General features: G+C 46.2%; 4 protein-coding genes and 1 long non-coding RNA gene across 8 annotated transcripts; 1 reads left to right on the top strand and 4 right to left on the bottom strand.

Annotated features, from left to right (window-relative positions):
• Window positions 1-36,009: 36,009 nt before the first annotated feature.
• On the bottom strand, window positions 36,010-44,826 carry LOC117851866 (uncharacterized). The gene is made up of 8 exons (XM_034733779.2): window positions 38,300-44,826; window positions 38,057-38,230; window positions 37,705-37,981; window positions 37,536-37,638; window positions 37,187-37,455; window positions 36,993-37,102; window positions 36,708-36,927; window positions 36,010-36,638 (listed from the first exon to the last, which is right to left on the bottom strand). Exons 1-6 carry the CDS (start codon window positions 38,426-38,428, stop codon window positions 37,071-37,073), a joined length of 984 nt encoding a protein of 327 aa, XP_034589670.1. The 5' UTR covers window positions 38,429-44,826; the 3' UTR covers window positions 36,010-36,638; window positions 36,708-36,927; window positions 36,993-37,070.
• Window positions 44,827-47,590: 2,764 nt separating this feature from the next.
• Window positions 47,591-49,721, top strand: LOC117852924 (uncharacterized). 3 transcript variants are annotated; one of them, XM_034735230.2, is made up of 5 exons: window positions 47,591-47,758; window positions 47,858-48,062; window positions 48,225-48,332; window positions 49,073-49,147; window positions 49,268-49,721. In XM_034735230.2, the coding sequence occupies exons 2-5, from the start codon at window positions 47,929-47,931 to the stop codon at window positions 49,497-49,499; spliced, it is 549 nt and encodes a 182-aa protein (XP_034591121.1). In that variant the 5' UTR covers window positions 47,591-47,758; window positions 47,858-47,928; the 3' UTR covers window positions 49,500-49,721. The 3 variants fall into 3 exon arrangements, with proteins under 3 accessions (XP_034591121.1, XP_034591119.1, XP_034591120.1); XM_034735229.2 differs by having other exon boundaries at window positions 47,592-47,758; window positions 47,878-48,062; XM_034735228.2 differs by having other exon boundaries at window positions 47,591-48,062.
• Window positions 49,722-50,508: 787 nt separating this feature from the next.
• LOC117852923 (uncharacterized) lies at window positions 50,509-53,745 on the bottom strand. Its single transcript, XM_034735227.2, has 5 exons — window positions 53,296-53,745; window positions 52,341-52,465; window positions 52,176-52,267; window positions 51,022-51,108; window positions 50,509-50,854 (listed from the first exon to the last, which is right to left on the bottom strand). Exons 1-5 carry the CDS (start codon window positions 53,631-53,633, stop codon window positions 50,741-50,743), a joined length of 756 nt encoding a protein of 251 aa, XP_034591118.1. The 5' UTR covers window positions 53,634-53,745; the 3' UTR covers window positions 50,509-50,740.
• A 1,231-nt stretch (window positions 53,746-54,976) lies between these two features.
• LOC117853068 (O-fucosyltransferase 15) lies at window positions 54,977-61,021 on the bottom strand. 2 transcript variants are annotated; one of them, XM_034735433.2, is made up of 10 exons: window positions 60,505-61,021; window positions 59,226-59,315; window positions 59,025-59,121; window positions 58,827-58,888; window positions 58,146-58,234; window positions 57,911-58,031; window positions 57,673-57,816; window positions 56,796-57,124; window positions 56,395-56,635; window positions 54,977-56,002 (listed from the first exon to the last, which is right to left on the bottom strand). In XM_034735433.2, the coding sequence occupies exons 1-10, from the start codon at window positions 60,787-60,789 to the stop codon at window positions 55,691-55,693; spliced, it is 1,770 nt and encodes a 589-aa protein (XP_034591324.1). In that variant the 5' UTR covers window positions 60,790-61,021; the 3' UTR covers window positions 54,977-55,690. The 2 variants fall into 2 exon arrangements, with proteins under 2 accessions (XP_034591324.1, XP_072149213.1); XM_072293112.1 differs by having other exon boundaries at window positions 59,025-59,117; window positions 60,505-60,544.
• A 5,881-nt stretch (window positions 61,022-66,902) lies between these two features.
• LOC117854161 (uncharacterized) lies at window positions 66,903-67,354 on the bottom strand. The gene is made up of 2 exons (XR_004640187.2): window positions 67,208-67,354; window positions 66,903-67,136 (listed from the first exon to the last, which is right to left on the bottom strand). It is a non-coding gene; the product is annotated as an uncharacterized lncRNA (long non-coding RNA).
• Window positions 67,355-70,113: the final 2,759 nt, after the last annotated feature.

Here is a 70,113-nt window from a genome sequence, read left to right as displayed (position 1 = left end):
CCGTTCTTCATCCACTGTTGGGAAAGCAACCTCAGGCTACCTTCGGCCGATAATTGCCCAGAATGCAACGGCCCGTATCGTGGCAATCGGCCGTTCAACAGGTCTCGCTCCAGAGACGGAAGACCAGAACCGATCAGCAGGAACTGGCGCGACCAAGACGACCAGCGCCCTCCCGTGCGTGATCGGCTGGGGGGCAGAAGTGACCGATATGACCGGTCGGAAGATAGACGCCATGACAGGCTAGGGGGCAGGACTGATCGACATGACTGGTCAGAAAACAGGGCCAACGTTCACAGTCGGCTTGAAGAGATGGCCGACGCTCGGGTGACAGACGAGAACCCTTTAGGACGCGAACCGGAATGGGAGCGCGCCAGGCCAAGGTCCAAACCAGTAAACCCCAGGTGGTGTCCCGATGGATTGACCAAATCTCAAAAAAGAAGGATCCAACGTCTCCGCCAGTGGGAACAGCAGGAGGAGGAACAACAGAGCACGACGGATAAGAAGGAAGGTAGGCCTCGGGTATGGCGCCCCAAAAGAAACGACAGAGGGGGCGACGAGTCGGCGGGTGATGAATCGGCGGCCGATATCGGCATGGTTTTCATACTGCCGATGGAGTTTATGACTCCTACCGACCGACAGGATGTGTCGGCAATAGAAGAACAGATGGCACAGTTGGCTTTGGAGCCAATGATAGCCACGTTCGAGAAGCCCGAGGACGACAAACGGAAACACCTGAAAGCATTGTTCCTGAAAGGGCATGTCAACGGCCGCCCCCTCACTAGATTAATGGTAGACGGAGGAGTTGCAGTCAACATCATGCCATACGCCGTGCTCCGAACGCTTGGAAAAAGCGATGACAACCTGACCAAGACAGATATGATGCTCAAGGACTTCGAAGGCAACGTGTCTCCCGCTCGCGGCGCCCTCTGCGTCGACCTCACCATCGGCAGTAAGACCCTTCCCACCACCTTCTTTATTATTAACGGCAAGGGGTCCTACAACATGCTACTCGGCCGGGACTGGATACACGCAAAATATTGTATCCCATCAACAATGCATCAATGTCTTGTACAATGGGTCGGCGACAACATCGAGGTGGTCAACGCCGATTCCGCATACAGCATTGCGGCAGCCGACACGCAGCAGTGGAGCTGCGAAACCGTCAAGTGCATATCCGGCAGAGTATGGGATACCGATTTTCTGAAGGTGTCCGATTTTGGTCTACAGCCAATCCGAGCAGTCGGCTCCGAAGACTCAGAATAAATGGATCAGTTCGCCCGAGAAGATGGGAAGCTAGGGCACGGGTTCACGTATGCCGATTCATTAGAGATGATAGACTTAGGCAATGGTACCAAACCAAGGCCGACTTATATTAGTGCAAATTTAGACCCAGAATACAAATGTAAATTGACAAATTTGTTAAGAGAATTTAAGGATTGTTTTGCTTGGGAGTATCATGAGATGCCCGGTTTAGATCGATCTATTGTTGAACATCGGCTACCCATAAAACCAGGGTATCGGCCGTACCAACAGCCTGCACGACGCTGCAATCCTAAGATTCTACCAGACATAAAAGCCGAAATAACTCGGCTAATCGAAGCAAAATTTATTCGGCAATGCCGTTATGCCGAGTGGATCTCCAACATTGTACCAGTGTACAAGAAGAACGGAAAGCTACGCATTTGCGTTGATTTCAGGAATCTTAATCAGGCCACACCAATGGATGGGTACCCCATGCCAACAGCCGATGTGCTGATCGACGCTGCCGCGGGACACAAGATTATTAGCTTTATGGACGGAAACGCTGGATACAATCAAATACTAATGGCCGAAGAGGACATACCCAAAACGGCCTTCAGATGCCCAGGCCACCTTGGTTTATTCGAGTGGGTGGTGATGACTTTTGGCTTGAAGAACGCTGGCGCTACATATCAGAGAGCCATGAACTACATATTTCACAAACTCATCGGCATTCTGGTAGAAATCTACATAGATGACGTCGTAGTCAAGTCCAAAGGACACGAAGAGCATCTGGCCGATTTACGAAGAGTGCTAGAGTGTACCAAGAAACACGGGCTGAAGATGAACCCCAATAAATGTGCCTTCGGCGTATCCGCCGGACAGTTCTTAGGATTCATGGTGCAAGAGCGGGGAATAGAAATCAATCGGAAGACCATAGCGGCTATCAACAAAGTCGTGGCCCCGCAGAATAAAACTGAATTGCAGTCTTTAATCGGCAAGGTGAATTTCATCAGAAGATTCATATCTAATCTGTCGGGGCGGATTCAGGCGTTCACACCACTGTTGAAGTTGAAGCCTGACCAGGAGTTCATATGGGGGGAGGAGCAACGCAAAGCTTTGGAAGATATCAAGCAGTACTTGGTTTCACTACTGGTATTGGTTCCTCCTCAGACTGGTAAGCCATTTAAATTGTACTTATCAGCCGATGAAAAGGCTATTGGGTCGGCTCTAGTCCAGGAATTCGAAGGCAAGGAACGAGTGATTTATTATGTCAGTAGAAGACTTCTGGACACTGAAACAAGATATCCTCTGGTGGAGCGGTTGTGCCTATGTCTTTACTTCTCATGCACCAAACTCAGGCACTATTTACTGTTGGCAGAATGCGTGGTCGTATGCAAAGACGACGTAGTAAAATACATGCTATCATTGCCGATCTTGAAAGGTCGAATCGGCAAATGGATCTTAGCTTTGTCAGAGTTTGACCTGCGCTATGAATCGGCAAAAGCCGTCAAGGGTCAGGTCATGGCCGATTTCGTCGCCCAACACTGCGGACCAGAGATTACCCTCATAGAGCCGGCGCCTTGGACTTTATACTTTGATGGGTCGTCATGTGGGGTCGGATCAGGAATCGGCATCGTTCTCATATCGCCTCGGGGGGCAAGCTATGATTTTTCTCTGCCGATAGAAGCTACCGCCACTAACAATCAAGCGGAATACCGAGCTGTATTGAAGGGCTTACAACTACTAAGAGAAGTCAAGGCCGATTCTGTCGAAGTCTTCGGGGATTCCATGCTTATTGTGGACCAATTAACCGGAAGGTCCGAATGCAAGGACGATGTATTAAGAATTTATTATGAAGATTGCCTACAGCTCTTAAAAGAATTTAAATCGGCAGTAATCGAGCACATCCCAAGGGACCACAACGAGGATGCCAACAAGCTCGCCCAGCACGCATCTGGATATTGGCCAATTCTAGGCGCTATGGCTCTGGAACTCGCGGCCGATGACTGGCGGAAAGAAATTGCCGACTACTTGAAAGATCCGTCTAAGAAGGTGGAACGACGAGTGCGTTTTCATGCTACTAAGTACGTACTGCTCGAAGACGACCTGTTCTACTGAACGATTGACGGTGTCCTACTCAAATGCCTGGGAACAGAAGAGGCCAAGACTCTAATGGGAGAAATCCATGAAGGGGTATGTGGAGCACACCAATCGGCCCATAAGATGAAATGGATGATCAGGAATAATGGGTATTACTGGCCAACGATCCTTGAAGATTGTTTCAAATATTATAAGGGATGCCAGGATTGTCAGAAGTTTGGGAATGTCCAACGTGCACCCGCATCGGCCATGAATCCCATTATCAAACCATGGCCGTTCAGAGGATGGGGAATAGACCTTATCGGCCAAATTTACCCACCATCAAGCAAGGGGCACAAATTTATCCTGGTGGCTACCGATTACTTTACCAAATGGGTGGAAGCAATTCCATTAAGAGCCGTAACATCGGCTATCACGGCCGACTTCGTAAGGGATCATATCGTCTACCGATTCGGCATTCCCCAGACTATTACAACCGATCAAGGAACAATGTTCACATTGGGGGAATTCGAGGAATTTACAGCCGATATGGGAATCAAATTGTTAAACTCCTCTCCGTACTACGCCCAGGCCAACGGCCAGGCCGAATCTTCCAACAAAGGGATAATCAAGTTAATCAAAAGAAAGATATAGGAGCAGCCGAAGAAATGGCACCTATGTTTAACCGAAGCCCTATGGGCGTACAGGATGGCTTGTCATGGGGCCACCAAGTTATCCCCTTATCAGTTGGTGTACGGTCACGATGCGGTAACTACCGTGGGAGTCAAGGGCGGGATCGAGACGCATTTCGCTCCAGGACCAGTTAACGGCCGATGATTACTCGTCGCTCATGAAGAGGGAGCTCGATGACTTGGCTGACCAGCGGTTGAGAGCTTTGATAAGCATTGAGGAAAACAAAAAGAAAGTAGCCAGGTGGTACGATAAGAAGGTCAAAGTTAAACAATTCTCCCCTGGGGACTTGGTTTGGAAGTTAGTATTGCCGATTGGGTCGAAAGATCCTAAATTCGGAAAGTGGTCCCCTACATGGGAAGGGCCGTATAAAATCGGCAGATGTGCTCCGGGAAACGCTTATATTTTGGAAACAATCGAGGGAGAAGAGTTTACTAGGGATTTGAATGGAAGGTACTTAAAAAGATACTACCCTAGTATATGGGTCGGAGCATAAAGGATTAACCGTAATACAATCGCACACAACCGATACAAAACGGTTCAAACATGTAATCGTCAAAATTGGCCGATGTATTCATTCGGTACGGACGGTGTATTACACGGCCGACAAGATACAAGTCGCCCTTAGAACAAAAAATATATAACAACTAATTATTCTTTTTCTTGCGCTCTCTCTCAGTCCGACCTAACTCTATCATGAGACGAATATACTCTTCTTCTATTTCCTTCATTGAAGCCTCCGCTTCGACTTGACGGGGGAGAGGGTGGCTCCGGTCCATCGCCGGGCGTGACGTTCCTGCCGCCGCGTCTTCAAGGGTGACTCGCGGAGGAAGCGGATGACTTCTATCGGCTTGAGGTCGCCGACGGCCGTTGCTCTCCAGAAAGTCCAAGACCCGACGGGCGTCGGCAGAGACATGGTCTCGAAGTTCATCACGATGAACCTCGATTAAATCTTTATCTTCCGACGACAAAGGTTCATCAGAGTGTATAACCTCAATGGCGCGCTCAAGTCCGGGGCTAAGATGCCGAGGCTGAGAAAAGGAAGAATTAAAAAGTGATCTCCTTTAGAAAAGTTGAACGGAGAAGAAGGATGAGGTTTTCACCTGGTTAACAGAGGAAGAAGACGACGACGAAGACATGACAGAAGGTCGCGCCGATAAGGAAAAGTTGGGAAAATAAGACCGAAGCCAAACTGGTGTTTTCGGAAGGGGGAGTCTAGGCCGATATTTATAAAGGAGAGAGGCGTGGAAATTTGGTAAGGGTGCGTCCCATCGGAAGTCAGAAGGGCAATAAATAAAAGAGGCGTCGCGAAGGACGGTCAAAGCAGTTATTAAAGGTTCGTACAAAATAGTCAGTGCCTTTTACAGATTACCCAGAAGGGTATCGATAGCAGCAATTGCCCGACGCCGGATCTGATCGGCAGAGTCCAAGACCCGTTGGTCTTCATCCGCCGATCCGGGGACTTCTGACGCACTACGGTGAAGCTTCAGGGCTTCGTGGGCCAAGTGCTGCCTCTCCTGTTTTAAATCGGCAATGACAGAAGGGAGTTCTTGGAGCCTTTTCTCTTCGGCACAGATTGCCTTGGTCACCTGCTCCATTTCCTTGGCAAGCTCTGCCCTTCGGCGTTTGAGACGGTCTATCTCACCGACAATCCCCGGGCGAGAGTCCTCCAGAAAATGAATACGTTGGTGCACTTCTTGAGCCTGATGTTTGTACGCGTCCTCTTCTTCACGAGTCTTGGCCAGCTTGGCGCGATCGGCCATGTGACGAAGGGCCCTGAAGACCAGAATCCTCATGGACTCAATAAATGCGGCCGGCGCCAAGGCTTCCTCCGCTTCTTCTGGCACTCGTCAGCTGACGTCACCGAAAAGCTGCCGAATCGGCGAAGCATCTTCTACTAATCGGCCGATGTCCCCTTGAAGAAGGGATCGGATGCTGGTAAGCTTGGCTCGGACGTCATCAGGGATGGAGCTCAGAGCAACCTGGCGAGAAGCGACTTCTTCATCGTCAGAGAGAGCGACCGCAAAGGAGAAGAGGCTGTTGTTAGGGGTGTCCTGTTCCTGGAAATGATAAAGGAGAAAAAATAAATCGGCTGACGATGATAGCGAATCGGCTAAATAAAGCTGAAAGATGTCTTACCACTTTGAAGCGAATCTCTTCAAGTTGCATTCGGGAAGTCGTCGCTCCCTGCTCAGAGGCCTGTACCATAGGTTCATCAGAAGAGGAAGACTCCACGATGATCGGCGCGGTGCTTGGACCAGCTTCCTAAGAGGGGACCAGTGGTTGAGGAGCGCTTGGCGTACCGATGACATGTGTCAGAAGGTTAAGTAAGCATATTATTCGAATACTAGGGGAATCGGTGAAATAGTGTTGTACCTCAACGGATGGAAGCGGGGGCGCGTCGATGGCCGATTGGGTTGCTGCCGATTGTTGTGTGTCCATGGGAGTACTCTGTGCAGTCTAAGATAAGAAGGATTAATATCGAAACAACAATCGGGAGGATTAAAACATAAGTTTACCTGAACGGCCTCTAACAACAATGACGCGGCGACTGCCCCAGCTTGTGCGACGACTTGAGTGTCGATATCTCTAGTAGCCTGAGGGGGTGGCGCGGCCGAAGTCTCTGCCGATACGAGCATGGGAGGATCCGCCGATTCTATACGAGCTCGGACTCGGCGGCTGGTCTTCTTAGTAACTCTCTTCTGTGCTTGTTTCGATCGGCCAGCAATCATGTCCACGGATGGAGCGTCATAGCCGATGAGAGGGTAGGAGGTGTATGGATGATGACCCTCTATTAGCCGACCACTCCGGCTGTGTGTTGGAGGAGTACGATTCTCAGACTGAAGAAATGAAGCAAAGCATTAGTATTCAATTACGTTAAAAAAAGAGTGAAAATCGGCTAAGGAAAATACCTCGGCGTTCGAGTCGATGTTGGCTGGATCTAGGAGATTGCAGTATGCCGATGCCGAGTTGCAGAAGAGGAATTGTTTCCATTCGGCCCACCAAAGTTTGAATGGCTGGACAGCGAAGGGGGCTACTATCCAGTTGTTCAGGTCAATAGTGGTGGAGTCCGGGATCCGGTCTCGTACCCGACTGTAGTCCAGACCTGTTGTGAGCCCATCTCTGAATTTGACTCGGCCAGCAAAATATACCTGAATCGGCAGCTGACCCATGCCGAATTGGCGTGCTGCAGCAGAGGGATTGTAGAACTCGTACGTGGGGGCATCTTTCCCGGAAAAGAAGTTGGCTGGCAGGATTCCTGGCTTGATTAATTCATCGTTGAGCTCTTCGTCGAATCGGCCAGTGGTCGAGTCGAAGCAAGTCGGGAGTTCGAAGATTGGGTCGTCCCGCTGATAAGGGAACCAGACGGTTGCATCTTCGTTAAAGCCGTTGTAAAAGCATCGAAAGTACTCGGCCACTTTTGTAGCAGAGTACAGGCAACCCGGGAAGGCCGACGCCGCTTCACCAAAAGATGTGCATCGGCAACGAGCAGTAGGATCTTCTGCCGATTCTATGTTTGGGAACATCATGTGTTCCACCCTCTAATGAGTGATCTTGCTCATATAAAGGTTCAACCACAAATTGACGAACCACCAGGGTCCGCCTGGGTTTCCAATCAGCTCCCCCTTGGAGAGTTTGATGCCAATTTGGTGGAGCATGTGGTAGACCGCTCCTAGCAAGTGTTTTCCAAGGGGAACAGGAGTTCCTGCCGATAGCGCTTCGGCTAAAGCCTGGGTGTTGGTTGATGGGCCGGCGGCTCTTCCGCAAAAGAGATGTTTTTCTAACCACATCATTAAAAAGGCCGTGTGCTCCCTATTCTCGAAAGACCCGGCTCTTTTGTTGCATCTGATGAACCCTTTCCACCCGCCGATTCCTCTTGTGTCCAGCCGATGTGATGTTGCGGCTAAGAGGCGGAAAGGTGTGTCCGGGGAGGAAATATCAAGGCCGGTCAACAGAACCACATCGGCCAGTGTGGGAGTCATAGGTCCATGCCCAAACAAGAAAGCATTGAGAGCATCAGACCAAAAGTAAGAGGCCGCTATCACCAACGGTTCATTTCGCTCCATCTGGGACAAAGACAAGTTGATGCACTGGCCAATTTTAAGTTCATCCCATTGGACCCTTTTCGGTTCGGCTATCCGTTGGTACCACTCCCTCCAACCTGGGGTTTCATTCGGCCAGGACCTAAAAGTGCCCAACCAGTGATCCAGGTCCATGCTGGATTGTTTGAAGGGTATTCTGTGGGTTTCTAAATTGATAAGCTCTATTGGATCTGGGTTCCCCATGGGTCCGAGACAGACAAGACCCGTATTTCCCGTAAGATGGATACTAATGCGATGTCTAACCACCTAAAAAAGGAAAGGGGGGTGCAAAAAGTAAGAAATAGATCTAAAGTAAATGCATTGCCGATAGAAGAAGGATTCGGTAATAACCTCTGGGATGAAGTTCCTTGTAATCGGCGTGACCGCCGGTGCAGCTGCGGAGGATGAGGCCGCCATGGGGATCGCCAATGGGATCTCCGATGAAGCTCCTTCTTCTGACGACGGAGCAACTGCTGTCGCCACTACCGCCGGAGGCGTCATTTCCGGAGCATCGCGCGCTGGAGAGCTGCCTGAAGGGGCCGCCATTGGAGGGGAAAAGAAGAAGCAACAGGAAGATGGAGCTAGGAAGCTTCGGAGCTAAGGGAAAGAGCTGAAGGAAGAAGAAGGCGCACGCGCTGAGGAAGAAGGACGTGAGCTCGAAAAGGAGATGCGGGGTGAACTGCTATTTAAAGAGTGCCTGATGAGGGGTAAAAATGGAATTTTTACCGCGCCGGCGTTTCGAGTTTTTTGGGAGTAGTGGTTGTCGTGGGCGCCCGTTTCGAAAAGGTTGCAATCATCAGCTGGAAGACCGTGAAAAGGAAGGATATTTTCATTGCGGCTGTTTCGAAAGGGAGGTTGAAAAGAATTTCGAAGTAAAAGACTATGTTTTACTCTGAAACTGGGGGGCATGTGTTGACGCCAGATTTCGTCACGATTGAAATCGGCGCCAGGAAAAGAGGAAATGGGAAAATACAGTTGGAAATCGGCTGAATGGCGCTACAGTTCGAGATCGGTTCGTTGGCGCTACAGTCCAAGATCGGCCAGATGCTACAGTGCGGGATCGGTCGATGACTTCTGCTTCGCTTAACCCTTGGGGTTCGGATCGGACACGCCAGGTTCCCGATCGGTTACCTTTTGCCGATGAGGAATCGTCCGATTAGGAGGTTGGAGTAATTGGGTCGGTATGGGCCTGAAGAGGAATAGAAGGATGAAGGGGCGGCCCATGAAGCGTATAATAACCAACCTAGTACGAATCGTGATTGTAAATATTCGTTTTCTATTTGAATTAGAGATAGAGTTCTAGTCGGTTAAGAAGTCATCTGTACAGGGCTATAAATAGCTACCTTTGTAGATCTGTAATCATCAACTACTCAATACAACAAGTTACTATTTCCTCGTACTTACTTTCAAGCAGGCGACTTCGCCAAATACTTTCTCCTTTTCACGAGTTCGTACAGGTCGGCAGGGCTGGATCGACTTGATCTCCAGCCGATCTTGTAAGTTCCGTTTACCGAGTAAATTCTAAGCCTTAACTTCAGGCGCATCGTTGTTGTTTCGTTTAGATTTATTCACCAGTTATCGATATTTACTAGAATCATAGGTTTTACCTGTCTTTCTAGTTTTATCACCAGTTATCCAGCTAGGAATCGGCAGTTTCGGCTTTCCTTATATTTTGCTATTTAATTTACTTATTTTATACATAGCTGATTAGATCTATTCCTGGTGTTGTTACTATAGCATTGTGTTGATTACTTCAATAGTTTTTTGTCCACATTGCTACAGTGATCGGTTGCTTTATAGCTGATTTCTTTATTACGGCAAATCGGCCGATTCGCTGATAAGCTCTTTCGAGATCGAAAATCTAGCCGATTGCGACTTCCGGATCTGACACGTATTCTACCTTGCCAATCAACAGGTCAGATTGGCTGGCACGCCGCGCGAACCGCACCAGGGCAATCACCCGAACAGGAGCTAAGCAGATTCTCCCGGGTCGTGTGTCAGACGCTGGGAATTCGGTTGACCGATTTCTAGCGCCAACAGATCGTTGATGAGCGTAAATGGTTCATTGGCTATTCAGCCAATTCAACAAAATTTAGCAATAGCCATCGGCTAGAAAGCCGATAGGAAACCGACTGTTGTTGAGCTATTGCTCCACCATAACTAGAGCCACAAACTGATGAGATCTAAACTAACGTCACCACCAATATTTCTAGATGAAACCACAGCGATGCGCCCGGTAGTTGTAGATCTAAAGCTAATTAAATCAAACTGAACGTCAAGACGATAAATATCAGTCGATGCAAACTTAATCAAGGCAGGATAATTGGTGAATACCGTAGATCGAGACAGAAGCGATGCGCCGTAAGTTAAAGATCCAAGGTACTCGATAACTGGTAGATGCAACTAGACGAAACTATAGCGATGCGCCCGGTGGTTGAAGTCTAGAACACCTAGTGACGGAACTTGCAACTTGCCGGAGGTCGAGATCAATGCAGCCCAGCTTGCTAGAAGGAACTCGTCGAGAAGCTACATTACTCCTACTCCTAATGCAATGGCGTGAAGCTGAAAAGGTAAATAAAAGATAAATTTGTTGTATATTGATTGTGTGATGATTTTACAATGACCGGAGGTACATATTTATACTCTGAACTAATAACTCCTAGAAGGAACCTTATCAAAACTACCAGATACGAAATATCTAATAAAAAGAAATATTAAGATACACGGACTCTAACTTTCCTTACGTAAAGTCCTAATTAATTAAAGTCCTAATTAATTAAGCTTCTTTTTTCGTATTGCCCTCAGGTTCTTGCTCCTTCTTTCTTCCACACGTGAGCCTCTAATATGCCTTGCTTGGTTCAGCCAACTTGCATGTACGTCCAGATCTTTTCTTGATCACCTCACATATATTGATTAGTACCTTCCAATATATATATGCATGCGGAGAATAGTCGCATATGACACTAATGGTCTCATATTCCGTATTAAAGGATTCGATTAAAATCTGATATCAACACAGGCCCCCAATTTCGGAGTACGAAGGTTTCATGTTCCGAAACTAATCATAGAAGTCCGATGATTCGGTGTCAACATAGGCTCCCCAGTTTCGGAGTATGAATGCTTCAAATTCCGAAACTAATCAAAGAAGTCCGATGCTTGTCTTCAGAGCTAATGATGTCTGATTGCAATATCCAAAGCCACGTCAACTCCTCTTGAAATATAAAGAACACCATCGGCTTTGCCGGCACTAGAAACAATAGATCAGTCTGTTGACACCAAAACTTGGTGCAGTAACCAGCAAGCTTTTATTGTCAACACAGGCCTCCTAGTTTCGGAGTATGAATATTTCATGCTTCGAAATTAAAAACCGATATATTTTATGAGCAGCCGATACTATTTTGCTTGAACCAGCCCATGCAATTTTGCTTGAATCAATCGACCGGAGGAGCTTTCTATCATATCAGCAGCTGGAATCGGGGCTGGAATCGGGGCAAATAGTACTGTCGGCCGAAATATGGCAAGTAGCACCATTGGCTGAAAAAAAAAATCCATCCGCTGACTGCTCTTCTTATCTTTTTTTTTATTTGCTTGCCCATCGGTTGGAACTTCCATCGGCTGGCTGCTCTTTTTTTTTTTTTATTTGTTTGTTGCCCATCGGCTGAGACCATCGGCTGAGCCCTTTTATTATCTATCGGCAGATGCACTATGTGGCCTTTTATTATCTATTGACTGAAAAGAAATTCTCCATCGGCTACTATGTGGCCAGCCAATGCTTGCTCTTTTGAACTTGTCCGATAATAAACGAAAACCCCATCGGCTGAAAACAAATCCATCGGCTGAAAAAAAATTCATCGGCCGCTATGCTCGTCGATGCTTGCTTTCTTTAAAAATATATTCCATCGGCTCTCATGTGACCAGCCGATGCTTGTTTTCCTTTGGCCGATGATAAAAAATTCCATCAGCTACTATATGCCCAGCCGATGCTTGTTTCCTTTGAACTGGCCGATATATAACATCGGCAGTAAGAAATGATGATGTTGATGTTGTATCGATCTCCTCCATAATTAATCTGACATCAAATTCATTTGTACAACGTGCAGCCGATTGAAATTAACATCAGCTCTATGTACCATCGGCTCTTCTCGTTGGAATATTATATTGACTTGAATTAACTCCAACAAGCGAATACTCGCTTAGCTAATTAACTTGAGATAGCTGTCGTAGATGCAACAGTTCCTTGATTTCACCCTTACTAGACCACATGCTGTTGTCATTTTCTCCATGGGACAAGAGGGCTTTCTATATATTTGTTTCATTTTTATAACCTCCAAAAAAGGTTTAATCAGGTTTGCTCTGGTCCGCATATGGGCATATCTGTAGTGAGTGGTAGCAAATAGATGCATGTTTTTCGTGTGCGATTTCTTTGCAGTCCAACAGATAAGAATGCCCAAAAATTGACCTCTTCGCTTCAGCTTATAAATCAGCTGAAAAGCTGAAACGGCTGATTTGTTGTGAGAGGAAAACACTGTTTGGTGGCTAATAAGCCAGCAAAATAAGCTGAAGCGAACAGGCCCGATGTAAATTCATTAATCACAGGTCATCCCGCATAGGGAACCAAAAAGGAGGAATTTTGTGGGGTTCTTATTTCCAAGAAATAGGAGGTGCGAGAACCCCTACTAGTAAGTGTAATTTCGAAGGGATCCATGCTAGTGTTGTCTCAAATGTCTCAAATATATTCCCTCCGTTCCAAATTACTATTTATTTTGACTTTTCTAGATACATAACTTTTACTATGTATCTAGACATAATATATATCTAGGTGCATATCATAAATTATATATCTACAAAAGGCAAAACGAATAGTAATTTGGGATGAAGGGAGTAGCATGCACAGTCACATCAGAAAAATGGAAAGGGAATAGAGGTCGCTTCTTAATTACTTGGAGTGCTGTGGACACGTTTTAGAGATTTATTGGATCAAATAGAGAAGGTATGTGAAATATTGACTAACAAATCTAATAAATAGGGCCTCATGGACAAAACTAATAGACAATATTTGTATGGATAATCACTGCTGTACATATCCTTACTCTTGCATGCACACATGTATCCTATATAGGAAAAGGCAATACTCAAGGTTAAGCGACTGCTTTGGAAGTCTGTTACAGAAGTTTACATGACTCTTAGATCGAATATGGTGGTCATCGCCGATCTAGGCTGCTCTTCAGGACCAAATGCTCTCCTCTTCGTGTCTGGTGTGATCTGTGTGATTGAAGACCACTGCAAGAGGTTAGGCTGTCATCCGCCACTGGAGCTCCAATTTTTCCTCAATGACCTGCCAAAAAAATGATTTTTCGAAAATCTCTTCCGGTCTCTCCAACAAATCAAGAAGGTGGCTGTCCACCCATGCAACCATGTGTTGGGTTGCTAGCTAGGTTCCTTCTACACTTGACTTTTTCCTTGTCGCAGTGTCCACTTCTTCCATTCCTCCTACTGCCTCATGTGGCGTTCACAGGTACCAACAACTTAGTATGTTTGTGCTTCTTCTTTTAAATATCTATTGTAATTACATTTATAGCATAAATAAATTACTTATTTTTGTAAATGACCATTAATATAGCATTTGTAGCACAAGATTACTTTAATCCTTGGTTGTATATGATCTGAGATCGAGCTGCCTGCGAGGGTAGGATCAAGCTCAGTAGTCTTGCTTGAGTCAAGCACCCAATCATGAGTTGAACTATCTGAGAGAGGATCAAGCTTGACTCGGTCAAAGAAAAATCCAAACCAAGCTGAGATCTATGACGCTCTTTATGATCTATACTCAAAATGTTAGAATGTTATTTGTATGATTCATGGGAAGGTAACCTTCAACCACACTAAGTGAGCTTGTTGGGCTTGTATCCTAAGCTCAAACTCAAGCTCGGCTCATTAGAGCTTTTACCATTGATCGTGTCATGACCAAGGTCAAGTAATACATGTTTGATCTACATGTTTTGTAGCAATACCTATTCAATGCTTGAAACCATCTTCAACTCAGAAAAAAAAAACAGGCGGTGCTTAGATCAAAGCCTGCAGGGCAAGGACACACATGAATAGGCTAGTGCAGTTCAGTGCACAGTCTACATACCTTTTCCTGCCACTATACTCGCAACAACCAAAAATCCCTAATGTAATGAAATGCAAAGGAAAAAAAAGTTCACAACATGATCCAAATCCATGCAACAAATAACGATGGGACAAAAAGTTCACATAGAAAATCCACACCATTACGTACCAAAATGTTGGCCGCAACGCGCCTGCGTGATACGCACTTTCGGACCTCTATTCCTAAGCATCCGGTTTCCCCATCATTGGCCGCATCACATTGCTGGCCTAGCATGAACAGCAACAAACAAAAACTTGGGGCACATCTCTCCCCAGAAGACTAGTCTAATGGGTAAGCACTCCCTCACACTTATAAGTTGCGCTACTCCATCTTCCACAACTAAGGTGGGACTATTCCCAACACAAATAGAGAATGTAGTATCATATATTTGATGTTACATTTAGTGACCGGCAGTCCACCAGGTTACCCAGATGGTAGATTTGTAGGCGGGGGAGGTCGCAAGACCAAGAACTCGAATGGTAACACAGACATGTAAGGTTTTGATAGGTTCGGGCCTCCTGAGAGTAATACCCTACATCCTGTGTTACGATGGATTGTATTGTTGATCGCAGGTGCGAAGAGTTAATGTGAGGTGGGATGAGTTAACCCTCGGGGGGCGCCCTTGGCCACCTTATATAGGCTGACAACCTAGGGCTACAATTGTATAGGATCTAATCCTAGTCGGTTGTTACATGGAAAGCAATCTGAGTTGGTTTACAATAAGTATCCCGTGATATCCGGGCTGAATTGATTCGCTCGGCCTCTTGGCTTGTGCTCCACATGTCTTCATACCTTGGCCCGCATGGCATGGTCAGGCGGGCCCACTTGTCAGGGCCGACCAGTATCGTGGTTGGTGGGGATCCATGGGTACTCTTATCCCTCAAGCTCCCGAGCGATATGGAGTCGAACAGGAAGCTGACGGATGCACAATGAAGCTTGTAATGTACCTGGCTGAAGGTATGGTGTCGTCATAGTTATGAAGAGGCTGCACAGTGCTCAAAAAAAAGAAGAAAAATTGAACCTTTCATAGGCGCATGACCAAATGCGCATGGTTATGTGATTGCCGAGCTCCGGGATGTTTGTAGATCGAAGGGAAGCACATAGAGGGCGTCGCAAGACGCACTCCACACGAAGTAGCCCCCGAGCATTGAATCGATTAAAGTAATTGGTCCAATGGTCAAGAAAATGATATATTATTTCTGTAGCAAAAAGAATCTAAATATAGCACCCAGCCTCCGAGCGCGAGGACTAGTGGAGCACGAAGGCACGCCTACTTGAGATAGGCGCCCAGCCCCCGAGCGCGAGGACTAGCAGAGCCAAGGAGGCACGCCAACCAAAGTTAGGCACCCAGCCCCGAGCCTAGGAGTCAGTTGAGTCATGGAAGCATGACGAGTTATCTCCTGCCCCGAGCCAGAGAGGTTAGCCGGGTAACGGGAGGCACGCTGAGTTGTCTGTGGTGCCCAGGCCCCGAGCCTGGGAGCCGGTCGAGCCATGGAAGCACGCCGAGTCACCTCCCGAACCGAGCTAGAGAGGTCAGCCAGACAACGGGAGGAGCACCAAGTCGCCTCCCGCCCTGAGCTAGAGAGGTCGGCCAGGGTAACGGGAGGCATGCCAAGCCGTCTGTAGCACCCAGCCTCTGAGCCTGAGAGCCGGTCGAGCCATGGGAGGACGCCGAGTCGCCTCCCAGCCCGAGCTAGAGAAGTCAGCCGAACAACGGGAGGCACGCCGAGTAGTTTCTGAGCTGTAAAAGGAATATACAAAGATTATGTAGCATAATGTAGAAAAAATAATAATTGAACAACTCGGAGTTTTATTCAGTGTAGAAGTAAATTCTTGCGCTGCTCTTGTCATGTAATTTCCCTAGGTAGTTAGCTTGTTACGTTTAAGCACCTGATCCTGCCAGGGTGTTGCTAAGAGTGGGCTCGAGCAGTTAGTAGGAAGCGACACATGAGGGTCAGGCTTCACGGGTTAAGGCATGTGCTACCCGAGTACTTTAGCAACCATTAAGAGAGACAGACAAGCCGCAAAGCAGTTAGAACTTTGCAGAAAAGCGAGAGCATGAGCTGGGCACTAATAGGGCGCAGCCCCAACAGCCCGTGTAATGGACAGACCAAACTGTATAAGCAATCAGGGTGTGACCAGGGTGGTCGGCGAAAGTCACGGAGACATGGAGAAAAGTCGAGACCGTACGGAGATATACGAAAACCGTAAAATATTTAATTAAATATATGCACTAGTAGAGAATTGGCCTTTAGTCCCAGTTGGTAGGGTACAAATCTCCCGAAAATCCATCCGGGATAAACCAATCGGGACAAAAGGAGGGGTCCTTTTGTCCCGGGTCACTCAACCGGGACAAAAGACCCCCTTTTATCCCGGTTGGTAATACCAACCAGGATAAAACGGGTCACCACGGCAGGCGCTGCAAAAAAAAGAAATCCCAGGCTCCCAGGATGCCCCCACACGCGCACATTGCAGCAAGTCACAAGTCACAAGTCACGCGATTTTTCACGCGAAATATGCGCGTGCGCGCTGCATGGGTTTCGAACCCACAACCTCCAGCCTCGCGCATAGCTTCCTTGCCATCCCACCTACACACCACATCTGACTAGTAGATAGGGGATGCTATCCTTTTGTATTAACTCGTGGGAACCCTTTTATCCCCGTTGGTGTTTCCAACCGAGGTAAAAGACCCCCTTTTATCCCGGTTGGTATTACAAACCGGGATAAAAGGGTTCGAGGGATTTAGTCCTCTTTCAGTCACCTCGTTGGGGACCCTTTTATCCCGGTTTGAAACACCAACCGGGATAAAAGGGGGTCTTTTATCCCGGTTGGTGTTTCCAACCGGGATAAAAGGCCTCTCAGGATCTTTTCTTCCCACTAGCCTTTGCAACCGGGATAAAAGGTCCCGGTTGGTGAGCTCCCCACCAGTGACCGAGCTTTAGTCCCGGTTGGTGAACCTTTTGTCCCGGGCCAACTTTAAACCGGAATAAAAGGGGGCGCATCGAAAGCCAATTCTCTACTAGTGATGACTTAACTTGATTCGTGGCCGGATCGAAGAATCGACGCCTCGCTTATGGGGCTTGGGCTTAGAAGCCCCCGGGCGCCATCTCGCTCGTCGTGGTCGGTTCGCTGATGTTAATTGTAGGTAGTACGTGACGCTGTTGGTCGTCTCGTCGATGATGCCTTGAGTGCACCAAGCATGCACGAACTCCGACCAAGAACGGCACGTTGTTGGCATGGCTTCATGATCCGTCGAACGACCGTCGATGATGCCCTTGAGTGCACCAAGCATGCACGAACTCCGACCAAGAACGTGCCGTTGTTGGCGTGGCTTCATGATCCGTCGAAAGACCATGCATGCATCACGTTGCAGAAAAAAGAGACAGATTAGAATAGATCTTGCCGACCAAACAAACGCAACAACACTTGAGCGAAGGAAAAAAAAATGACAGAAAAGGGATATGTTTCCCTGTTCACGTATCCTTCTTATGGATGATTTTCACTTGGCCTCATGCAGATGGACGCAGAATCAATATCGATTGAATAGGGCAGATGAGACTGGCTGGGCCCTTCGTGCTCCCATCGATCCGGTGTAGACGCGGTGCTCCGCGCATGTGCAGACGAGTACAGCTTGTGTGGCAACAACATCGATGGCCGCGATTGAACGCGGCAAGAGCCTGTGTGCGGCCGCAGCAGCAGTTGCCTCGTCTCCCGCACGCAGTGTCCATCATTGCCGATGCGTGACGTCAGGCGACACTTGATCGGAGGGAGAGAGCCGGCCGGCGGTTTAGATCGGAAACAATCAATACCGGATTAGCTGCTGCAGACAAGATCAATCTTATTCCAACGTTGAAAACGACTCACCCGGATTGCAAGATGTGGTTGAAGACTACCATCAAGCTCGTTAAGAAGATATCATGATCACCCCTACCTAGAGTGCTAACTGTCGCATTTAGTGACCGACAGTCCACCAGGAGGGTTACCCAGGTGGTAGATTTGTAGGCGGGGGAGATCGCAAGATCAAGAACTCGAATGGTAACATAGAAACGCAAGGTTTAGACAGGTTCGGATCTCCGGAGAGTAATACCCTATGTCCTGTGTTCGGTGGATTGTATTGCTGATCGTATATGCGAAGAGTTAATGTTAGGTGGGATGAGTTACCCTCGGGGGGCGCCCCTGGCCGCCTTATATAGGCTGATGACCTAGGGTTACAATCATAGTCGGTTGTTACATGAAAAAGCAATCTAAGTCGGTTTACAACAAGTATCCTATGATATACGGGATGAATTGATTCGTCCAGCCTTCTGGCTTGTGGTCCACGTGTCTTCATGTCTTGATCCGCACAGCATGGTCGGGCAGGCTAGCCGACCAGTATCCTAGTTGGTAGGGACCCGTGGGTACGTCTAATTGATATATACATCAGAACTGGACCTAACGTTCCGAACTTATTCTTCCCATGTACTTGGTTGATCTATATTCTCATGTGTTGAATTTCCTTTGGCTGTTTTACAACCCAATTCTTACATTATTATTTTTTTTTGTAATTATTGCTACCAGACTTGGAAATAATCAATAGCAAAATCCACTTGAACAAAGGAAACATTTACATCACAAACACTACACCACCTTCAGGGCTTGTTCGGTTAGCCCAGTCCCAGCCGGAACGCGGCCCGATCCACGGGGTCACCCCGGCCTGGTTCCGATCCCAGCCCACCAAAAATTCAGAATTCGTTTTGTTGTAAATGTTGTGAAGAGAGAAAGACTCGAGAGAGATAAAAGATGAACAGTGAAAATGGATGTCTTTATTAATGAATAATGAGTACATATTTATAGAGGTTAGGAGATAAACTCTAGGGAAAAAGCAATCGTGGGCAGCTCCACCTCCTTCACGTCCGTGATGTGCGCACGTCGCCTGGGCCTGCACGACCCACTAGCGCATGAGCACGGGAGTTTTCCTGCCCACTGGCTTGGACGAGGTCAAACCGAAATCCTATTTGCAACACTCCCCCTTGATCGAGTTCAAGCTTGATTAAGTTGTAATTTTACTCCTCTGAAAATCCTGTGGGAAAAAATAGCAATAGATTATCTTATGATTATTCTATCATAAACCTGCAACGTTTAAGGAGTAACTTATGCCCTGTATATCCCTAGAAAAACCCGGTGGGAAAAAATATGGGATATGGCATTTCTTGTGCTACCCATTGCCTCATTAAAACTTAATATGAGAAAATCTGATGGCAAAACTTATAAAAGAAAAGGAGTACAAGGTGATACTGTTAACTAGGCACATCATTCAAGGAGACTCCCCCTGAAGCTTGTAAATCTCGAAGCCATCTCATACCAATGCCCTTAATGCATTTCTCAAATGAGGAAGCTGGTAGGGATTTGGTGAAGAGGTCGGTGAGATTATCACAAGACTTTGTCTGCAAGATATTTATATCCCCAATTTCCTGAAGCTCATGTGGATAAAATAGCTTGGGAGCAATGTGCTTAGTAATGTTGCTCTTGATGTAGCTAGTTTTCATTTGTGTAACACAAGCAGCATTATCTTTATAGATAATGGTGGGTGATTCAATGGGGCCAATACCACAAGATTGCTCTATGTGGTTTATCATTCTGCGAAGCCACACGCATTCACGTGATGCCTCATATAGTGTAATGATCTTAGAATGATTTGTGGAGGTAGCCACCATTGTCTGTTTTGATGATTTCCATGATATGGTTGTTCCACCATGTAGGAATACAAATCCTATCTGTGATCTGGCATTATCATCAGTGTATCCAACTAAATTGGAGTCCTTGGTTTTCTGAAAGAATAATCCAAGATCTTTAGTGCCATTCAAGTACCCAAGGATTTGCTTTCCTCTGGTCCAATGGCGCTTTGTTGGAGCGGCACTATGTCTTGACAACAGATTCACTACGAAAGCAATGTCAGGCCTGGTACTGTTTGCAAGATACATGAGTGCTCCAAGGAGACTGAGAAAAGGGTATTTTGGACCCAGTACCTCTTCTCCTTCCTCCCGTGGTTGGAAAATGTCTTTTTCTAGATCAAGAGATCAAACAACCATGTGTCGGTATTTTATACCCGGCAACCTACCAAGAGAGTACCCAAGGTAGAGTTTTTGGTTGGTGGGTGTCGCCAAAATGAATGGCTGCAAAAAGAGCTAGACCTCTCCTTCCCAGGAGCGGCCAAATCGAGCTCGATTTGGTCGGAGTGGAGGTCGATTTGACTGAAGAAGAAGAGGTCAACTTGGGTGCTGACCATTTAGCATAAGCCAACCAAAAAAATAGCATTTTCCAGGCGCCTGAACCTTCCATAAGTGATCAACGCCAAATAGTTTAGATCGACCAAGAAAGAAGGCGCGGTATTCTGACGCAAAGGAGAATTCACCAGAAGCTGACCATTTCCAGATGAACCTATCTCGATCAGAACGCAAATGCTGAGCACGCATCAAGTCCAAGACCCGGAGGTACTGAACCATGACCTATACCATCCATGCACGAGAAATGTCACAAACCCAGCGCCGGCCTAGAAAGCCCTCCCGCATGGTGCGTGAGTTCTTGATACAGGCTGGAACAACATGCCAAAGATTAGGAGCCAGAGTTCTGATGGAGCATCCATCGATCCATCTATCCATCCAAAAGAGAGCGCTTCTACCATCGCCGACCTATACAATTACCAAGGCATTGAAGAATGCCTTGGCCGACCCCTCGTCTCTGAAATTGTATCCCGACCAAGTTTTGTCCCAATTTGTCCTTGCTAGCCAAAGCCAACGTATCCGAAGAGCTAAACCCATAAGCTGGAGGTTTGGGATTCCTAGTCCTCCCAGCTCTTTAGGGCAGCATATGTTTACCCAAGCAACGGCACACTTGCCCCCCATGTCTACCTCCGTGTTGCACCAAAGAAAGCCTCTGACGAGCTTTTCAATAGCTTGGACAGCCCATGGTGCAATCTTCGTCGCCATGGAGATGTGGACTGGAATTGCGTAGAGAGTCAACTTAGCTAGGATTAGTCAACCATATTTACTAAGCATCCTTCCCTTCCAAGCAAGGAGGCGCTTAGCGACCATGTCAACCAGTAGCTGCATAGCTGCTTTTGGTAACCTATGGGTGGAGAGAGGCAACCCTAATTAAATAAGTACAAGGGAATTCCGAGACATGGCAGTTCAACGTGTCAATTATTAGTCGGGTGTGTTCCTCCGAGCAGTGTATAGGAAAGACCTTGCTTTTAGTATAGTTAGATGCCAGGCTAGAAGCTCCCTGAAACAAGGACAGGATCTCACGTATGAGAATGAGATCCTGCGCAACCGGTGAGAGAAAAACGACCACATCATCGGCGTAAAGTGATGCTCGCTCTTTAATTGTTGCCGGCCTAAGGGGCTGAAGCAGGCCCCTATTCTCTGCCATCTTGATCATGGCACTGAAGCATTCCATGACAAGAACAAAAAGCATAGGGGATAGAGGGTCCCCTTGCCTATGTCCACGACCATGGCAAATACGCCTACCCAGAACCCCATTAAGGAGCACTTTGGTGCTAGCTGTCGAAAGAAGAGTCGAAATCCAGTTGGTCCAGGTTCTTGGACAGCCGACTACTGAAAGGAGCTCAAGGAAAGTTCACGAAGTTGAAAGCCTAGGTGAGATCAATCTTGAACATGATCCTCGGTACCCTCTTTGAAGCTAGCGCTTTAGCAGTGCCCAGGACATAATCAAAGTTATCTTGAATCTGGTGACCTTTGATGAAAGCACTCTGGTTAGGTGAGATGAGGTTGTGCAGATGAGGGGCAAAATGGTTAGCTAGTGCCTTAGAAAAGATCTTCCTGAAGCTGTGGCTGAGACTAATCGACGGTAATCCCCTAATCCAATAGGTTCCTCAACTTTAGGAAGGAGAGTAAGCAACGCCTCATTAAGGTGATGGAAGCTTCTACAATCCATCAAAGATAGGGTGTCAAATGCCCTAACCATGTTGCCCTTAATGATCGATCATGCCGACCTATAGAAGCGACCAGTGAATCCATTCGGGCCTGGAGCCTTGTCCATAGGAAGCACCTTAATCACCTCTCAAACTTCATCCTCAGTGAAAGGACAACCCCGAAAGGTCAAGGAGCGGGAGGCCTAGAGCTGTGAAGTCATGCACCGAGGTTTGGTCATGGCTGGTACCCACAATACCCTCATAGTAATTAAATGCTGATGTTGCTTTGTCCTCCATGCTCAGCAGCGTGACTCCATCAACCTGTAGCGACGCGATGTGATTTTTTCTCCTTTGTTGGTTTGCGTGTAGGTGGAAAACCCTAGTGTTTGCATCCCCCTCGTGAAGCCACCACATACTCGATCACTGTCTCGCGATAGTACGCTCTAAGGATGTGAGGCCAAGGAACCGGATCTTGAGGAAGCGCCGTAGCGCCTGCTCATGAGCAGAAAGTGACCGGTGGTCTTGAGCGGCTTCTGATGTGGACATGACTCCTATGGATACACAAAGGATAAGAAAATATTTGGGGAGAGACATGGATGATGAGGACATAACATGATTAGGTACGACCATTCGTGCTAGAGATAAGGTGAGCTCGTTCCTATGTCTTATTTTTAGTTATTTTGAGAATAGATTGCTACCTAAAGATATTATTGTAATTATGAACCATGGAGAGGACCATAAAGTATTTGAAGAGAGGCATGGAGGCGGAGAGGACCAGCAACGGACATCCAAGTCAAGTAGGAGGCCCAAACTATATCAAGTTCGAGTCCACCTCAGAGTCTAGGAGCAGTCCGTCTTAGAATTGACGTGTAGATCACATACGGAGTCCGTTTTGGATGTTCTACATATGTATGGAAAGCTGAGAACATAAATTTTCCAATGGCATGTCAAAATTCCATCAAAGCCAATGAGAATCATCGAAACAAGTGGACGTACAGAAACTATCAGGGTGTTGCATCACGTTTTGTCAGGCCTTAGGCCTTGTAAGTTTGCTTGGGACTTAGGCCCAAGTTGTGGTGCGCCCCAAATAGGAGGAGAACGCCCCAAGGGTGCCCTAGGTCATCCTCCCCCTTGGCCTGCACCTCTTGGATGTATAAAACTCAGTAGCCGCCGCCTTAGACACTCAAGTTTTGTTTAGATTAATCTGTCTTTGAACAGTTTCGCTGTTTATCAGTTTGTGAGATCCCAACACGTGTGCTTCATATTATTAGCAATATTCAGATTGCATCTACCTTGTTCTTGCTTGTGTTCTTCGATTCACAAGCAGGGATTAACCTTCGTGGCGAGGTCAATCGGGTTATGCACGGTTGATAACCATAGGAGAAGTGGTGCTTCGATTATGGGGTTTGGATCTTGCTGATCAGAAGCCGGATCGAGTGTGTTGCTACTCCACCAAATCGAAAGTTACCCTTACCTGATGAAAGATTGGGCACTCTAGTTCCCATCAAGTGGAAATCAGAGACTCAGGTATTACCGTCAGGCTTACCCTAGTTTAGTGTTCATCATATTCACCATGGTCCTAAGACTCCAGAAAAGTGCCCCACAAAAATATTTGTTCATGTGTTTCCGCTGTCCTATAACTCCTTTTGTGCCTTGCAATTTTTCTTTTCAGTTTGCTTTTCCAAATTTTAGTCCCTTGCCGAGTCGTGTGTTCGTCGTGTCCAGATCTTATTCATGGTCTTTGGTCGCTGTTGAGAACATATTTTTTTCCATAACCAGATTAGGTTGCTGCGCAAGTTGATGGGGGGAAGGAAAGTTTGAGTACCTGGCCGTAGTTTGCTGCATGTGTTTGGAGTACGCTGATAATATAAAAGTACATCTGTTTTGTGCGCAAGTACAAAAAGGAAGGAGACAAGCGATTAGTCCGTCAGATTGGAATTTTCTTTGTGGGTATTATATATTTTTCAAGGTTTTATTTTCAACTTGGTAATTGGCTTGGTGTCACGAGCCAACAAAGAAATACATAAGAATTGACCTTGGTTTGTGAAAATTTTTATCGCATAGTTGCAATACCCTGCATTGTTTTCATTCTTTTGTGCGGCACTTTCTGATATAAAAATAAAAAGCAAAAGTAAAAGGCAAAGGTGCAAAAAAAAGAGAAGAAAAGCCGCACCAAGTAAAAAAAATAGAAAGAAAGCAAAAGAAAAGAAAAAAATTCAGAAGTTCTTGCATCCTTTTGAGTTCTTGTACCGAGTTGTATTGTTGCTTGCTTGAACTAGGTCCGAGACGAGTTTAGGCCAGTGACATAGACCAGCTTGGGACTACTTTTCAGTTTTGTAATTTCTGAATTGAATTATTGCTAATTATATTGCCTCCCAAGCTCCACATATTTTCTTCTGATCAATTCTGATTCTACCTTGCAATCGCGGTAACACTCCCTCAAGGTAAGAACCAGCCACCAATTGTACCATCCACTGCTAGCTTTGGTAAGAACACTTGCAAGAGGGTGGTAAGACGCTTCAGATATTGTGTAGCTTCACCTTTCCACCACTTGTTAGTTGATAGGGATAATACTTTTGCATTGTCTTTTGCTATCTTATAACAATGACAGGTTGTTCATATCCACCAACTTATGATGGTATAGGTGCTCATGAGTACATTGAGGGGGAAATAGCAATAGATAAAATATTTGCTAATCATGTTATGTGTGCAAGGAGGAAGGTTAACAATGCAACTAGTGTCTTGCAACATTCTGCTTTAACTTGGCAGGAGACCTTAAGTCCATCAGATAAACCTCAAACCTAGGACGATATGAAATTTCTTATGATAGAAACTTTTGCTAATCATCTCATATAATTAATCCATATGATGAGGTGCATCAATTAGAAGATCAATCTTTTGTTGTATCTCTTGCTATGCCTAACCTTTTGCAGGACAATAAACAAAAGCAAGAGGGCATGGAGGACGCGACAAAAAATGAGCAGCTCAGAACCTCGTGTGCAAATTCAGAACCATCATTTCACAATGCACCTATTACTCCCGCTGAAAATGAGACCACAGGTAATGCACATGGTGCTACACTCACGGAACGTGAGAATTCTTTTGATGTGTTAAATTTGTCCACAAAGCATGCTATCATTGAGCAACATTTAGTGGAACCTTTTCATGATTTACCTTTATCACACGATGAATCGCTTGCTATTTCTTGTGATAAATAAGAGTTGTGTGACAATGATATATTTATTCCTATGTCACAACTAGTCCCTCCACATGATACCATTGCTTTGGATCCATACACTTGTGCTGAAAATAAAATTTTTGTCCCCATAACTAGTGCACTTGATGAGCTAAAATTGTTGTCTTTAAATACTTTGGGTTATATTGAATTTGATATTTTGTGTAATATAAACTGTTTGGAGGAGAGCCTTTTTGCATCTTCTGAATTGACATGCTTGGCTAATCATACATATCACTTTATTGACAAGTATAATTGTCAAGGAGAATATATGGTACATCGAGTTTATATTTGTTCAAATCTGAAATCATCTTTGGTTGGGCAATAATGCGATCATCTAGAAGGCTGCAATAACACTAATCATGTCACGTCAAGTTCCTCTAGTTTTCTTTTGAAGAAACCGGTCCAATTGCAAGAAGGGAAAAATTGTTGGTTGTTACATACGACATATTCTACAACTATGGTTAAACTGAGGACGGATTGCTTTCAAGAAGGGGAGAATGATATGGGCATAACTCCTATGGATACACACATGACAAGAAAACATTTGGGGAGAGACATGGATGATGAGGAGATGACATGCCTGGATACGACCATTCGTGCTAAAGATAAGGTGAGCTCGTTCCTATGCCTTATTTTTAGTTATTTAGAATAGATTGCCACCTAAAGATATTATTATAATTAAGAACTATGGAGAGGATCATAAAGTATTTGAAGAAAGGCATGGAGACGGAGAGGACCAGCAAGGGATGTCCAAGTCAAGTTGGAGGCCCAAACTATATCAAGTTCGAGTCCACCTCGGAGTCCAGGAGCTGTCCATCTTAGAATTGACGCCTAGAACACATACAGAGTCCGTTTTGGACGTTCTATATACATATGAAAAGATGAGAAGGCTTTCCAATGGCACCGGTCGCATATCAAAATTCTATCGGAGACAACAGGAATCGTCGAAACAAGTGGACATACAAAATCTGCCAGGGTGTTGCGTCACCTTTTGTCAGGCCTTAGGCCTTGTAAGTTTGCTTAGGACTTAGGCCCAAGTTGTTATGCGCCCCAACCAGGAGGAGAACGCTCCAAGGGTGCCTTAGGTCGTCCTCCCCCTTGGCTTTCACCCCTTGGATATATAAAACTTAGTAGCCGCCGCCTTAGACACTCAGGTTTTGCTTAGATTAATCTGTCTTTGAACAGTTTCGCCATTTATCGGTTTGTGAGACCCCAACACGTGTGCTTCATATTATTAGCAATATTTAGATTGCATCTACCTTGTCCTTGTTTGTGTTCTTCGATTCGCAAGCAGAGATTAACCTTCGTTGCGAGGTCAATCGAGCTGTGCACGGTTGATAACCATAGGAGAAGTAGTGCTTCGATTGCGGGGTTTGGATCTTGCTGATCAGAAGCCGGATCGAGTGTGTTGCTACTCCACCAAATCGAGAGTTACCCTTACCTGACGGAAGATCGGGCATCCTAGTTCCCATCAGCTTCCAAGCAAAAAATAACCTCCTTAGCGATGTGGATCTGTGTGCGTATGCTGCCAACTGCCTTGGCACTCCGTCATTTCAATTCTTTTGCTGTTTCATGGAGTAGGTGGTTGATTGTGCACAACGGGTCTGCCACCAGATGTGACCTTGTCCACACCGCTTGTACCGCTTCTAGGTAACCCTCGAACTGTGGCCAAAAGGAAAGGAAACGGAACCGACGCTTAGGGTGGAAACCGTCATCAAACTGAAGTAGTTGCGGTGCGTGATCTGAGCATCGGGAAGCAAGCGCCTGTAGGTAGGACCAGGGAAAGAGGCCCTCCCATTCGTTTGAGACAAACATCCTGTTGATGCATTCAAGGGTTGGGTGTGTGTCGAGCATGCATCCCAAGCCCACGAGTAGGCCCTGTGCGGCCCACTAAGGGGCGTACTCGGACGTAATCAAGACTCGGGGGCTACGCAGCAAAGAAGCGTATCCCACTCAGACTCCCGAAGACTAGTTAGGTATACATATAGAAACTACTCTGTCTAAACCGAGTAGAACTCTATAACCATACCCGACTAGGATTCTAGCTTGTAACCCTGCTCCCCCGATTATATAAGGGCGGGCAGGGACCCCCTCAAGGACAACCCTCTCAACTCACCCGAGTTCAATACAATCAACACACAGGATGTAGGGTATTACGTGATCTAGCGGTCTAAACCTGTCTAAATCGTGTTCCTTGCGTCACCATTGACTCCTTGATTCTCGATGGCACCTACCGCACAAAAGAGCACCTAGGGTACCCCCTAGGCGGGTTGCCGGTCTAAAACACTGACAGCTGGCGCGCCAGGTAGGGGAAGTTGCCGAGTTTCTCCACACGAGCTCAATGGCACCTGTCATTATCAAGCTTGTTTTCACCTTCGAGGCAGGAACAACCTTTGTTTTTTCATCTTGGCTCTACATCACTGACGGCGCTGGATCATTTCAGCGTCAGATCATCAGCATACGAGAGAAGAAACCTCTCGACGAAAGCTTTCCTTAGCCAAAAATGGGAGATTTCGTCAAGAAAGGCCAAATTTTCAAAGTCAGCGACACCGAGTTCGACTACGCTTCGGACTCGACTTCAGTTCGGATTAGTCGACACAAGCCGGAGCCCCAGTCACTTCACAAGTTGACTTCAACTCAAAAACGATTCCCATACGGAGTCCGCAATACAGCCGAAGTCTACCAAAGTCTCCTCACTTGAACTCAACTCGAACACGGGGAAGACAAGGACTACGACTCCGACTCAGACTACGTCCAAGAAATTCCTTTATCAGGGCCAGCCCAAGGTTTGGTAGTCACTTCAACACCGTAGGGCAGGTTCGTTCACTGGCCAGGGATGAGGCCATCTCTCCTTACCCGCGACTACGAGTCACGTCTTATAGCTCACTTAGACAACCTCCCATACCAAGAAGGCGTTCCGCTCACTTCAGGCCATGAGGAGAGCACAAAAATCGCAACATCAAGCTCTGGAAGCTACTACCCAGACAGAGAAATTTTTGTCATGACTCAAAATAATAATGTGGGCACTAGCCAACAGAGAACCCCTCGACGGATAGCACAGCCCGACAACGTTTCAAAGGATGAGTCATCGGCTAACGCTCCGGAAGACAAAACTTCCGATCAAAGAAACCAAAGAAGGATACGAAATATTACTCGAGCTGAACGTCGACAATTGCTAGCTACAAATATTTCCATCACAAACCTTGAAAGAGCATTTGATGCAGTACAAACTCAAGAGCACAACACTCCACTTGCAGCAATTGCCTCAATCAACCTCATATCAACTCTCATACCTCAGAGCAGAGACAACGCAATAACAGCTCAACTTGTGCAGTGAGGCAATGGACTAAGGCCCTGTTTGGCATGGATCCAACTCCGAGTAGAGCTACTCCACTCTAGAACTCCAGGTGGAGCCAGCTCCACTCCAGAACTCCAGAACAAAAATGGGGTGTTTGGCTAGATGGGTGCTCTCAGCTCCAAAAAAGATCGATTTCAGTGTGGATTGACATTGTTGCCCCCAATTCAGGCCCCACTTGTCATTCTCTCTATCCCATCTTCTTCTCCTGCCACGCTCTGCTCGGTGTTGTCCACTTCAAACTCCGCGGCAGGGCCTGGGCGGCGACGGGGGCGGCCGGCGGGGCTCGGTGACGGGCGATTGGGCTGGGCGGCGACGGGGGCGGCCGGCGGTGGGGCTGGGCGGCAACGGGGACAGGTCGGCGACGGGAGCGGGCGGCGGTGGGGCTTGGCGGCGACAGGGGCGAGCGGCGGTGGGGCTGGGCGGTGACGGGGGCGGCCGGCGGTGGGGCTGGGCGGCAACGGGCCGGGGCAGCGTTGTGCGGCGGAGCTGGGCGGCGATGGGGGCGGGGCGGCAACGGACGGCGGGGCTAGACGGTAGGCGGGGCTCGGCGATGGGGGCGGGACGGCGGCGGGTGGCGAGGCTAGGCGACGATGGGGGTGGGACGGCGACACGCGGCGGGGCTGGGCGAGCAGTCGAACGCACGGGTGGGGAAATAAGGCGCGGGTGAGAGCTCGGGAGGAACAGAATGAAATGTTTTTTGTGTAACCAGTGGCATTGGTGGGTAGTTACCCACCAACTCCATGAAGAGGTTCAAAAGAGGTTGTTTTGGAGCAGCAAAAGAGGTGCTCCAAAACTCCAGTTCCATTTGCACTACAGCTCCATGGAGTTGGCTGCTCCATGGAGTTTTGGAGTTGAGGTGTTTGGCTGGATTTTTTGGTGGAGTTGCTGGAGTTCTGGAGTGGAGCCATGCCAAACAGGCCCTAATTGCACAACTCGCAGAACAAGCATACAAACTACTCGATAGAGAATTACCAATCCTATCTGTTCCCCGCAACTCCGCTCATTTAGAGGGCAGTAGGGGTGCTGCAGTCGACAATGGTCTTCACAAAAACCGAAGAAATAATGAGGTAATCAACCAACCAAGGCAACTTAGCCAAGGACAGAGCAAACACGAAGCTCTAGTACGACATAAGGACATTGGAGAAGCCAGCTGCACCAATTCTACAAAAATTCCTCGCCATGTCAAGAAAAATCACGAAGTATCAAATTTCAGCGATCTACGGGAAATAATCAATAGTCGCCATGAACGAGAAGTCGACAACTACAACCACTTTCCCGCCTTCACAACATGGGTAATGAGGACAGGACTACCCGAAAAATTCAAGCCAACAGGAATCACCGAGTATCATGGCAAGCAAGACCCAATTCAATGGCTTCGGTGCTACTCACTGGCAGTCCAAGCAGCCGGAGGCAATAATGACACCAAAGTCATCCATTTTCCCATATGCATGGAACCCGTACCCTTAACATGGCTTGAATCACTTAAGCCGAGAACAATTGACTCATGGGAAGATTTGACAAAGGTTTTCACCAACAACTACGCAAGCTCCATGACCAGACCAGGCAACAAAATCGACCTAGGTCAAGTAAAACAAAAGGAAGGCGAAACACTGCGCGACTACCTACGGTGATTCTTCGAGAAGAAGGCCACTATAGTCGACATTTCAGAAATAGACGTCATCGAGTGCTTCCAAAATGGCCTCTATGATCGTAGAACATACCAGGACTTTGGCAGACGATGACCAGTCACCGTCAAAGACCTTAAAATCATGGTGCAACAATGGGCAGATGAAGAAGATAAAGAGCGTGAACGATTCGGCTCTCATCGCAACCGTGGACGTGACAATAACAGCCACGAGCAGGACAGGAACCGAAACACCGATACTCAAAACAACTACTTGAGCAACCAAAATCGCAAACGCAAACCTGACAACACTGTTGCTTCCATGACCAACTCAGGAAAGAAGGGATCCCGCAAACACGACGACGAACCAAGCTTCACTAAACTACTCAAAAAACAATGTCCATGGCACGCAAATAGCAAACATTCAGCAATAGACTGCTACAGCATGCGCTAAGTAATGCAAGATTTACCCGCACCACCACCTCCCGAGGAATACAACCAGAAAAAGGATAAGGGCAAAAACAAAGTCCATAAAAATGAAGGAGAAGGAGACTTCCAGACAGCCTCCAAAATAGTCAATGTCATTTTTGGCGGAATCCCAGGTACCGCATCCAAGCAATCCAGTAAATTGGTACTCAGGGAAATCATGGCCATCGAACCAACTGACCCAACACCGCTAAAATGGTCTGAGGTACCCATAACCTTCAGCAGAAGGGACCAATGGACAAACTTCTCAGAACCAGGCCGATTTCCCCTAGTACTCAACCTTGTTGTTGCAGGATCAAGACTAACAAAAGTACTCATCGATGGCGGAAGCGGACTCAACGTCATTTTTGCTAAAACTCTAAGAAAGATGTGTCTTGACATCATGGACATGCTCACTCCAACAGATTCCCCCTTTTACGGGATTGTACCAGGAAACGCAGCCATACCGCTAGGACAAGTCGTCCTACCAGTAACTTTCGGCACTAAGGAACATTACCGAACCGAGTACATCAGATTTGAAGTCGCCGACTTCGAGACCTCTTACCATGCCATACTCGGCAGACCAACTCTGGCTAAATTCATGGCCATACCACACTACGTCTACTTGGTACTCAAGATGTCAGGACCCAAGGGAGAATTAACATTACGAGGAGACCTAAGGCGATCTTATGAATGCGACACCGAAGCAATGGAGATTGCAGCAACTTCGCAAGGATCCAGCCCCACGCAACAAGTTTTTTCAGCTTCAAAGAAACTTCATCCAACAGAACTTGAAATCCCAGAAAACAAGTCGGGGTCAGCAAAAGTAAAGCCAACAAAAGAGACAGACTTTAAAATGGTTGATCTCCAGACCGGCGACCCTTCTAAGATAGCTTTGATTGGGACAAGGCTAGATCCTAAATAGGAAACCGCGCTCATCAGATATCTTCACCTTGAAGCCAGCCGACATGCCTGGTGTGCCCAAGGAACTGATCGAGCATTCTCTAAATGTTGATCCCAAAGCTACCGCAAAACGACAGCGCCTCCGGAGGTTTGCCCAAGACAGGCGAGAAGCAATAAAAAAAGAACTGGCCAAACTACTCGCAGCAGGGTTCATCAAAGAAGTTTTCCACCCTGATTGACTAGCCAACCCTATACTCGTTCGCAAGAAAAACAATGAATGGAGAATCTGCGTCGATTACACAGATCTCAACAAACACTGTCCAAAGGGCCCCTTTGGACTACCCAGGATCGACCAGGTAGTCAACTCTACTGCCGGGTGCGATTTACTATGCTTTCTCGACTGTTACTCAGGCTACCACCAGATAAGCTTGAAAGAAGAAGATCAAGCTAAAACAGCCTTCATCACTTCATTTGGGGCTTTTTGCTACAAAACAATGTCATTTGGACTAAAAAACGCGGGCGCGACTTACCAGCGCGCTATACAGATGTGCTTCGAGAAACAATTACATCGCAGCATAGAAGCCTACGTAGACGACGTAGTCGTCAAAACAAGAAACCAGGAGGCCCTAATCATCGATTTAGAGGAAACCTTCTCAAGCCTACGAGCTTTCCGCTGGAAACTTAACCCCACCAAATGCATTTTTGGCGTGCCTTCCGGCAAACTACTCGGGTTCATCATTAGCCATTGCGGCATTGAAGCCAACCCAGAGAAAATATCTGCCATCACAAATATGCACGCACAAGCTAGCATCAAGGATGTGCAAAAACTTACAGGCTGCATGGCAGCCCTTAATCGATTCATCTCGAGACTTGGAGAACGAGAACTACCCTTCTTCAAGCTTCTCAAACGACAGGACAAGTTTAAATGGACAGAAGAGGCAGACAAAGCATTGAAGCAACTCAAAGACTTTCTGTCAAAACCACCAATCCTCACCGCTCCATCCCCAAACGAGAACTTTGAACGATCTAAATCAGGCCATGTTTATAAAGTCCAGAGACCCGTTTACTTCGTCAACGAAGTACTCTCAGACTCCAAAACTCGGTACCCGCCAATACAAAAGCTGCTCTACGCAATTCTACTCACCTCACAGAAACTATGGCACTATTTTCAAGAACACAGCATTTCAATCATCACCGACTTCCCGCTCGTCAAAATCCTCCACAACAGAGATGCTACGGGTAGAATTTCCAAATGGGCAGTATAACTCAGAGCTCTATCTTTAGATTTTAAACCAAGAACAGCTATCAAATCTCAGGCTTTGGTCGACTTCATGGCCGAATGGACAGAAAACCAAGTACCAAGACCAGTCGAGAGGCTAGAACACTAGGTCATGTACTTCGACGGTTCCCTCAAGCTCGAAGGAGCCGGCGCAAGAGTACTCTTAATTTCTCCAAAAAGAGACCAACTCAAATACGTACTTCAAATCATTTGGGAAGACTCAAACAACGAAGCTGAGTACGAAGCACTGCTACACAGTCTTCGTCTCGCAATCTCCCTCGGAATCAAACGACTGCAAGTATACGGCGACTCGCTAGTCGTTGTCAACCAAGTCAATGATGAATGGGATCGAAACAAGGAAAACATGAACGCCTATTGCAAAGAAGTTCGTAAACTGGAAAACAAGTTTTCAGGCTTGGAATTTCATCATGTCGCCCGCGACAACAACGTAGCCGCGGACGTGTTATCAAAAATGCGCTCGACTCGTGCAGAAGTCCCAGCAGGAATTTTTGTACACGAACTCCATAAACCGTCCATATCAGAACAAGTCACACCATCAGTGGTCAAGACTACAGAAACTAATCAGGAAATCATGATGATAGAAGTCGACTGGAGGTCACCCTTTATCGACTACATCAGAGACCATAAGTTACCATCTGACAAAAATCAAGCTAACAAAATTTCCCGACGAGGCAAAAATTACGTCCTAGTCGGAGACAAGCTCTACAGCAAAAGCGCATCATCAGGAATACTCATGAAATGTGTCACCCAAGAAGATGGCCAAGAAATCTTGGAAGAAATTCACAAAGGGATCTGTGGCAACCACGCATCTTCACGAACAATCGTAGGCAAAGCTTTCCGAGAGGGCTTCTACTGGCCCATGGCGTTGGCCGATGCAAAACAAATAGTCCGAAAATGCCAAGGATGTTAATTCTTCACTAAACAGCAACACGTCCCCGCCTACAAACTAATCACAATCCCTCCAACATGGCCCTTCGCTTGCTGGGGGCTAGACATGATAGGACCACTGCCAACTGCTCCAGGTGGTTTCAACCGAGTACTCGTTGCCATCGACAAATTCACCAAATGGATCGAGGTCAAACCAGTCACTTGCCTCAAGGCAGATCGAGTCCTCAACTTCTTAGACGAAATCGTACACCATTATGGCTTTCCAAATAGAATAATCACCGACCTAGGATCCAACTTCAACAACCACGATTTCTGGGAATACTGCGAGAACAGTGGAATTGACGTCCGCTATGTCTCAATTGCTCATCCAGGAGCCAATGGACAAGTCGAGCGTGCCAACGCCATGATACTCGAAGCACTCAAGAAAAGGCTACACGATATCGGCAACACAAAAGGAGGCAAATGGCTCAAAGAGCTATCTAATGCCCTGTGGGGACTGCGAACCCAACCATGCATACCGGGTTCTCCCCCTATTTTCTTGTATACAGTTCAAAAGCTATCCTACCCGCAGATGTGATGTGGCAGTCTCCTCCAGTTGAACAATATGACCAAGGGATGGCAGAAGAAACAAGACGCCTGGATCTGGATAGTCTAGAAGAAACGATATGTGTAGCCCTAATTCAATCAGCCAGATACCTCGACGGATTAAGATGATACCACAACCGCAATATTAAGGAGCAATCCTTCAACTTAGGCGACATGGTCCTCAAACGAATCCAAGACACGTCAGGATTGCACAAACTCAATTCGCCATGGGAAGGTCCCTACATCGTATCCAAGGTCACAAGACCCGGATCATACAGATTACTAGAACTTTCAGGAGAACAAATACCAAATTCCTGGAATATAGAACATCTCTGTCGCTACTACCCATAGTAGACAAACGTACTCGGGCCTTCGCCCCAAGTCTCTCAAACAAACTCATTACCAGCTACTCGGAGCTGACAGCCCGACTCCGACTACTGATGCTCTACTCTTGATACACGACTTTATCAAGACCAGTTCCTGCACGCATCGAAGCCTCAGTACGAGTTCCAAAAACTCAAAGGGCAAAACAATTTTTTTACTCAAGATCGGTTCAAATAGAACAAATTCTGAGTTACATGTGATTACTCATAACAGAGTAAAGGTACTCAAAATACAACATAACAGCACTGCAAAGACTACAAGCAATTACCTACTGGCAGTCTGCGTTTAAGTCTCAGGCTTTTACAATGTCACAAGGCCACACAGGCCTAACGACTACTACAAAGGGAGGGGCCCACATGCAAGGAAGCTGCACAAAACGCAGTCATATCCAGATCCTCCTCCCAAAACAACACCAGGAACTCCTGCACCACCGCTACCTCGACAGCGACAATGATGAATCCTGAGCGCTGCATAAGGGAGAAAAACCAAGACTGCTCCCTTGCTAGCTTTGGCGAGCCGTCCCACACTGCATGCCACACCTCCACCTCTAATAAGAGAGCCGGATAAAGACCATGGCACTCATCACCCATCACTCGCGAGTTCTAGCATGGACTCAGCTGGATCACAAGTTGCAAGATGAGGCACACGACTACACCTCCTACGAGGATTCTTCTAGCATCGCAGCTATCCCTACGAGTGCAAGAGTATGTGGAGGGAAGGTGGCTCTAATCTACGAGGAATCTTCTAGCACCGGAGTACTCTTTGAAGCATCTCTACAACCAAATAATAGCAAATGAAAGTAATCCATCACTACTCAAGCCTGACTTTGATCGACCTCCACGGCAGTCTATTTATAGCCAAACGCCACAACCACTACCCACTCAGGAGTTACTATTCGCTCGTGACAACAAAGTACCAACGAGTAAGAAAGATGCTCTCTGACTCCATTCACGTGAAGGCATTCACGCCACAAAAAGACAAAAGAGTACAGTACACCTGTGCACCTCCCTCGGAGAGTAAAGGAACAAAGTACTTTCAAAACAGCAACGGCAATAATTGATGACCGCACGACTACTCGGCTGGCACTCAGACTTACTCCCACCAATGACAAAGATTGACGAAGACAATCATTCATTGGACTTCGAACTAAATTTAGAGATTGTCTCGAGTAAACAAAATACTCGGCAAATTACAACTCCAAGACTATACAAGCCTAAGGCTCTTCCAATGATACAAACTTGGACATCTTCGAAGCAATTGGCTCAGCCTCCTCGAGATATTGCGCATAGGCATCCTCTGTACAGTTACGAGCAATACCGTCGCCAGCCGCTATCAAATCCGCCCTCGGGTAATATGACTTGACCACCGCAAGGACTTGTTTACAAATAGCCTTGCAGAGGCCAGCAATCTTACCCAGAGTAGTCTTCAGCTGCTCGACTAGTAAACGGGGCTCAGCATCATCCTCAAGAGGAGCAATGGCATTTACCACATCTTGCGCAGCATCAGTCAACTCTTGGAGCTCACCTCGAAGTCTTCCTATGGTCTGACCATGATCTCTACAGGCCACCATGGCCATAGCGAGCATAACTCCATTATGATTTTTTCTATCCCTCTGATGCTCATATGCAGCCTGAGCTTCAGCTAGTGATGCCCGAAGACGGTCAGCCTCATCAGCTACCCAGTCACGAGCATTTCTCCAGTCAAGAAGCTGGCTACTCGCAACAGCCTCTTTTCTCTTAAGCTCTACAACAAAGGAATAGTTCAGAATCCTCGACTATAGTCAGAAATACTCAAAAAAACACGAGTACTCACCTTGATACTTCTTGTTCAAAGACTTATAGTGGTTCTCCAACTTCTCTTGCAAAACTTCGTGATCCCTCCGCTCTATGGCAAAAGACTTCGCAGCCTCCTCATGAACCTTCAAGGACTCGGTGAGACGGGTGCACTCTTGCTCCAATTGCACCAGTCGTTGCACAGAATCATTTCGCTCCTCGAGGGCACGATCATTCCTTTGAGCTCTGTCATAAAGATCCTGCAACCAAAAGCAAGTCATCAAGTTTTCCGGCAAAAAATAGTCAGTCAAAAAAGATAACACACCTGAAAACTCTGGATAGCTCTCCGAAACTCTGACTCCAACGGCAACTCGAGCACTGGACCTTCAGTATTTTTAACAATCTAAGGTTCTGGAGCTCCACCCGAAACAGCACCTAAAAAATACATACATTAAGTCGTTACAAGATACAACACGCCAACTTCAAAAAAAAAGGGGAACCTGTACTTCAGCTACATACCTGGTGCACCAGCCTCATCCGCTTTACTCACAACTAAAGCCAGGGTACCACCAACAGACATTGAAGACGGCACACCCCCAGAACCCGAAGGGACCACAGGGGTCTCCGCTGAACGGATAACTTCTTGAAGCATGAAGATAGCGGCACCAAGACGACTCGTATCAACCTCAGGCGCGTCATCCATCGTCAAATCAAACAAGGGACCAGAGAGTGTAGTCGAAGGACCAGAATCCACTCCTGTGTCCACAAGGATAGTATCCTCCACATCCCTGGATCAAAACACGAAGTCATCACACGTCCTTCAGAAGCTCAAAAACACGATACAAAGGAAGACTTATCCAAAACTCACCGAGATGACCACGGCGGCAATTGTACACGTTTCCTCTCAGCAACTGCCGGTCGAGTACTCGGCGCCACAGGGTCAATCAGAGGAACAATATTTTTGCCAAGTCCTACAAAAAAATCAAGGATAAGACTACGAAAGCTTTAGACTACCAAAAATAGTCAGAAAAACTCACCACTGGTGATAACATCGGACAACAAGGCGCCAGCGGCAATCACCGGTGACTTCGCGACGTCTGCCACGCCAGTAGGCAAACCTAAAACTGCCTGGTCAAGGACTAGCAACTCGGTAGCTGACGGTGTCGGGGCTGCAAGCTCGGGAGCTGCTCCTGAGTCTACAAGCGGCACCCCCACTGGCAAATCTTCAACAACCGCAACGCTAACAGCATCCTTGGCGGTAGCGACTACCTCGCCAGAAGTAGCCTCGTCACCACCAAGAGTCGCATCGACAGCCTTCATAGTCAACTAAAGTCATCAAGGATTACAGGGAAACTCTAAAAAAATTACCAAGAACAAAGAACTACATACCTTGGTACTCTGCGACCCTTCACGGGTCAAACTCGACGACGAAACAGACTTCACAGAAGCCCTCTTTCGAACTACTTGGCGTTTTTTTGCAAGAGGAGAAGGCTCATCTTCAGAGTCAGCCACAACTAACTCCTCCCCCTCAGACTGCGCCAGATAACCAAAAAGAACCCGGGACTGCAAACGAATTGTTACTCGAAGATATCCTAACATTTCGAAAAATACAAGTCAAGCAAAAGAACATACCTCTTGCAGCCCATACCAGCTGTCAAATTGACAAAGGACTCCTGGAATAACCGGTACCCCTTGATAATTCCTGAAGAACTTCGCCAGCAACGCCTCCACATCATCATCAGATATGTCATCAGGAGACATACGTGACGGGTCATCAAAACCCAAGTACTCCGAGCCTGAGCGAGTCCGCTGCTGCAAAGGCTAAACTCTCCGCTTGAGAAAACTGGCAGCCACATTGATGCCAGTCAAGCCCAACGACTTCAACTCAGCAATTTGAGACAGCAGGTTGGAAATCTCACGGGTGTCTTTAGGCTCGCTCACCCAATTCTCCGCATGCTTTGGAGCATGTCCAGTGACTACCGGCAAAGAAGGGTCATGATTCCCAATATAAAACCATCTTCTCTTCCAGTCACCATGCGAGTTAGTCAGATTGTAGTCAAGATAAGCGCCCGAGTTCCTAAGCTGGAACCTGGCACCTCCAAAAACTGCCATCCTAATCGTGCTAGGCTGCGGCTTACAGCGAAACAGCTTCCAAAAAAGCTCAAGACTAGGAGGGACACCCAGGTATACTTCACACAAGTGTACGAAAATGGACATATGAAGCACGCCATTGGGGTTCAAGTGAACCAACTGGAGTTTGTAGTACCCGAGAATACCTCTGAAAAAGTCAGAAGTAGGCATTGCCAGTCCTCTCTCGACAAAGTGTGCAAGCATGATAGTCTCATTCGGGTACTCCTTAAACTGCCACGCGTTGCCAAAAGCAGGCCTCCACTCGAGTTCAAGCTTTGACTGGAGAAGCTTAGCATCAACCAAAGCCTGAACAGCCACCTCCTTCATCACAAATTTTTGTCATGTGATCCCAGGCGGTGGCGGCGCAGTCTAGTTCGTCGGACCAACCTTTGGCGCAGGCAGCGCAAACTCTTTCCCCTTTTTTCGATTTGGATCTCACCTTACCGGCTGCCGCGGCCTGGCCTTGAGTCTTCTCGGGTTTCTTCCCCATCTTCTTGATGCGCATCAGTCGGCCTCGGGGACAGCAATGAGGGGAAGAATCTGCGTTAGATCTCTCTCAAAGGCATGGAGGAAGCAACAATTGCAGTGGCGGCACTGGAAAGCACGACGGCTCAACGACGAACAGGAAAAAAGGGGGATAAAATAGATCTGCTAAAAAGAAACGTAACCCTAACCATAAGGGCCCCCCCATTATATCTCCATTACCTCCGGATTCCAAGCATCAATTACGCAACGGTCATATATAAACCGGATTTATCACCATAATATCCAACGGCTACTCAAATCAAGAGGTTTGACCACTTCATCGACCACGGAAAAATCGCCTAAGTGCTCGGGGCTGCGGACACTGTACCCGCTGAACAAAGTTTTCTTTTCTCCAAAGACTACTAAAGACTAATAACCAGAACACGGGATTGACCCTCAGTCTGATTCTTCGATTCAAACTAAGGCTCGGGGGCTACTCCATATGGAGTGCGATTGTCATCGCACTACCATATAATTTCTCAATACAGAAGCAACTCGAAAGCAAAAAAAACAAATGAAGAGTACCTTCCAGCCACACGATAGTATTCGAGTACTCGAAGACACTACAACCGCTGCTGGGAACTACTCAGATAGCGGCTTCTGAGTACTTGGAACTGTGCTGCTCGACTACAAAGTACTCGGGGGCTTGTCGGGCATGCATCCCAGGCCCACGAGTAGGCCCTGTGTGGCCCACTAAGGGGCGTACTCGGACGTAATCAAGACTCGGGGGCTACGCAGCAAAGAAGCGTATCCCACTCGAACTCCCGAAGACTAGTTAGGTATACATATGGAAACTACTCTGTCTACACCGAGTAGAACTCTGTAACCATACCCGACTAGGATTCTAGCTTGTAACCCTGCTCCCCTAATTATATAAGGGCGCGCAGGGACCCCCTCAAGGACAACCCTCTCAACTCACCCGAGTTTAATACAATCAACACACAGGACGTAGGGTATTACGTGATCTAGCAGCCCAAACCTGTCTAAATCATGTTCCTTGCGTCACCATTGACTCCTTGATTCTCGACGGCACCTACCGCACAAAAGACCACCTAGGATACCCCCTAGGCGGGTTGCCGATCTAAAACACCGATGGTGTGTTCGCTCATTGCTCCAAGTGGAAAGGCGACCGTTGAGATGTAGTTCCGACAGTTTGAGATCATTTAGAAATTTTCTGAAGCGACCCATCATACGTCGCAAAAGGTGACCATTATTCTTGTCCGCGGCTTGATGGATTAGGTTGAAATCTCTGTATGAGGCCCATGGTCTGGTCAGAGAAGGGCGGATGGAGCGGAACTCCTGGAGAAACGCGACCGTGTGAGCATCACCCTGGGGGTCGTAGACCGAAGTCAGCCACCAGGAAAGGTGCGGTGAACCTCACGGAGCAACCTTGATGAAAAGGGAGTGGGAACCCATAATTGGTGATGAGAGCGACCAGACATTAACATTCCAAGTGACCAAAATTCCACCACAAGTATGGACAGCCGAGAGAGCATAGTAATAAAAGTCCAAACCTAACATATCCAGAATCAATTTGTTACAAACCACATCAAGTTTAGCTTCTTGTAGGCAAATTAAAGACACTTTCTCCGACCTAACGAGTTCCTGAACCTCCGTGCGTCGTGCACAGCAGTTGAGGCCCCGCACATTCCAAATCGCTAATAGTTAATTCATTACAACCATCAATAAAGTGACCTAATGACCAGGAAAACGGCTCAAATCAGCCGAACCCCATCGACCCATTGATCCTCAGCGAAAAGCTCCTTCAACGCCACCAGGAGTTCCTCATCCTCCAAAATGCATCGCTACATATCTACATCTAACATGCCACCAAACAAATCCTATATGGCTAGGCAGTGCTCCTTGGATAGACCTACGGCAAACAGGCGAAGATACTCCTGGAAAGCGGCTGTGTCCAGAGCCTCGTTGCGGCCGACCAAGCCCAGCTAGTGCATAACAACGTTCTGCCCCCTTGTGACCGGCTGTGTGCTCCCATTCTTGGAGAGAGCAGCAATCCGACCACTACAACATAGGTTTGAGGGTTTGGTGGAGGGGCCTTCGCGCATCAACCTCAGGGCTTCTCTCGGATGACAGAAAGATGTAGCTCCTTCTGCAAGGAGGAGCAAAAGGCTGTAGCTAGATCCACAAGTCCCTCTGTCGAAGATCCCCGCGTGGTGGTGATGAAAGCTGCGTCAGCCTCATCTAGCAAGGGGGGCAGGCAACCGGCAGATCTTCCACGAGCGCCGCTGCATGGGCGGCGGCCGTTGGGGCTAGGTTGGGGCTTGTCGGAGCAGGGGCGCAGACAACTGGGGTAGTCTCCGCCGTAGCCCCTGCTACAGCAGGCGTTACGACCACAACATCCTCCTCTTTGTCCTAGATCCCCCGCACACTGCCCCCATGGGCACGTTGACCTCCGGGAAGGAGACCGACTCGAGAGCAGGGCAGGTAGTCAACAGCCCCGGCTGTATTTCCGCGGCTCCCCCACGAGCCAGTAGAGATGCTAAGATCCTGTCGAATACCGTGTGCACGGGGACCATCCTCGCCGCCACGCGTCAACCTTGGTGTAACGAAACTGGCCGGCTGGCTGGGAGGGCGCCGGCCTCCCAGCGCATTGGATCATGTGGCATGCTCACCTCCAGCGGGCCACACCTAAAGATGTCCAACTCCATGGGCGTCGAGGCGGCTTGCTGTTAGTGGGGGAGGGGGGAAGCAGCAAGCTTGGCAACCTGAACGACCTAAGTGACTTGAACATTCATGGCGGGCGGTACCGACGGGTAAAGGTCGTCCTCCCAATCTGACTCCCGCGGCAACGGCTCCAAGCAGGGGCGTCGGGCGATCGCAGGGGGAGGCGCAACAACCACCTTTGACAAAGAGGTCAGTGCCACTGCACGATAAAGGAAGGGAGGGGATGAGGCAGAAAGCGTCGTGGCGCTTGGTGACTGGCCCATGTAGCATCTGGGAATCGGCGTCGGGGGGTGGATCCCCTGCAATCCCCAGGCTGGGAAGAATGCCAGGCCCAGGACGGTTGGCTGGGTTGCCACCGCGGAGCCGAACATGGCATGACACCATGCCGGCCTAGCCTTGGGCCTAGGCCTTCCTAGCCCGCCTTCAGGAGGGCCATGAGGATCTGCGCCCGGGGGATGAGCGTGGCCAAAGATGCCCCCGCCAGGGGTGTGGCGGAATCCGCTACCACCTGGAGCATTGCCGGTGCCACCAGGCCTCCCACCTGAAGTCGAAGAGCTCGCCATGCCTTCCCGAACATCAACCACCTCCAGGATGTTGATAATTGCTCTGTAGCGGAGGCAAGGCTGAGCGTTTGGCCTATCTACTAGAATGGGGGTGACCATAACCTTCTCGACCGGCAGCAAGTCAGGATGTATGCAACCAACAGTGACCTTGAAGTCTTTCAGGTTAGCTTTGGATTAATTTTCAGGAGCTAGGGCGATGATGTTGCATGAGGATCCAAGAATTTCTTAGGCAGTGCTTTGGAGCCATAGGTGAGCAAGCACTCCCAATAGGCCAATCTTCAGCCTGAAATCTATAGAAGTTGTACTAGCCCAAGACTCCCGCCTCCACTGTTGAAAGGGAAGCCGGAACTCACTCTGCAGCACCGGGGCATGGAGCACCCAAGGCTTGGCATCGGAGTCACTGAAGATGACTAGGAAATCCTTAGGAGAGTGCAGGTGAACAAAAAAGGAACCCAGCTCAACAGCAAAATGACCTTGAAGATACGCGTTGACATCCCCCGGGGAGGCAGCTGGGCGCGTACCAGCGAGCACTACGACCAATGCTCTCTCGAGCACGACCTCGTTGGCTGCCACATCCATCATGCGAGGAATGACACAAAGCTCCACCCTGGGTCGGCGGCAAGTGGCCCCTAGGGGAGAACCGGAGGAGGACTGGAGGGTGGTGGGGTGGGCACACCTCCCGGGCCACTGCGCGCTGGTGGGGAGTGAAGCGTCCCCACATCAGTGGAGACTAAATGTGATACAAATATCAGTCCCAGGAGGCTGATAACACATTTAATCAATAGATAGTTCAAATACCGCACAACTCCCGAGGGAGTGGGCGCGAAAGCCACGCCGAAATGATAAGCAAATAAATAACAGCAGCGAGCCAAGCTACTGTCAAGAGACAACACTCGGGACTACACGACAGCAGAAGCATTCTGCAAAGGCCAACACCATAGGCAACGTTGGGTGTGAAAGCGACCTCCTACTCAAAATCCTCAGCAACGAAGTTCGGGTCTTCCTCTGTAGCAACAAAACAAGGGTGAGTACAAAAGTACTCAACAAGTCCAACCCCATCCACAGAGGGGGATACAATCAAGAATATGCACAGGGTATAGCAAGGATAAGGTTAAGGTTTATTTGCCATAAAGCTAGGTTTTTCAACACATGCAGGGGTTCATTTTCAAAAGGGTTTAAACATTTTCTTCAGTAACCAAATCAATAAGAGGGGTTGATCCTACACAAAGGATCCAATTTTTGATGCTACTGGACTCCCCGTCAACAGTAGCTCACGACACAACTGCCGGACACCTTCCAAAATTCAACTCACACCATGGAAACCATTCATCACCCAAACACTAGTTATGTGTCAAAGCCGTAACTCGTCCAATGCTGTGGACACGACTATCCGGATAGGTTCTAACTCTACAGAGGTTGGACACTTTACCCACAAGTAGGGTATCATAGCACGATCACCTTAGTGTCGGTGCAGATCCTAACAAAGCCATTACCCACCTTAGCTAAGATTGACTAGCCAACACGGAAGCAACCGAGGGGTTAACAACCTTCCAATGAGGTCTTAACCAAGATCTAAGTTCACAAAGTTTTTAGTCCTTCTCCATGGTCTCCTGTTGCTCACCAGCTCTCGTGATGGCTAACAGACCAGCTAGTGCGATTTATGCTAAGCCGCCGCCCACACAACGGCCGAGTGGTTGCATGATAGTGGGTTAGGCAAGATGGCACATCAACTCAGTCCTTAACTATGACAACATGGATATCTCCCAACCTTGCTCAACCACAAAGGTACGAGCCCAACGTATTGGCATTTCACACAAGAAACACCCATCTATCTCATCTAAGCATTTCTTTTCTTTATTTCTGAAAACCTATTTTCTCATTTGAAAACACTCACACATTTATCCTTTAAATAAACCATTGTAGTCATGATTGAATTGAGTAACAAGGTCCTAAGCATTCTAGCAGCAATTATCATCCAAACAGAGCAAATCATATTTAGAGATAATTATAGGACAATCAAAGAATGTTCATAACAATCAAGGGGTGGCTATCCAACCATGTTTCCATAGTAAAACAATATGCAACTTTATAAAACATGCCAATAGGTTGTGTTTGAAAAACTAGGAATAAATATGCATCAAAGGGTGAGATTGGACTTGCCATCCTCAAAGCCTTCCGAGAGTTCCTGCTCGCAGTGCTGGTCCTCGGGCTCGGGCTCGTGGTCAAACTCTTCCTCGGGCTCCTCCTCGGGTACTCCGCGACCTACGGCACACACAATCGAGCACACGATAAATAAGAGAAAATAAGATTTTACCCGTTGAGCTTCGAACAAAGAACGCGAATGGAAAATAGAAGGAATGAGTATTTTCATGAAATTTGGATATGATTCGGCGGAAGCATATTGGTGGATGACGTGGTTGAATTTGGGATTAATTGGAGGAAGTTTGGAGCATGAAATGACGAGATAACCGTGTATTTAGGGGTTAAAACAAGGCTTTGGACTAATCTGCGAGAAACCAGGGACCTATTTGTAAATACTTCTGGGTGGTGGAAGGGCATATCTGTGAGAAGAGTATGAGAAAGGTGGGAGGGTTATTTCGCGAATAGAGAGAAGTAGGGGGTTAGATCGAAATTTGGGGTGTTTTCCTCTTCTTCTTTCTCTATACCGAGACAGAGGGATGGAGAGGAGGAGATGGCTGGCGGCGGCCGGCCGGCCGAGCCTCGCCGACGGCGAGCCGAGGGGTGGGGGAGGTAGAGGAAGGTGAGGGGGTCCCATTTTGCCCCTTACCTTGGGGACTTGGTGATGGGAAGGGGCGGCCGGCGGTGGCTTTTGGCGGCGGCGCATGGTGCTCTGGTGGCAGCGGTGTTTGGCGAGGAGCGGTGCACGGGAGGCAGGGCGATGAGCTGGGTGGTGAAGGAGGCCGGGCGTTGCCTCCCCTTTTATAGGCAGCGGGAGGAGTGGGGGAGACGGTGGCGGTGGGGCTCGAACCGGCACACAGGCGGCGTTGGCGAGGCGCTGGCATCCAACGCGGTAGGGGCCGAGGTGCGATGGGGAGAGGGGCCGGAAGCGTGCAGTGCGGGAGGGGCCAGGCAGGCGCGGTGGTGCGCCAGATGGCACCGGCGTGCAGCACCGGGGCAGGGCCGGCGCGTGCGCGCGTGGCTTGCCGGTACGGCACGGGAGCCGAGGCTGGGGCCGGCGCAAGAGCGGCAGGGGGTAGCAGGCGCGCTAGAGGGGGGGCTCGGGGCGCGCTAGAGGGAGAGGGGGCGGGGTGGCCGGGCGCCAAAGGGAAGGGGGGGCCTGGCGTGCGGCCAACCAGGAAGGAGGAGGAAGAAAGAAGGAGGAGGAGGAGGAAGGAAGAAGAAGAAAGAAGAACAAGAAAGAAAGAAAGAAAGAAAGAAAGAAAGAAAGAAAGAAAGAGAAGAAAAAAAAAGAGAAAGAGAAAATAGGAGAAAGAGAGAAAGAGAAAGGGAGAGTTGGCGGTAATTGCGGAATGTGGTCGGAGCACGCGCGGTGGTTTGTCGACTGGCACGCGGTGGAATTTACGGAGAGGATAAAAGGATGGTTGTCAGCTTTGGGTGTTGGGACGGCGATATCGCCGGGAAGATTAGATTTTCGGGAGCTCAACGGTAAAAAGATTTTGAACACAATTTTTAGCGAGTGATTTGTGTTGGTAGATTTTACGGGTGTTACAGGGAGCCACCTGATATTGGCGTCACCACTCCATGACCAGGACACGCTGGAGATGAACCGTCGGATGGGGTGGAGCAGTCCGCGTCAAAGCCGGTCGCCATCGAGGTCGAGGATGACCATGGGGCCGAGACCGCTGGTGGTGGCACCAGAGCGGGCGGGAATGCGCGGCTAGACGCACCTTTAATGTGCTTCCGGCCGGAGCAGTGCAACACAGCAATGCAGGCGATGGGGAGGGAGTCCGCGCCAGCATCGAAACTCCAGAGCCGCAAAGGACCTCATTGAAGGTCGGCGAAGGAGACCGGTACGCACCGCTGGCCCAAGAAGGCGATGGGAAGGCCGAGACGGGAGACCTGGAGGCAGCGTACACCCAGAGCTCATGAGCTGACGGGATCGAGGGGCCCGCCTTGGAGGAGCCTAGCTCAGGTGACCGCGGGACCTAGCCGGAGGCGAGGGTGGCAGCGACGGGGGAGGAGACGAACGGTGTCTCCAGATCTAGTTCAGTTCCACCAAGTCTGGCATGGCTAGGCATGAAGGTTCGGGAGTGTGGGAAGGACTAGGGGAGGTGGCGGAGAGGTGGCCGGTAGCGGGGGCTCTGGACGCCGGGACTGGGTGGTCACCGGCGGTGGGGGGAAGAGAGAGCGCTCTCTGCGAGAGCTGACAAAACTGCCTAGTCTATTACACAAAAGAAAGTGCTTATAGCACTCACAAAGGTAGGAACTTGGGGCTCAAGTTAGGTAGAAGAAGGCCGATCCTTGTGCTCTTGAGGCTCAATTTGGGAGGAGGAAGGTCGATTTGGGGCACCGGGGGCTCAGTCTAGTGAAGGAAGGTTGACCTACGATGGAGAGAAGCACGGGCGACGGGTGACGCGTGGGAGGGACGGGCAACGATAGTGCGGGTTGGGGGGGCATGAACAAAGAGAGAGGGAACGATGGGAGGGATGAGATGGTCGTTGAGCTTGGATCTTTATTTTATTAATGCCCATGTTAGAGTCCATCCATGGCTCACCATTGTGATGATGTGAAAATAACTAAATTCCACTGATACTAAGCCTCACATACAAGGACTGTTTGGTCCTTAATTGCCCTTGCCCTTGCCCTTGCCCTTGTAAGAAAAGACTTTTTTTCCCACTTCCTTTGCCCGTTAGCTGCCCAGCTTGTAGCATAGGTTTAGCATTGCACGTAATCTAAAGCCATCATTTTGCTGATCCAACGGCAGAGAGCCAGAGACTTGCCGTGACATCGTTGCAGCGTTTGCACGAATCTATGCCTTTGATTTCACATCCTGCGGTGCTAGTGCAACTGCTTCGGGAGTTTCCTCTCGGCCGCCCTAGCCCCTCAACTGTACCTCTGTCCATTCTACCGCCGCCACATTTGTTGCGCCTCCTCGTCGACGAACTTGCCGGCGGCGAAAGGACACAAGCTAGGGTTTCTCCCACCCAGCTATTCTCGCGTCGAGAGGTGTCGCGCTCCTCCTCTCCTCGCCGGCTCCCCTCTGCTGGTACTGCCTACACTTGCCTGCGGCGGAGATCCGTATAGGCTTCTATCGGTTCCTTCTTCCATCTGCAAGTAGCCTTGCTTGTTCTTGTTTTTCTTCAAGCAAATCCTTTCGTTCCGAAGAAATTTTTCGCTGGGCGGCGGGAGCTCCCTTACTGCCGCTTCAATTGAAAGATGAGGAAGCTCAAGTTCCACGAGCAGAAGCTCCTCAAGAAGACCAATTTCTTGGAGTACAAGAGGGAGGGCGGCCACCGGGAGGCGCTCGTGACGCAGCACTACCGCCTCGTCGAGAGGGACGACTACAAGAAGTAAGCTTCTATTCTATCCTCACCCTCCCCTGCTTTTCCTGTAAATCAGTTATTCAGTTTTGCTTTTGGTACTGAATCAATTGGAGGATTGCATTATGCTGATCTTGAATCGAAGCATTTGATGAAGGATTAACTGGAAAATTGTGATTTTTGGGTTGCCAGGTACAATGGCATATGCTTAATGGTGCAAAAGCTCGTTAATATCATAAAGCAGATGGACCCAAGAGACCCTTTCAGAATCGAAATGACAGACATGCTGCTTGATAAGCTGTAAGTTACTGCCAGACCACTTTTCTCCACTTGGCTCTGAGACGATATATCCATCCTTTTGCAAATTTTGAACTAGACTGTTAGGTTGCATCCTTATAGAAACTTTGGGTTGTAGATTTCTTGTAGAGTTATAAGGACTTTCACCTTTATGTAGTATGTCAACGAAAGCCAGGATGCTAGTGTAGGATAACTAGACTATTGTTTCATTCACTACTTCAGAGTTCAGACATACAGAGAAGATTAAATCGACTGCATTGTGAAGGTGGTGGGCTATCAGTGTATGAATACTTGACTAGCTGCTCAGAATTTACTTCAGTGTCAGTGCAGCAAAGGCTTTTGCTTGGATAATTCTCTGAAATTATTTGCTTTTCAGAGCATGGGAGCACCAAGGAGAAGTACTATTTATCTCTGCCTGTGATTGTACTCTTAACTTCTTGCATCTGCACTGGACTTGGGCACAAGCTATCATCCTCACGGTGCTTTTTTCCTTGAGCATGGCAATGGATATCTTTTGTTAGAAACCACTACATCTCACTCCCAGACTACCAGGCCTGGAATCATGAATCTTTCTATGATACTATTTGGGTTGAGTTTGTTTGTTTGTGATATCTCAACCTATTTCATTTTGACCAAATCATGTAATGTCTTATCCAATTTAGTATTTGCGATTTTCAGATTTTGTCTGTTGCACTTTTATCCATCCTCATGTGTGTAGTCTGATGGAGTTTCTTAAATTTCAGATATAACATGGGTGTAATTCCAACAAAAAAGAGCCTGTTGAAATGCGAGAATCTTTCGGCTAGCGCCTTCTGCAGGTATCTCTTTCGCATGTGTCATGCAATTTTGGCTAACCACATAGATAACAAAAGTATACTGAATGAAAACATGGTATACTGCCTTCCATTTACCCTAATTTTTTTGCTAAATTACTGTAGGCGGAGACTGGCAACAGTTATGGTGAAGCTCAAGTTTGCAGAGCACCTTAAAGAGGCGGTAACATACATCGAGCAGGGGCATGTGCGTGTAGGTCCAGAGACAGTTACCGATCCAGCCTTTCTTGTGACCAGAAACATGGAGGACTTCATCACCTGGGTGGATTCCTCAAAGATCAAGAGGAAGGTCATGGAGTACAACGATGCCTTGGACGATTATGATGCCATGTTTTGAGAAAACCATTCAGCAGGAAATTCTGCGCTGCCCATCAATGTAATCTTAGCTACTCACATATGTGATTTTCAGAACAAAAATCTGTGACAATTGCCTGTTTGTTCACTTTGTTGTAGGGTACTTGCATTTGCATTGCAGACGGCGCAATTTTGTAGTTGGTTGCTGACACATTTTGTTTGATGCACTGTGCAATTGTTTTTTTAAAGGCCGAGTTTTATGCTACATTGCCGAGCAATACCCTAGTTATCTGAGGTGCCTTCACGATTTTCATTCTACAGTGCATTTGTGCTTGCCACGCTGTTATGTCTAGGCTATCTATAATGGTACCTTTCTGAAAAAGTGAAGTTGGAAGTTGGAGAGCGCTGATTCTGCGCTGATGTCGTTGAGGCTGAATTTGATGCCAGTTGAAGATGAAACTTAACCAAATGAAGCTTTTAGCATCATCGTACAGGCCTGTAAATAAAGCCCTGTATTGCACGGCAACGGCAGCAGGATTTTCAGTGAACTATACGCAAAAAAGTTAACGTGAAGAACACCTGATGATGTCTGAAACAGCTTGTCCAAAGCATTAGTAAAATACGCAAAACATATTATGTCTTACTACGAATTTCACATCAGGATTGTAAACTTTGCTACGTTTGCACTTGTAACTTCCAGTTGCTACGAATGTCACATAGTTAAGTTGGAACTTTGAATCAGCCAGACCAGTTGCGCGTGAGCGGTTGGATCTTACTATGAGTTTCACATCAGGATCGTAGCCAGTGCACGTATTTCAGTTGGAAGTTTGAATTTCACATCAAGTTTGCTCTCTGGTGCTAATTCAAACTTCAAAGCTTGTAGTTTAGTCTATGCAACAACAATTCACATATTCTCCGTCTCCGTCCAAAGCCAAGCACCTCTTTTCATCATTTCAGAGTATGTTTGGCTGAGGCCCCAGGACTTCTAGTATGGACTTGAATCTCAATCCCGTCTATCCAAAGCCCAAACTGACGTTTAGAGATCACCCATATTGTACAGTTTCTACTAACCATATCAGAATATCAATATTGTCGCTCAACAAGGCTCCACATGTAACAACATATAGGTATAGCTGTAGGCCTCAGATCAGATTGGCCACGTTTTTTGTTCAATATATACTAATATATACCCCTATACACAAACATATGGAAACTATAGCGAGGCATACAACAAGTGAATGACTTGGTAATGATGAACTTACAACAACTGTCTGTCAGCGTTAATCAACTAGGGGGAGTCCTAGAGCCCAGTGATCTTGAAAGCTCTCTAATGATGATGGACTTCTCCTTAGCTTCTTTATCACCTTCAAAATGCCATTTCCGGGACATTTCTTCAGCCTGTAGTTACAGAATAGGGAAAGGTACATCAATATTTGTCACAAAACTCACAGGAATCAGCACCCCAAAGCAGACTCGATTAAGACTGAAGTACAATGTACTGTAGGGGAAATACAATTAGTAAATACCTAAGGAGAAATACAAGAATAGTGACCAGGTTTTCTTACCCAGCTTCTTAATGGAGCTATTCGTTCCTTAATCATATCAGCTCGAGGCTGCAATGCATCCTTTCCTTTAGTTTTAACGTCGTCTACCTGAAAGGAGAAACTAACGTTGTTTCAGAGGGCCTATTTACCACTTAGATTTTTATGCTTCAGCTCCAACACATCTTTTACATTGCTCCTTGTATTAATGATTGGGTTTACATCAGATACTCAACAGTTTAGTTGTGTTTTGTATGTACCAGGAAAGCAATTCAAACTTGGCTAGCTCACATCATCATAACAGCAAAGACGGAACTTGATCTGCCATTGCATGACCCGTGTGGAACTGACTAATTTCCAATCTCTTAGATTGATAGTCGCTAACCCCCCAATTTTTTAATCAAATAAACATCTCCACAAATTATTTCACCAGTAAACTCCTAACCTATTTCCAAAACTCAATATGTTCAGAAACCTAGTCCACCATTTGGTGGCAAAAAACGTTGCCATTCCACAGAAAGCTCAAATCTTATTTAGAAAATGAACTCCACTTGCCACTGTAGAGTGCTAAGTGAAGCATGGCATGGCACCATTGATGGTCTGACTGGCCAAGTGGCCATACAGGCATTTGGCGTGGCACTGCAGATATTAAGGATTAAAAGCTAAGAGAATTACATATCTACTTTGTATATGAAATATTTGATCAGTCAAGAATTCTAGGACTCGTTTTCCCATTACTGTGCAACATGGCGATTGACAATCAAGTAACACAGTTTGTAGCATAGCTAGTTAAGAGTAAGTAACAATTGAGGAGCATACAAGACAGCAGTTTCCATATCAGGAGCATATCAACAACTGAAGAGAACAGAGACCAATAAATTAACCAAAAATCAAGGAATTTTGATAAGGAAAACAACTGCAAAAGTCTAAAGACAAATCATAGGGTTTAAACAAGACAAATAGAAACCGTAGAATTGCATTAATGTTTAAACAAGACATAGTTGCAGGGGTAAATTGAACCAACAAATAGTTTGGGGGGTTATTCAGACTTCGACCATACTTGAGGGGAGTAATTTGGACTTCTTCCTTGTTTAAATCCTGGTAGGGTGTACTTTCTTTTTGTTAAGTGTTCTAAATTTTATTTGGATATGTTCAAGTTCCATACTTCCATGACTTACGGAATGCAACTGTAGCTTATCTGCTGTGTAGAATAGTGCAGCTGTTGCTCCACCGAGCACCAAAATAGTTGCAGCAAGAAATGCTTTCCCAACTGTAACAATTACAAATGAGAACAAAAGATCTCAAGAACACTAGAATTTAGAATTTGTGGCAAGCAAATGTACTCTGTGAGTATCCAGCAATTACGGCCTTCAACTTCTCAGGGTCCATGGGAGGTGGGCTCCTATCCCGACGCCTCTCATTGGCTGTTGACGCCAAGTAGTTAGGTTGCTCATTTGGAAGCTGCCATCTGCAAACAAAACCACAATAAACACAGAGAATAAAGTGATAATACATTATTAGGTTCCATTTTACAGGCACAGCGTTAACTCAAGTACATCAGAGCATAAAAAAAGGCTTAGTTAGCAATTTTAATCCAACAAGGAAGAATTAAATACAGCATGCCACAGAGACGAGAATAGATTTTTCTTTACAGATCCTGAATGTTGAAACATGTGGTACTAAATAGAGTTCACTATGCCCAACAGTTAGCATACAAACCTCAGCTTTTAGAAATATATAGTTCATTTGCACATTTCTGTGAGTACACATCCATGTAACCAATTGCATCCTAGAGACTAAATGACCCTAAATCAGTTTTTATGCATAAGTCACAAACACTTTGCATGTCCTCGTATGAATTTAGGAGCAGGTAGAGGTAGAACACTGCTAGCAGAAGAGCTCCTCAAATGAATTGGACCGTACAAAATAATGGCAGTGGTAACTGGTAAGTCATTTGATTAGTATGAATGAATCTGAGCCATTTTCATATCACGGTGAATCTATCACCTATCGCAAATTTGTGCCCACTAGGCCACTACAGTGTACATATAGATTGGTATGTGATTTTTTTTTAACTTTACGCCTGCTAACGACTACTTGGTCCGATCAAAATATGCATCCCAGTATTCACAAGTGCACAATTGCAGGGTTGCTTGCAGATACCTTCAATTCAAAGCTTGAAGCATGAACGAAAAGGTGCAAAAATTAACTATTGTGCCTTCGCGCGCAAAATTGGGAACTACTGTGAAGTGTGAACTACAACTTTTTACAGAATACAATGGGAGAGAGACGCGATACCTTTTGGGGCCGAAGGTGGCCTGCGGCAGCGAGACGTAGGAACGGAGCGGGTTGAGCGCGTCAGGGTGGACGCCCGCGGCCTCGGTGCTGCCCGGTGGGAGCGCCCAACGGGAGGACGCGGAGAGGGAGGGTTCGGCCGGGGGCGGCGTCCCCTTGATGGGCACGGAGTGGCGGAGGATCTCCGGGAGCACGTCGGGGGAGGGCGGCGCCGACGCCTCACCGGGCGCTGTAGCGGACTTGGGGAGCTTCTCCGCGAGGCGGCCGACGGCGGCCTTCGACTCATGGAGGAAGAACGCGCCTTCCTTGGCGGCGGCGATGCGGCCGGAGAGGAAGCTCATGGACGGTGGCGCAATTGATTGATCAGTTGGTCTGCAGCGAGGTGTGGATTTGGGTTTCCGACGCTTCCCTGCTTGGGGGCGTTGGGTGCTTTTGTAGTCGACGCGGCCGTTGCGGCGGTGCGAACATATGGAGTGACGTGGAGTGTAGCGTGGCTACATTTTAGGCCTGCTGCTTTATTATTTTTATTTCATTTCTGATTCCCCATTTCTTTTGGACTCAGTTCATCTATATAACCAAAAAAAAATATCTAAGACAAGTCCTTAACATTTAACAAATTACTCGAGTGTTAACTAAAACTGTACTGCAAAGTTTGTACTGGCCAGTTAAAAGGCCCAAAATAAAGCATGTGTTGATATAAGACAAATTATTTGGAATCCTAAAGAATAAAAGAGGAAAATCTTTTCAAGTAGGCACTAGAGATCTTTTATTTCTCCGTACAGAGTAGAATTCTTCTGATTTTAATTGAACAAAAAAATTTGTGCAAAGGCATTAGAAACTCATGTTATATGATAAGGAGACCTAAGCTAATTTTTTACTTCAATTTAAACCAGACTTTGATCAGTAATGTTGATAAACGAAGAGGAAGGGAAGGGGACTAATAAAACAAAGCAACGGGACTTGTCACATGAAAGAAGACTCGTGAAAATTCAGACAACTTAAGCGGTTCAAGTCCACTCTCTCGAAGAACAGCAAACAGAAAGCCGAGGAACAACATCCATACTGTCTGTTCATATTCTACCAAAACAGAAACTGAACAAGTCCGGAACCTAATTTCAGAAATAAGAAAAGGAACAAAATGAAGAGAAGTTTTGAACCATATATAATGCCTTGGGCGGTAAGTCGTATCAGCTAAACACTCCTTCCCCTTCTGCAAGATATCATAACCCAGTTTCGTCGCCTTGGTCAACAAGTCCATCTGCCACATTAGTCAGCTATAGCTGCTCTACTCAGATTATGAGGATTGAGCTCTTTTCACCAAGTTCTGATAAGATAAATAAATAAAGGTTCTACTTCCCGTATGCATCAAGAAATTTGTGAGGCTGATCTGTGAAGTAGTCAGGTAGCCATGGAACAAACACATCAAATGAGACTCCTTAGTCAGGCTGGTTCAGATCAGAACTGTAACAATCAACCGGCAGGACTCTGTACAAAATGCCGCCCAATAATATTCGTAACCAGAAATCAGATGCTACTCAACATCACGCTGCACATCAGATCAAACTCAATTCACACTTGTGTGGGCATTGCAAAAGAAAAAAAAATAAGGAAAGCAAAGAAATTATTCCCGTAGAAGCACTGTAAAAAACACAAATATACATGCTTGGCCTTGGAATAGCACAGATTGAGTTTGCACAAAAAGTAGCATTCCTCTCACTTATAATGAAGATCTTTGGCAGTTTGACATAATCTTACAACATTGCTATATACGCCTCTTATGGTACAACACTACTCAATGAACAAAAGAATGGTAAAAAAGGAGTCAAAAACTCGAGGTGCCACCTGCCCCTATCAAATGATAACAATCACAATGGAGATAGCATATCCTGTTCACGAAATTCTAGCAAGCTGACTTATCGAATGATAATCCGAGTATAATTGAGGCACTGTTAAGACCAGAAATCCGTTGCTCGGCTTGCTCAACATAATATTCCTTTGGTCAATGAGATGGTGCGTCTCCATTCACAGAATAGTTTAACTACGCCCCATAAGAAATATGGTGGCACTGATGCATATGCAAAATTGAGTCCCTGATCCACTTCCATCACACAGGAGACTCTGCCAAATAATCCAAATCCAACATAACGTTCAGTAGTAGATGACCACCAATCATATCAGTAGGAGAATGGATGAAGTTAGATATACTGCTTCTCTGCCTAACTGTAAGAGCTCAATAACTGTATGTTCTTGTTTCAATTTGATTCCAACAGTAGTTCAGGAGCAAGAGATATGCCCAGATGTCAGCCGAAGCACAAAAGAACTAGCTTTGGCGACCTCATTGGCATCGTCTTTCTCTGAAAAAAGTATGGGTATAGGCACAAGAAAGTATCAAAAAGTCTCAATGCTCTGTTCTGCACATGCACTCTAGACATCGTGGATGTCTAAATATGCTTCTTGCAACAGGTCTCTCATGAACTTGCTTAGTTTGCTGTATGAGTTTTCTTACTCTTGTTTCAAACTCTTGCCACTCGATTGTGGCATTCTTCACAAGTATGCTAGCTAACCGCCGTTTATTTGGTCTTATTGTGGGAAGATTCCCACCACCATAGTACATGCGGTAGCCTTGAACAAGAGAAGAGAACTGACTTCCTGGGTCAGTCATAGCAAATGCATCGGCAGCTGCACATGCAATGAAGTCCAGAGCTGCCAACTACGAATGGGAGGAGCAGAAACAAATTATTCAATAAAGTGTAGCCATAATTCACAAGATAATAATGTAAATTGCAAAAATTTATAACCATTTCCTTATCATTTATGTCACCCTAGCAGTTACTGGCTTGCTGCACTCATGAATTACCTTTATATTGAGAGTTGAATATAAAATTAGCACTTCCCTGGCATTGCATATGTTAACCTCTATATATGTGACAATCATGTTAAGATGGAATCTATTCAGTCAGTCTACAGACAATTAGGAACAGGCTACCTACATTTTCTATAGGGATGCTTACTTTCTATATATTTTTACTAACACTGTCTAAAACATCTTTCTACATAAACCATACAAGAAGAGGTCAAACAGAATATCTTGCAGAAATTTACCTGAGATGAGAAATTCCTAAATGGTTCAAGCTCAGATGGAGAAAGAAGGGTTTCTTTAGTTACTAAAGCAGGATAAAGACGACTTATGGCAGCCATCCTATGCCTCCCTCCATAAATTTCAGCACCTGCAATGTAAATATTTGTGCTGCGCTTGAAACCAATAGCAGCTAGCATAAGCACAGCCTCTTCAGGTGCAAGGGGACATTTGCCTTCAGACCGTAAGAAAGCAGCAGAGGGCAACCTGCCACAGTATGGTACTATCAGAAAAAAGAAATGCTTGTTGATGGAAAAAGGCAACAATAGATCAATATTACGATGGTATTTTGGTTTAACATAACAATTTCCCAGCATAGACAGGAAAATATCGTTAATGGTCACCTAATCTAGAACTGAATACATACTTTGTCGTCTTCTTCAGTTCTGTCAGGACAGGAAAGTGAATTTGGCGATAAGCTTCTAATTCATCTTCCTCATCTTTGCCACCACCAAAGTAACACAATGAGTATGCAACCATATCAATCTCAAACCTGAGATGAACAGCCAGGTATTTGGATGCATCACTCTTGTTTGCACTGGGGGCAGACTTGACAGCAAACGGACCTAAAAGAGTATCCTTCAAAGGCGACAAATGGGACCTATGGCCATGTAACCTCTCTACAAGAAGTGCACCCATTTCTTGAATTTTGGGTACAAAACGAAGAGCATGGAAGTTACATCTGCATCGCAGTCTCTGCAGAACAGTACATGAAAACAGTAGCAAGGTAAGTAATATTCATCTGCAATTCTATGTGCTGCCAGTCATTCATATCTAGGCAGTTCAACATGTAAGTTACACTACTGTACTACACAATTCCATAATGCTGATACTAAAATAACCATTTCCTGTCCCAGTAAAAGTGTAAATGCATCACAGTGTGAAACAATTCAAGAAAATTAGTGAACTTGTACATGCAAGGAAACCATTCAGGTAAATGGTGGTGATCAGCATAATATGACAAGTTGACAACTCCAGTCAAAAGTAAGCGTTGTACTAGAACAGGTGCAGTTGAATTTTACATTTGAGAAACAATATCTTTATGATAAATAAATAGGCCATAAGAAGATGTTTGCGTAGTAGATTTGTTCTAAAACGTACTTTCGTACTGTTACAACTAACAATTTTATTAGATTCCACAGATATACTACAAATAATAAATTAGCAACCCAAATGATGGTGCAGAGACCATATCAAATGATCAATGTCCAAAATGAACTTTGTGTGACGGTTGGGAGCAATACCTGAAGGTCAGAAGGTATTGGGTCAAAAGATAAGCGATTGCCAAATCCTATAAAGTGAACAACTCTGTTCCTTAGCAAAATTGGCAGTATTTTTTTCACGTATAAACTGGGCTTTGCCTCTTTCATGACATCTGTATCATTAACCTACAAAAGAATAGAAGTTAGACATGAACTATAAGACAATCTTTCTGCAATGTACTTCATGTAACTTTATACGAAACAGAGATCAACTACTTACAAGACTACCGATCGCCTCCAGGTCTAATGATTGCAGCTCTACTGGAAGATCCTTTACAATCCGAATATCAGATTTCAAATAATTGATAAAATAATCCTCCTGATATATATCGCCAAACTGACTAAGATATTGAATTTAATTTGTCATTTATGGAGAACATAAGATTCAGTTACTAAAACAAGATATCTGAAACACCAGAAATAAAACAGTTGTTATTAAAAATGATAAAGTATACCTTTTGTCCAGCCAAACATTACTGTACAAGAATTTTGGAATGACAAGAGTTGCATTGAGCAGCCGGGAGATTGTAACAGCATTGCAAATCTGTTAAACAGAAGAAAAGAAATTATCAAAATCCCTAAAAGCCTGAAAAAAGATTGTTCACTGAAAAGATTATACCCAGCAAATCTGTTAAACATAGGATTCAGTAACAGCATTGCATAGCTACGAAAAAAGATTGAACTACTTCCCTGAAAGCCTGTTCTGTTATGCAGTCATTCAATTCAATTGAACCCAATATTAAGCAAAATTCTTGGATTAGGATTCATGCAACAAAGATTTCTTGTGATCCTTGGCCGAGTTACATTATTATAGTAGGTCTAACTTTCTATTGAGTCTACAGAAAATTAATAGATAATGTTAGTGGTATAGTGGATGGTTAGGTCACAACTAAATTAGAAAGGCAAGTTCTATTTAACTGTGAAGCCTATAAAATAAGACATTGTGATATTGATTATTGCAACCCTGCATTCTTAGTTCTAACAAAAAAAGGGCAAAAAGTCATTTCTTATGCAACAAATGCACACAAGTGATCTCTACACATGAGATTAAAAGAAATTTCAGCAGAAGCTTTGAGGAAGAAGATTGAATCTACATTTGATGCTAAACATCTACTTAGGATTACTGGACTACTCACCGCAACCCTTTGCTGGTTTATGCCACCATTCGCACTGATCATGATGTAACCATTGGTTCCCTCTTCAGTTACAAAGAATGGATGTTAAAGAAAGAAACCAGTGAATAAAAAAATATGCAGGAAACATGAAAATAAACCTATGCTAGTATCAAGATAAATGCAAATTGACAACATCCAGTAACAAAAACTGGTAATCACCTGATGCTTCCCAATCCCTCTGGTCAGAACAAGGTCTCCACATAGTAGCATTTATCGGCTCTTCCCACAAATCGTTAGGTTCAGGCCTGGTCTCTGCCTAGGTAATATGTGACCAACGACATTTGTCAATGCACATGTATGTGCAATATATGACCAATTTTGAAGATGCAAAAAACATGTAGCTGCATTTGTGAATGTTACCTCTGCCAAAGCATGAGCTGCCAAAGCAAGCAGCCGGGTGAGCATAACCCTGTGTGGCCCCTTCCCCTTAGCCACGCCAGCCACCTCTTCCTTAAAACATTTAAGGTATTAAAAAAATCATGCATGAGTAACAGTGAACTGAATATAGCAACATATCATGACAACTTTAAAAGGGTAAATGTCATGGCGTGTCCAAAATTATGTTACCATAAAACAGTATCAGTTTGGGTGCAAGATAATACTATGCCCTGGAGACCTTATTAATGTAAGTGGAAACTTAGTCTGCACTAATAGCACTAGATACAGCGATTGAACAATGCAACACTATGTTTTGATGGCTGCGCACTAGTGCAGCATAAGAACACTCTTCGCCCCCCACCTCTGTCCTAAAATTACTCAGAAACTATTGACGCAAATTTAGGGCCAACACACGAAAGCACTCGAATGTGCAGCCTGCAAAGACGCTCCTTGATGCGTCGATGCGGAGGCCGGTCAAACCGGTATGGCAGGCCGGTCAGACCGGTATGCCGGGGAGCCCGGCGAGAGACCAACGAACGCCCGCCCGGGAGGGATCCCGTCAGGGCAGGCGCACCTTGCGTTGCCCTAGGCTCGGTAGGCCAGCTAGGGCGCCTTCTCAAGCCATGGAGACAAGAGAAGAACAGCACATGGGGTTGGAAAAGTAGGGTAAAGAGGAAGAAAGGTAAAAAGATAAAAGTATAATTGATAGATTCGATTGGATGCCTCTCAATCGGTCGTGACCCTTTATATTTATAGGGAGGGGAGGTCTTGTCCCATTAGGAGTCGAAACCCTTACAAATCCCATGTCAAAATACAACTCCTAACTCGGACTACACAAACCAAACCGGTCTGACCGCCCTGGCAAACCAGTCTGACCGGTTTCCCTGGGTGCAGATCTTCCCGAGCTCATAACTCTCTCATCCAAACTCCAAATCGGACGTTCTACATATGCATTTTGATCTACTCAACAAGAGCTACACAATGGTGAAGTCCAACTTGCATTTTGAGCACTTTGACCAAACCGGTCTAACCGGTTTGGAGACCGGTTCAGAGACCTGCTAGTCCATATCTGCCAATTTCCGTCAACAGAAACCAAGCTAGATTACGAGGTGGAAGTGAGAAATGGCAGAAATACACTCTTGGTTAAGTTTGTCAACAACAGATTCCTCGTTCTACATTATATCACTCCCCACATCAACCTAACCGGACGAAAGCTACGAGACACTCATCAGTCACTAAAAGGAGCCAGCCATGGCATTACCAGAGTGGAGAGCGACGAGTTGTTGCTGGCGGTGGCGTCCGCGCGGGGCGGGTGGCGGCGCAGCCGGAAGTGCGGGCGCGCGGCGGGGTCCTGGAGGCGGGAGAACATCCACCAGTTCATGACGAAGAAGAAGGCCACGAGGGCGCCCCACGCCAGCAGCCCGCGCGGGCGCCGCCACCCCCTCCGTTGCTGCTGCTGCCGCCGCCTCGCCCGCTGCAGCGGGGCGGCCGCCGGGGAGCTCGCCGCCGCCAGCAGCGGCAGCGGCGGGGGCGCCGCCTCGGGCATTCCGGGGCGCTGGATTTGGATCTCGGCGAGCCGCGGGTTCGGTGGGAGTGGGAATCGAGCAGGAGCAGGAGAAGCGTAGTGGCTCGTCGGATCCCGCGATCGCCGCGGGATTAGTTTAAGCCGCGAGTGTGATTGCCAGGTTAACTTTCTTTTTTTTAATTTTTTTGTGCAGGCTGAGCTCTGCAGATCGAAGACGAGGAGATTTGCGGGGGCAGGACTGCAGGAGTGGCGGGGAAGGAAGGAAGCCGCGACCGGTCACGTGCATCGCGCGTGCGCCTTTTGCTCTCCCTGGGATTTGCTGCAATTGCGAGTGTCAGGTGGATGTCTGTTGTAGTGCTTGTCTACGCGCGATAGCTCGGTCCTTTTCATGGGCCTGTTAGACGGTAATTATAAGCCGACCGAAAAGCTAAAACGGCTGATTTGTTGTGAGAGAAAAATATTATTCGGTGGCTGATAAGCTGACTGCATAAGCTAAAGCGAACAAGCCCCATATCTCAAACCCAGGCTGTATCCAAACGCCATGAAAAGGATGAACATCAATCGAATTGGACAACCAAAACTTGGGTGAATGTTCTAGCCACCCGCACCTGAAAATTGGCAAGAGTTGTCTGAGGAGTGACAATGGGAATATGGGTCTATGCAGAGCATTTTGGTAAAAGATGTTATCAAAAGAGACGTTGGCCTTACCAAAGTTTTTTTCCAAACCGACCTTACCAAAGTTTTGTCTTCAGCAGTCTTCCTTTCCCCAATCCAACTACCACAATGAGAAAGTAGATAAGAAAAATAGTACTCCAGCAGTCTCCCTTTCCTTTTTCCCAATAATTATTGGGATAATCTAATAATTCATCCCAACTCTCCCTAAATATTTAGGAGGAGTTGTGACTCTCCAAATACGGTAATTAGATTGGGATGAGATTATTAGGAGGCTGCAAAAGCAACTCTCCCAATAACGATGAAAGTGATGTTGGGATATCTTTATTAACTATTTATTGGGAAATATTTATTGGAGAACGGCTGGAAATGCTCTCAACGAGGCATCATGCAACTAAGCTCAACTTCATAGAGTTGGTCAACTTCTGGTGAGGCGTGTTTGAGAACAGCCGTAACATCCCTAGTTTTGGTAGGCTAATTAAAGTGTTTAAGGACCCAAATTAGCACCTAAGTTCAAACTTGCCTTGAATTGAATTGCAAATTCACTTAAACATATGAAATGTTACCAAAAGGGGCAAATTTGAACCAAACCAAGTCAAACAAAGGGCTAAGTATGAAAAACACTCAAACTAGGTTGGAAATGTAGGAAGCACCTCAAATATCCAAAAGACACATTTGAGTTGAAATTTCAAACCCTTAAGTGGCTAAAAATGCCCTAAAACACTTTTTGGGGGCAGTTTATAATTTCAAATTTTATACAACAACTCAAAGTTTTGCCAATATAAAGTTGTAGAACTTTTCAAACCTCACAACTTTTCTTATTGAAACTTTTGCTAGTTTGGAGTGAAACCCTTCCAAAAATCAAGTCAAAGATTAGTCAAATCCTTTGCTTTTCAAATTTGTTCTAAGTCCTAAAAAACATGTGTTTCTCCCTACTTTGCTTGTGTTTATCGTCAAATTGAAAAAGAGTTTTGAACTTGAACCCTTACTAAAAGTTGGAGTCTGAAGTATGGACAACAACTTTTAATTTGGAATTTTTCAACCTTGGTTTTAACTTTTAGAAAAAAAAATCAGTTTGAATTTCAGCTCAAATCCAAAAACTAGTTTAAAATCTCTAAGTCCTGCAAACCGGCTTTCTTCCAAAGTTTAGACTCTTTTATCTCCATAACTGGCCAAGTTTTCATATCAAAGCCTTTGTAGAGTTTGAAGTCTATACCTTGGACAGCAACTTTGTCATTTGAACTTTTCAAAGTTTAAATTCAAAATCGGCTGCAAAAATAGCTCAAACCACACCACCTCTCACGCCATGGCGTTCCATCAAAGCGCGGTCACCGCCTCGCCGTGTCGCGTTGCGTCACGTTGTGCCTTGACGTTCGCGTAGGCCGCCGGCCTATTGCCGCCGGCGACACGACCACACGACGCACCCCTTCACCCAATAGCCACCGGCGCAATCATATCCCCTGGCACCACATCCTTTTCGCCCAACCGCCGCACCACGGTCACACCACGCTTGCCGCCAGTTGCCGGCACTGGCAGCTTCACCTGTCGCCACCTCAGACACGACAGCACGAGCCCACTTCACCCAACCAGCGCTAGAGACAAAGGCGATCTTCCACGCTCCAAATCCTGCACGGCCAATGGCCGAAGATCTCCGTATCACCGCCGCCCAACCACCGGCCTTGCCCGAGCTCCACCAGTGGCGTTCCGCCCTGGCTGTCGCGCCCAATGCTCGCCCAAGCCATCTTGAGCCACTAGCTCCTCCCTCTCGTACCCCCGCACCCCTCCTGGGCCATAAAAGCCATAACCGCACCCTCGTCGGTGCTCTACACCTCGTCGCCCCTCTATCAGAGCTCCGCCGCCCACCTCATCATGGGGAACCCCTTCCCGAGCCTCCCCGCCACCCGCTAAGCCATCAAGAGCCTCACACACACACCCGCGAAGCTCCCCAAGCCACCCCCAGCTCACCTTCGCTGTCGATCTCACCGGCGCAGAAGCTCTATCGCCGCCGTTTCTTCCCCACCGTGAACCGCCACCGCCGGACCTCCTCCGCCCTTGAGCCCCTAAGCGCAAAGACCCACGGTGAGCCACACATCACACTCGTGCCCTCCTTTTCCCCGGTAGCGCCGCTGCTCACCGGCGATTTCGCCGGAGACGCTACCGGCCGGCAAGGAACCTATTTGAAAGGCCCCGATCCTTTTTGAGGCCCTTAGCGTAAAAAGCCTGGACCTTTTCACAATAGTTTGAAAACCTCAGCGACCTCCGCATAAAACATGTTTTTCCTTTTCTGACTTAAATGGTTTAAATCGGCTGAAACTTTGAAAATGTGTAGAAAATTGTAGAAAAAGGATAAAAATGCAAAACCAACTTTGTTAGACTCCATGTGTTGAGTGGTTTCATTGAAAAATAGTTTTTGACATAATACTATTGTAGGTTTTTCTCTAGGTTTTATTTGTATTTAAGCCTTTAAATGCCCTATAAACCACACAAAACTGGTAAAAATATGAATCCACCTCTGTTAGTTTACTTGTGTCATGCTTGTTCCAGATATGAATTTTGTGGCACTAGTCTAGATGATAAACACGCTGATTTGAGTCACACATTGAAATCCTAGGTAAACTACTTTTATTGAGTTCCTGATACAAGTACTTCCCTAAGAAAAATATTAGTCTCTGATTGAAACATGATTGATCTTGCTTAACTTGTGCACATGGTTTAATGAAAGTAAAATATGGAATATAGATGTCCTTCTTATTAAATCATGGAAAAACTACAGTAACCTCTGATTGAATATAGCAAACTCACTACAAATTTTAGAGCCAAACCACTACTGAAACTTGAGTTAAAAATAGTTATATGAAATCTGCCATAGGGTGTTATTTTATGATTTTTGTAGAAATCAAATGAGTCCTAAATTTTACAGTAGCCCACTAATAATGTTAAGGAGCCTCTATAAAAGTTTCAACATCAAATCACACTTGATGAAACCAAAAACAATTTTTGAAGTTATAGCTAGTTAAATGGAATAAAGACAATTAATGAATAAGAAGGGTAAAATGGGAAATATACATCTAGGTTGTTCAGAACTTCGGAAACAAGATAACGTTCCAAATGAACCTGGAGCAACCCTAGAGTGACCCCACCTTTCTTTTGTGAAGTCTAAGTTGTTAAAACCTTATATGTTTACATAATCACCATCAAAGTCAACCCTGGGTTTTGAATCACAACACACCTTACTTCATGAAGATAATGAAAGTTTGGAATCTTGTTTAGGTGAATATGGTTGAAATACAATTTACACTTCAGCAATAATTCATGAATTGCATCCTGCATGTGAAAGCATGGAAACTTGAACTATTGCATATGCATCTCGTGTAGAAGCGAATCTCATAGACGAAACGTACGAACTGCTCCCGACGATCGATGAAGTACCTGCCAAGCTACATCACGTCGAGGCCGAGCAGGAGATCAGTGAAGCATCCAACGAGCTTCCAACTAACTTAGAACAGGAAGGCAAGCCCCGGAGCCTAACCTAGTTTTCTAAATTCATGCAATGTCTATGATATTTATGCTTGTGCATTTATGTTCATAGGAGTTGATTGAAAACCTAGTTGCATAATCTTAGGTACCTATGGTTGAACACTAGTATGGTAGGCCAAGTAGCTGCAATGCTAAGGTAGGATTCGTTAAAAGTCGAGTGATTTCCTGTCACTTACGAGTTATAGGAGTTGATTGCTTACTTATACTGCTACCATAAGAATGATGGATGGGGCCGGGCTTTGGTTCTAATTCGGTGGAATTTGTCCTGTCTGTCGAGGAAAGGATGTTAAGGTCAAAATGTGTTTAGAGCTGTGGTCAAGTGTTTGAAAGTACTAATCTGATACCTAGTATGGGATAGGGAAGCCTAGTACCTGATCGAACCAGGATGTGGGCGTACCTCTCCACTGTCTCTGGAACTCGGTTCCCCTGGTGCATCATGTGGGTACAAGTGCAGTCACAGTACGGCGACGTTCCGGGACTGTGAGGCATTGTATCCAAGGGAAGTGGGCCCGACCACGCGCCTGGAGATTGATGGGGATAGCTGACATGTGTGGACCTATCATGGTACGCACTGTCGTGGGATTAGGTTCACCTTGCAAGGTTAAGAAACTCGATTCGAATCATCTGCCTCTCACAGTTTGAGACTGCTTGACCCACTTCTGCACTGAGTAAGAAGAGGAACAAGAATGATGATCAATATTGGTGCTTGAATAAAATTGTTTGCTCAACTTGCTTGCTTAGAATAGGTTACTTACCTAGAATAAATAATCTACTGCTACTAAAACTTGAAAGTAAGGATCTACTTAGATGCTTTTGGCAAAACAAACACCTCAGCCAAAAAGTCTTGCATGTCTAGAAGTCAGTGGAGTAGTTACCACCCGACGGGTAAGTCTTGTTGAGTATTAGTATACTCAACCTTGCTTGTTGTTATGTTTTCAAGTAGTGTTGATTTTGAGAAAATGGTTGCTAGTTTGACTTGGCTGACCCAACTCCCTCCGGGTTGGATGGTCGAGTGGAACCCGTCCTCGGACGGTGAGGAACGTAGTGATTGATATCATGGTCGGCTTCGTCATGATATTTTGTATCAACGTTAGTTGCATCATGTCTTTTCTGCTGCTTAAACTCCGAGAAACTTTACTTTATGCACTTTTGAACTACTGTGATGTAATCAATAAGTGGGACCTATGTATTAAACTACTGGAATGTTGTAATCCCTGGACTCGCCTTCGTGTGAGATGCTTTTCGTTCGATCTGAGACAAGTGGTTTATCGGGTATAACCTGACAGACTACCATTTTAATGTTGGTTTGCATGTGAGGCGAAGTTGAGTACATTTTAGATTAATCTGAGTCGTTCTGAGATCAGACAGGATACGAGCATGAAAACATAGAGGGGACAAAGTGTGGTGACAAAACCATGTTCTCATAGGCAAAACTGAAATACTACACGGCCATATCTTTATCCCATTCAATATGGAACAAGACAGAGAGTTCTCCCAAGCAGAATTACTTTTTGAGAATGGCTAGCCAGGCCGTACTGAGAAGGCATGAAAGAGATAATCATCATAGATAACAAACATAAAAGAGGGGAATGTGAGCACTTAGCTATTTCACCTAAAGGCAAACACACAAAGAAGAAAGAACCATATCCAATGCCTAAAAAAACACACGGGTTGGGTGATAAGACATGAGGATAAAGAGAAAGTTGGTCTTTCAACACTTACACGCACAATATTGAGAAGGCTAGATCCACGTCAGCCAGAGCCCAGAGCTCAATTGGTAGGCCATTGGAACTGAACTAGCAAATCTGGAAAGACTTGGCGATCCATCCATTGAGGAAGGTCATAAATGAAATGCTAGAAAACAACGCTACTGGATCCGACGAGTCACCGAGGCTTTATATAAAACATGTTAGGACACATCAATCTTCAAGCATGATCTTTATAATTGTGTTCAACTTCGCGCGTGACCTTGGATGCATCAACATGAACCTCCTTAACTCGGCGCCGATAAGGTATCAATAGGCCGATAAGACTCGTACATAGCAAGGTGAAGATCCCAATATCAAACCTCATCGCTCTTGACTAGGACCTCTCTTACTCGCAATAGTCTCCCTTAAGCAAAGCACCTTGTTCGAGTAGAAGCTTCCATGACATTTCCTCTACGAAGAGAACATGGTTAGAGAAGATACCGTCGCAACAAGAGCCCCACATTATTGTTCAAATTTGATACCTTGAAGGACTTTAATTTGACTCAGCCGTCTGCGCGGTAGGATTGTCTCTATTCTGGATTGCATCGACAAAATTGCAAGCGTCGCATTGACGCCCCAAAACTGCAAGTTTTTCGCACGGCTCTTTGGTACAAAACCTAGTATATGAATGATGAATCATCCTACTACCTCTTCATGAAGTGCAGATACATTCACAACAATTTGCGGCACCTAGATCTCCTACCAATAATTGGAGATGGACTAAAGTACCACGGTGCACGAATGGTGGACGAAGCTAGTTACCTCGCAGAGGATTCCTAGAAAAAGTACTTCGCACTTTAATCGTACTGGTGGTGTGGGAGATTTGGATAGAAAGAAGCCAAAGAGTCTTCCAACACAAAGAGCCTTTGGTGATTGCTATTTTGGGAGGGAAAAAAATTAATCAAAGGAAGAGACGTGGGCGCTTTGAGGTGAACTTGAAGCACTTGAATGATCTCTTTCCTAAATTGTATAGTCGTTCTTTGCCCCTAGGGGCTGTTTTTTTTCTTTTTGTTAAAACTTTTTTCTATTCAATGAAATTGGCACTGTCAAAGATTTAAAAAAATTTAGGATACCTAGATATATACTTGTCACCATTGGGTACATCCCATGAGGCCATGATAATAAATGATTTTTCTGAGAGAAACTAAGATATATAAAGTAATTATTGCTTAATAATTGGACAAAAACAAGACATAGCTACTTTTGCCTCAATAGGACAAAGAGGTTGGAGGTGTAAAATGGTGGAAAGGAATATATGGAGAATGCTTACAAACGTGGGTTATTCTGTCCTCCATTTTTCTCCTAAGAGATTTTATTAGCAAAGTCCACCTTAGTACTTCTTGAAACTCTCTGCATTTGCGGATGCCATGAAGAAGATGTATTGTTATTATCGAAGTTCACAAAGTAACCCGTTCAGACATTCTGTGTTCCAGCAAGACACTGAAAGAAACATACAAGTAGATTTGGTCAATGGCAACTCTAGAGGCTCCAAAGCTCAACCAATGCCCATAAGCAGTAACTGATCAGTAAGCAACAGTACAAATGCCACGGTCCTGCCTTAGTGCCTTTCAATCCCAAGAAAACATAAGCAGCAGCTGCACATCCAACAACAGTCTTGCCTTTCGATCCCAAGAAAACATAAGCAGCAGTTGCACATCCTTTACAATGGTTCTGTTCTTAGGCCAAAGCAAATAACAGAGCAAAAGACACTCTTCCAGAACTTAAGAGTGAACACCTAGGAGGAGACGGTCAGACGGTGTCCAGCATTTGCGTCTTGGCCTGAAAAAACTGAAGGCATGTCATTTCTACTAGGTTTATTATAGACCCAAAATGAGATATTGCCAGTGTATTTTAGATTAACTAGTTCTTCCAGAAACATGCCATCAATGCCGCCCCGCCCCTCCGCCGCCAGCGCGCGCCCGGCTGCTGCTGCCGCGCTCGACCATGCGCCGCTCGCGCCTGCCGAGTCTTGTGGAACATATCTCATGATGTAGCTCAAAATTTATTCAGCAACTTTTCTCACATAAACACCATGAGAGTCTTGTCAGCCTTCTCTTTTCATTTCTTTTCATATTTTTTTTGGAACTAAGAATTCTTTAACAGTTTAACGTATTGACAAATCAGAAATGACAAAAAGGTGTACATTATCAAAATGACAAAGCTCCACATCTGTGTGCCACGCGTTGTGGGAGAGTGAAATTCCCCAACAACCACAAATGCATTCCAGGGCAGAAAAGGAGGGACCCAGAAAGAAGGAGATCGATCGCAGTGATAAGTGAACTCCACGTCGGCCAGCACCTTGAGATCGTCCGGGAAAGTGTGTGTGATGCTGTCCCTGCTTTGTCCTCTCACTTATCGTGATCTTAATCGACTAAAGTAACCCAGCGCTGCATGTGTACATTGGCACCTGATCCGGGAAAGATCGATGGCTAATCAGGTTTCTGCTATGGTGCACTTTGAAAGTTTTTCCACGAATCTTCCACCAAAAAATAGAAATACTTTACTTGACACATGTTGGCATTTCTTTCTTTACATATGGCGAGTGGCGACATGATGTTCGTATCTCAAGACGACAAGACTTGGACTTCTATAGTAAACAGCCAGGGATACATTTCTAGCACTTCTTAGTACCACATTTTCGCGATGACCCATCTCCATTATTCAAATTTCAGATGTTATATTGAAATTTTTAAAGCTTGAAGTGGAAATAGATAAATTTCACTTGGGGAGATTTATCAAATCAGGGGAGATTGAGATCAGTGGTGGTTGACGGCTATTGGCTCCAGCCAGGCTGCAAGGGATGACCACGGAGGTTTGGACGGCAGAGCTAGCATGTGTTTTAGGGTTCCTAGTGTTTCGACATCATGATTATATGTTGATGAAAGATACGGTAAAAAAGAGAGAGGGATGTCCACCAACTTTACTGGTTTTCGTGGTCGAGTTAGCAACTATGGGCAGACCAAACATATTATCAATCTGGTGTGTAAGATCTAGATTTACCAAGTCAAATATTTTAAGCTTTCTTTTTCGAAAATATATATGCAGGAGAGCTAGATATCTTTATACAGGATAGAAAATTGAACTGTTTACAACACAAACCACCAAGGCAATCTCCGGAATCTCTTTACATCATGCCTGGACTATACTATAAAAAACAAAAACGAATGAGCAATGAGTAGTGAAGAAACTGGGAGCTCAATTTAAGCAAGCCCCAGCTGATGATCTAGCCCCAGCTCAATGCATCCCTGGTGACCGTCCCTGAAAATGATACTAACTCTTTTTATTTAAGATTATTTTTGGGAAAACAGAAGAAGCAAAAGTATCTACTGATTATATATATTAATATTCAAAAACAAGATAATATATTTGTATATATATTCCTATAGCC

The sequence above is a fragment of the Setaria viridis genome, chromosome 4 (assembly GCF_005286985.2).
Source record: "Setaria viridis chromosome 4, Setaria_viridis_v4.0, whole genome shotgun sequence".
Lineage (NCBI taxonomy): Eukaryota > Viridiplantae > Streptophyta > Magnoliopsida > Poales > Poaceae > Setaria > Setaria viridis.
Note: the sequence above shows the minus strand (reverse complement) of the source record. Positions and strands in the feature narration are given on the sequence as shown.

What these genes read in the sequence shown, in the direction of transcription:
- LOC117851866 (XM_034733779.2), bottom strand. Translation starts at nt 38,428, where the DNA reads ATGTCTCCTGATGACATATCTGATGATGATGTGGAGGCGTTGCTGGCG. An exon ending in GCTGGTATGGGCTGCAAGAG is followed by an intron (nt 38,231 to 38,299) that starts GTATGTTCTTTT and finishes ATTCGTTTGCAG; the next exon opens with TCCCGGGTTCTTTTTGGTTA. An exon ending in GGATGAGGCTGGTGCACCAG is followed by an intron (nt 37,103 to 37,186) that starts GTATGTAGCTGA and finishes TGTATTTTTTAG; the next exon opens with GTGCTGTTTCGGGTGGAGCT.
- LOC117852924 (XM_034735230.2), top strand. Translation starts at nt 47,929, where the DNA reads ATGAGGAAGCTCAAGTTCCACGAGCAGAAGCTCCTCAAGAAGACCAAT. An exon ending in GACATGCTGCTTGATAAGCT is followed by an intron (nt 48,333 to 49,072) that starts GTAAGTTACTGC and finishes CTTAAATTTCAG; the next exon opens with ATATAACATGGGTGTAATTC. An exon ending in TCGGCTAGCGCCTTCTGCAG is followed by an intron (nt 49,148 to 49,267) that starts GTATCTCTTTCG and finishes AAATTACTGTAG; the next exon opens with GCGGAGACTGGCAACAGTTA.
- LOC117852923 (XM_034735227.2), bottom strand. Translation starts at nt 53,633, where the DNA reads ATGAGCTTCCTCTCCGGCCGCATCGCCGCCGCCAAGGAAGGCGCGTTC. An exon ending in GCCACCTTCGGCCCCAAAAG is followed by an intron (nt 52,466 to 53,295) that starts GTATCGCGTCTC and finishes TTTTGTTTGCAG; the next exon opens with ATGGCAGCTTCCAAATGAGC. An exon ending in AATTGCTGGATACTCACAGA is followed by an intron (nt 52,268 to 52,340) that starts GTACATTTGCTT and finishes TAATTGTTACAG; the next exon opens with TTGGGAAAGCATTTCTTGCT.
- LOC117853068 (XM_034735433.2), bottom strand. Translation starts at nt 60,789, where the DNA reads ATGCCCGAGGCGGCGCCCCCGCCGCTGCCGCTGCTGGCGGCGGCGAGC. An exon ending in CAGCTCATGCTTTGGCAGAG is followed by an intron (nt 59,122 to 59,225) that starts GTAACATTCACA and finishes CATATTACCTAG; the next exon opens with GCAGAGACCAGGCCTGAACC. An exon ending in GAACTGAAGAAGACGACAAA is followed by an intron (nt 56,636 to 56,795) that starts GTATGTATTCAG and finishes ATACTGTGGCAG; the next exon opens with GTTGCCCTCTGCTGCTTTCT.